Raw genomic sequence first — 72,089 nt, forward strand, 5'->3', positions numbered from 1 at the left:
ACAGTCAGACCGGCCCCCTGCAACATAGCAAAAACTTGCTGGATATGTTCCATATGCTCCTCAAATGAACGGCTATAAATCACCAAGTCGTATAAGTGATAATAAGCACAGAATAATTTCAAGTCTCCCAGAATATTATCCAGTAACCGAGTAAGAACGGCTGCGCCAGTAGCCAAATCGAAAGGAACCCTGTTAAACAAGATTCCAATCAGTACAAAATGCTGTAACATGTTCACATTCTTCGGCTAAGGCTTGATTCAGATCGAGCACAGTGAACCAGTTAGCGCCGGCAAACGGCGAACCAAGTAAAAGAGTTATGAAGGTCACGTAAAGGAACGGATTGGAGGACAACCTTGGTGTTCAGGCGTCGGTAGTCAACATCAGCCCGAAAATCCCGACCCTGATCCTTAGGTGCAAGGAATATGGGGGAAGCATAAGCAGATGTAGAAGGCCTAATAACTCTTTGCTCGAGCATTTTAGATATCATTTTTCTTAGTATCTTCCTCTTAGGCGGCGATATGTGGACTGCCTGATGGGAATATGGTCAGATAAACCAATATGGTAGTCAAGTGTGGTGTCACTGCCAGACACCACACTTGCTAGGTGGTAGCCTTTAAATCGGCCTCGGTCCGTTAGTATACGTCGGACCCGCCTGTCGCCACTATCAGTGATTGCAGACCGACTGCCGCCACACGGCAGGTCTACAGAGACTTCCTAGCACTCACCCCAGTTGTACAACCGACTTTGCTAGCGATGGTTCACTGACAAAATACGCTCTCATTTGCCGAGACGATAGTTAGCATAGCCTTCAGCTACGTCATTTGCTACGATCTAGCAAGGCGTCATTACCAGTTACTATTGGTATTATGAATCATGTACAGTCAAGAGCGACGCTCATCATTAATGGATTAAAGTTAAGTATTCCACCAGCTACGTCCGTTTTTCTAAATTCTAATTTCCTTGTCCTGTTCCAGACCTCACGCCAGCCAGCGTGAGCTAAAACGCGCGCCTTTCAGCTTCCTCTAATAACCCAGTGTTGGCTCTCCTGCCAACCCACAACATTGGCGACGAGGCAACACGGCGTTCGTACCTATACTGCTCTGATTTACTTGTGCTTCGCCACCATCTCCAGATGTGCTGTCCGAATTTTATCGCTTACAGAATCAGCAGACGCAGGCCTTACTGGATGCCCTTGGACAGCTCGTCCAAGTTCAACGTGCAATGCAAAACGATGCGGCAGCCGCCGCTCCACCGCTAATGCAGCCACAACACGCAGTTGCACCAACTTTTTGTCCTTTTGATGCTGCACTGGAAAGCTGGACAGAGTGGTCACGCCAAGTTGGATTCCGTCTCGCCGCCTACAGAATTCAAGGTAACGAGCGGCAGCCATTTTTGTTATATTCCGTCGGGGTGACCACGTACCGTGTGATAGTCAAATTATTTCCCCGAAGTGACGTAGCAACTCTGTCCTATGAAGAAATTTTGTCTGCGTTAGATGCATATTTCAAACAATCAGTCAATTTAGTTGCCAAACAGTATACCTTCTATCGCACAAAACGTATGGCAGGTCAGACTAATCGGGAGTGGGTTGCAATCTTGAAAGGCCTTACTAGAAATTGTGCTTTTGAGTGTCAATGTGGACTCCCATATTCAGATACTATCGTACGTGATGCAATTGCACAGAACGTTTCCGACATTCGTATAAGGGAACAGATTTTGAAACTAGTCAATCCCTCCCTTCAACAAGTGATGGACATATTGGATCGGCAGGACACACTTGACTTTGCTCAGGAATCATTTGAAACTTCGCCACCCGTGTGTCAGGTTCACCGGCCCGCCGGGCAAGCTGCACAGAACAGTAAACAGTCCTCACGCCCAGCCGCGCCACTGCCGCCAGGCTCTCAGCCACATGTACTGCGCCGGCAAGCAAATGCAGTGTTAAAATCATGCCCGCGGTGTGCTAATAGACGTTCGCGTGAAAATTGCCCGTCATGCCAAGCTATTTGCTTTTACTGTAATAAAAAAGGACATGTTCAAAGTGCTTGCCAGAAAAAGTTCAGATCGGAAACTCAAAATCATTCCAGGCCCTTTGCTTCGCGCCGGAATCGGAATCGAACCAAGGATACTCAGGCTCGTGACACTTCGCCCATGGTAATTCATATAGTTCATGCAACTCCGCACAGTGCCACTTTCTCTAACAGTGACTGTGTTTGTCCCACAAATAGTGTGCGTCAACATCGCTGGAACTCCCGTCAAGTCACAAGTGATTTTGTACCAGTGTCAGTTCACGTTTCACGAGACAGTCGCTCTTGTTGTCAGCAGGACAATAAACTTTTTGTGGACTTGGACATTAATGGCAAAGTGATACCATTCCAGCTCGATACCAGGGCTTCAGTTTCACTGATCAATCAAGAGACTTACAAACTGCTGGGCACACCTCCGTTGTGTGCCGCAACTGTTAAGTTAACTAGCTATTCAGCTCACAAGATCCCTGTGTTAGGACAGTGCAGCCTTCTTGCAACCTACAAGGGACAAACAAAACTTGTGTCATTTTATGTCCTTCGTTCTTCTTCTGCAGTGAACTTGTTTGGTTTCGATTTATTTCAGTTGTTTAACTTGCCTATAGTAAATCAGGTCCTATCAGTGAACCAGACTGTGCCTTCAGACAGTGTTTCTCGTCTATGTGAAGAATTTGCAGACATTTTTGCACCGGGCCTCGGTTGCGCTAAGAACTATAAAGCTCATTTGGAACTGAAAGTAAACGCGCAACCAAAATTTTTCAGAGCCCGCAATGTTCCCCACACATTGCGTGATGAGGTCGCAAAAACATTACACGATTTGGAATCACAAAGTGGAATTGAACGTGTGCAGGTTTCTCTCTGGGCATCACCCTTAGTAATTTTGCCAAAACCTTCTGGAAAATTGAGACTTTGTGTGGACTTCAAGGCAACAGTGAATCCGCAACTAGTGACTGCAACTTTTCCTTTACCCCGCCCGGAAGATCGTTTTGACAAACTGTGCCTGGGTAAATATTTTTCGAAGTTGGACCTAGCCGATGCGTACTTGCAAATACCGGTGGACGAAGAATCCCAGCGCGTTTTGGTGGTTAACACGCATCTTTGTTTGTATCAATTCAAACGACTGCCATTCGGGTGTGCATCCGCCCTTGCATTGTTTCAGCAATATCTACAAACTGTTTGTGCGACGATCCCTACTGCAGCAAATTATCTGGACGATATTGTGATCTCCGGAAAGACGGAAGAAGAACATTTAGCCAATCTCAGAACATTATTTCAGTTCTTGCGACAAGATGGTCTTCGCTTGTGGAAGGACAAATGTGTGTTTTTTGCTCGTGACTTACCCTACCTGGGACATGTACTCAATGCCCAAGGAATACATCCCAGTCCCGAGCACCTCCGTGCCATACACGACTTGCCTTCGCCGCAGAATTTGAAGCAGCTACAGAGTGTGCTGGGAAAAATTAACTATTATCATCGCTATGTTCCACAGGCCTCTTCCATTTCAGCTCCGCTTCATCGCTTACGCCGTAAAGGTGTTCCGTTCGTCTGGACGACGGAATACGAACGCGCCTTTCGCCAGTTGAAATCGGCGTTGCTTTCCAATACTTGCCTTACGCCATTCGATCCCCGGAAGCCCCTTTTGTTTATGGTGGATGCATCGGATTTCGGGACCGGTGCTGTGCTTGCGCACAAAGATGGTTCGCACGATCGCCCTATTGCCTTTGCGTCCAAATTGCTCTCGTCTGCACAAAGAAATTATTCACAGATCGAGAAAGAAGCATTGGCTCTCGTATTTGGTGTTACAAAGTTTCATTATTTCTTGTATGGTCGTCACTTTACCATCATCACGGACCACAAACCTTTGACATCGCTTTTTCATCCGACCAACTCGCTTTATTTGTTCATGAGACCCAGAAAATATTAGATACAGGCTCCCAGGTAGATGCTATTTTTCTTGACTTCCGGAAGGCGTTCGATACAGTTCCGCACTGTCGCCTGATAAACAAAGTAAGAGCCTACGGAATATCAGACCAGCTGTGTGGCTGGATTGAAGAGTTTCTAGCAAACAGAACACAGCATGTTGTCATCAACGGAGAGACGTCTACAGACGTTAAAGTAATCTCTGGTGTGCCACAGGGGAGTGTTATGGGACCATTGCTTTTCACAATATATATAAATGACCTAGTAGATAGTGTCGGAAGTTCCATGCGGCTTTTCGCGGATGATGCTGTAGTATACAGAGAAGTTGCAGCATTAGAAAATTGTAGCGAAATGCAGGAAGATCTGCAGCGGATAGGCACTTGGTGCAGGGAGTGGCAACTGACCCTTAACATAGACAAATGTAATGTATTGCGAATACATAGAAAGAAGGATCCTTTATTGTATGATTATATGATAGCGGAACAAACACTGGTAGCAGTTACCTCTGTAAAATATCTGGGAGTATGCGTGCGGAACGATTTGAAGTGGAATGATCATATAAAATTAATTGTTGGTAAGGCGGGTACCAGGTTGAGATTCATTGGGAGAGTCCTTAGAAAATGTAGTCCATCAACAAAGGAGGTGGCTTACAAAACACTCGTTCGACCTATACTTGAGTATTGCTCATCAGTGTGGGATCCGTACCAGATTGGGTTGACGGAGGAGATAGAGAAGATTCAAAGAAGAGCGGCGCGTTTCGTCACAGGGTTATTTGGTAACCGTGATAGCGTTACGGAGATGTTTAACAAACTCAAGTGGCAGACACTGCAAGAGGCGCTCTGCATCGCGGTGTAGCTTGCTGGCCAGGTTTCGAGAGGGTGCGTTTCTGGATGAGGTATCGAATATATTGCTTCCCCCTACTTATACCTCCCGAGGAGATCACGAATGTAAAATTAGAGAGATTAGAGCGCGCACAGAGGCCTTCAGACAGTCGTTCTTCCCGCGAACCCGAACCATACGCGACTGGAACAGGAAAGGGAGGTAATGACAGTGGAACGTAAAGTGCCCTCCGCCACACACCGTTGGGTGGCTTGCGGAGTATAAATGTATATGTAGATGTACCTCCACGTACAGAGCAGAAATTCATTTGCTGGTCTATTTTTCTCTCGCAGTACCGCTACGATATCTTGTATCGGTCCACTGCTAAGCACGGAAACGCCGATGCGTTGTCACGTTTGCCTGTTGCTGAGGATAGGGCATTCGATTCCTCCGAACTTGCTTGCATGTTCATTAATTCGGAAACCGATGACGTGGTCGAATCGTTTCCGATTGATTTTCGTCGTGTAGCTACAGCCACAGCTGCCGACCCTGTCCTTGCTACCGTTCTGCGTTTTGTTGCTACGCAATGGCCCTTGTCAAAGTCACGGATTGGGGATCCGTTGGTTCGCCGATTTTTTGCTCACAAGAAGAGACTTTTTGTACGATGTGGTGTTTTGCTGTTGCGTTCTGATAGTGATCAGTCCCGGGTCGTGGTCCCACGTTCGTTACAGTCCTCTGTTTTACAGCTTCTCCACCAAGGACATTGGGGTATAGTGAGAACGAAACATCTTGCTCGTCAGCACTGTACTTGGTTCGGAATCGATGCCGCGATTACGAATATGTGCTCTTCTTGTATGGTGTGTTCCGAAAAACAATCAGCACCACCGCGGAAATTCTTTGCATGGCCAAAAGCAACTTCCCCTTGGCAACGCTTACACGTCGATTTTGCTGGTCCATTCTGGAATGCTCGATAGTTGGTTGTGGTAGATTCATTCAGTAATTTTCCTTTTGTTGTCCAGATGTCTTCCACGACGTCATCTGCCACCATCCATGCGTTATCTGCTATCTTTTGCATTGAAGGTTTTCCACAGCCTATTGTTTACGACTATGGAACACAATTCACATCCGCAGAATTTCAGTTATTCTGCAAGGCCAATGGTATTCAACATCTGACGTCCGCGCCGTTTTCGCCACAGTCAAACGGTGCCGTTGAACGATTGGTCAGGACTTTCAAGTCACAGATGTTGAAGTTGAAAGAGTCGCATTCTCGGGAGGACGCGTTATTGCTCTTTTTGTCCTCGTATCGCTCTCAGCCCCGAGATGGTCGCTCGCCGGCTGAGTTGCTCCACGGTCGCCCTTATCGAACCTTGATGTCTTTGCTACACCCGCCGCATCAGGTTCCTGTGCAGCGGCACACACCTGCTTTTGCCCCAGGCGACGTTGTCTACTATCGCCACTATCGAGGTTCACGGCGTTGGCTCGAAGGGCGCATTCTTCGCTGCCTCGGCCGCGCTATGTATCTGGTTTTGGGGCCCTCTGGTGAGGTGCGTCGGCATCTCAATCAGCTGCGCCTCTGTCGTCGCACGGGATCTGCCGCTCCCCGTCTGCTTTCAGCGACTGTGCCGTCCGGTCAGAGCCCTGGGGACCCATATACTGGCTCGCCTCAGACCCAGGTGCTACCGACGCTGCCTTCCATTTTGCCCCATGGCGACGCGCCGCCGCCACCGCCGCCGCCGCCTGTGCTCCCGCCGGCGACGCCCGCAGTGGACGCGTCGCTGCTACCGTCGGGCGCCTCCCTGGGTCAAGCGCCGCCGATCGCTTCCCATGACCAGTTGTCCTCCGACATGGAACTCTTGCCCGCTCCGGACCCTATGTCGTCTTCGCCCGTCGGGTGCCCCGGCCTGATGGAGGTCGACCATTCGGCCCCTCATGTCTCTCTGCGGGCGCATACACCGCATGTTGGCGTGCACCCTGGACTAGGTTTTCATGCGTTTCCTAGCTCCCCGCGGTCCGAATGGCAGGGTGCGGGAGGCACAGCCTCGCCTGTTGTTAGGAGCAATTCAGCCGGCGAGCGACCGCCAGACACCACACTTGCTAGGTGGTAGCCTTTAAATCGGCCACGGTCCGTTAGTATACGTCGGACCCGCGTGTCGCCACTATCAGTGATTGCAGACCGACCGCCGCCACACGGCAGGTCTAGAGAGACTTCCTAACACTCGCCCCAGTTGTACAACCGACTTTGCTAGCGATGGTTCACATACAAAATACGCTCTCATTTGCCGAGACGATAGTTAGCATAGCCTTCAGCTACGTCATTTGCTACGACCTAGCAAGGCGTCATTACCAGTTACTATTGGTATTATGAATCATGTACAGTCAAGAGCGACGCTCATCATTAATGGATTAAAGTTAAGTATTCCACCAGCTACGTCCGTTTTTCTTAATTCTGATTTCCTTGTCCTGTTCCAGACCTCACGCCAGCTTACGTGAGCTAAAACGCGTGCCTTTCAGCTTCCTCTAATAACCCGGTGTTGGCTCTCCTGCCAACCCACAACATCAAGAACATTAGTAACCCCCCAGTCTATCACAGAGAATCTCGGGGAACCTCTGCAACAAATCCCCTACTTCAGAGGCCTGCTGTGAAGACAGATGAATGAGATAAAACTCATTAACCTTAGCATCAACAGCCAGCATGCCGGAATTTCGATGCACCTTACGCTTAGCACATTCACAGAACCCAAACTTCTGAGCAGAAGCGAACTTAAAGAAGAAGGTGTACCCAGAATAAGCCAATGCAAGACTAGTTTTACTGATAAAATCACACCCAAAAATTTAGTCGACCGACAGCTTCTTAACCAAGGCCAGGGACAAGGGCCAGGAGAAATTCCCTCGCATCCAACCATGCAGAGGCAACACATGTCCGTTGGCAACCCGACATCTCTGCACCGAAGAAGGGACCGACCTAGGTCTCGCAAGATGACCAAATTCAAGAAACCATTCCAAGCTCAACAATGAAAAGGAGCTACTTGAATCCAAAAGGCCACAAATAGGTTCGCCACCTACTCGAGAACAAATATAGGGCAGTGGGGGTGATGATGGAGCAGTGACACGGGCACACCAGGATTTAAAGGCTCGATCCGGGGGTCGCTGCCCAGCCGGGCGTGATTAATTAACTCTAACTTTCCACGGCTGAACGCAAGTACGAACTGAATGCCATGTTCGACCACACCTGAAACAACGCCGCGATTCCTCTTTAGCAGATTTATTGACTCTGGGTGTCCGCGGCCGAACGCAACTACGAACAAAATGGTCAGTTCAACTGAACCTAAAACAATGCCGCGATTCCTCTTTAGCAGCGGTGTGGCCGTACGGTTAAAGGCGCTTCAGTCTGGAACCGCGTGACCGCTACGGTCGCAGGTTCGAATCCTGCCTCAGGTTAGTTAGGTTTAAGTAGTTCTAAGTTCTAGGGGACTTATGACCACAGATGTTGAGTCCCATAGTGCTCAGAGCCATTTGAACCATTTGAACCATTTGAACCTCTTTAGCAGACTCAGTTGGTGTTGGTAATCCAGAGTTCGGCTCGGTGAAGCCCACGGGCTGAACCTTAACTTCACAATGTCTACCGTCCGAGAGTGACAATGCGGATATCGCTACAACGGCGACGCGAAGTTCTTCCCGAGTGGAGCGACGAACACGAAAACAAAATGTGACTTATCCGCCGCTCCTATTCCCCTCAGGACAATTGAAACTAACTCCCGTTCTGGCAAGTCGACTAACAAGGCTGAGCAGGCCGTCTTAACTCTTTCCACATATTGATGCAAGTCCTCCACCTCTTGCTGCATCTGCCAAACATAGCGACACTCGAGCTGTCTACGAACTCCTGTGGTCAATCTTTCGCTCATCACAAGTTCTCTCAACTGCTGCAAGGACCATCCTTCTGCCATGGCGCTGGATACCAGACTCCTCAATTCGCCTCTAGTTAACGGATATAATAGAGACAAAATTACCTTATGCGAAACACCAAACGCATCAGCGTCTTGCTCAAAGCGAACCAGCAACCATAACATCCTTTCAATTTTCTCGAGTCGGTCTATAGCTAATTCTGTGACGTCTCGAAACAGATGGATCAGAGGATTTGGCAATTTAGCAAATTCCCTGGCTAACCTCTAGGAGGACATAAGGGCGTTATTCCTGGACTCGTTAGCACACCGCCCGGAAGATAACAGATCCTGCTCCCCCGTCCTCTTCCCATCAAGATCTAAACATGTGACCTTAAACTGAAATTCATTAATCAAGGACCCCGATTCAACGGTTGATTCCTTATAATGATCCTCTAACTTTAATGCCATTAAATCCGCTATCCGGTTGGTTCAACGTATTAACTGTATAACTAACTGCCACTAGGTTGAGTGCCCTCCAAAAAGCCGATGGTGTCCTCAAGACCCCTAACAGCCTTACACAAAACTCAATGGCTGCTTCTGTCTCACCCACAACATCCGGCGTGACGTCAACCAGCTGAAGAACGGTAGCACGCAAACGGGCGGCTAAGTCCGGGACACTACCGTCAATAGGCTGGCGCCCTATCACCAGCTCATTACTGAGGTGGTCCCTCCTCAACAGGCCGATCCCGGGGCACTGCCTGACCGCCATTAGAATTGGTCACCTGAAACAACCAAATAGGAAGGACAAATATCGTGTAACACTGACAGAGTTCCAATTCGAACCAACGGTAACTGTAATGGCGATATTACAATCGTAACCACGCTCTGCTACCACTAGACATAGGACTTAGGGAAAGGCACGATTCGGTGTGTACGGGGCCTTACTCAGTTACCGTTCGTAACTCAGCTGTTTTTTTTTGTTTTTTTTTTTTGTTTTTTAAATCACATACACTTTATCTTACCTGTGCACCGTTCAATCTTTCGACCAACTTTGTTGTATGGGAGCGAAAGCTGGGTGGATTCAGGTTACCTTATCAACAAGGTTGAGGTTACGGATATGAAAGTAACTAGGATGATTGCAGGTACTAGTAGATGGGAACAATGGAAGGAGGGTGTCCACAATGAGGAAATCAAAGAAAAACTGGGAATGAACTCTATAGATGTAGCAGTCAGGGCGAACAGGCTTAGGTGGTGGGGTCATGTTACACGCATGGGAGAAGCAAGGTTACCCTAGAGACTCATGGATTCAGCAGTAAAGGGTAGGAGGAGTCGGGGCAGACCGAGGAGAAGGTACCTGGATTCGGTTAAGAATGATTTTGAAGTAATAGGTTTAACATCAGAAGAGGCACCAATGTTATCACTGAATAGAGGATCATGTAGGAACTGTATAAGGGGGGGGGGGGGGCTATGCTCCAGACTGAGCGCTGAAAGGCATAATCAGTCTTAAATGATGATGATGATGATGATGATATACTTTATCTGGAACCAGTTGCAAATGACGTTGACCATAAGGAACAATTATCAAATCCGACTGTTAAGGCATAATGTCTAATAAAAAATTCCTAAGCAAGTTGCACTCACGGCTGAAGGCCTTATTGACCAGAAATTCAGATTGTTTGTCAGCTGAAGGCCCCAATATTAATAACTCAAAAAACAATTTAACGGCTGAAGGCCTGGATAATAAATTCTTAAGAACAGTTAACTTCTCCAAGAGATACTAAATTATTTTTTTTAAAAGAAACACAGGCATCGCAATCTGATCAAACTAAGAGAGAAGTGGGCATCACACAGTGCTCCAAGCATCGGCCTGGGAAAGTTGAACTTCACCAGCTATAACACAAGGAATTCAATGATTAATAATAAGAAGTGGAGGACGGCTAATTAATTTCGCCAACGCCAAACATTCCACTCGTTGCTCTTCGTGTCAACGACCCTGTGAGCAACAACGCGCAAACAAATGGCGTGTTCTCAAAACAGTGGAGGTTTCGATAAACGCTGCTGCTGCCTCTCGTGGACACACAACGCTAGCAAACGTAGTGGCGCCAGAAAACACAAGAAGAAAACGAGACGCCACTATCCCTATTACACGATGCCGACCTACCAACAGCACCAACGCGAGCCGCACATGGCTCAAATTATTTGACTGAGTTAAAGATACGAGGGAGGAAATGGCAGATAAATATTTAGAAATTAAAAAAAAAAAAAAACAGAACATGAATACACAGAAAGGGAGTTGAAAGGTATGTACTACGGTCTGATCAGGGTAGATCCAGAAAATAAAGTCGATAGTTGCCAACCGCAAGGTGGAATGATTATAATATCATTGAGTGGAGGACCTTTGATGGTTAAGAGAGTCGGGCGCGTGCAGTAAAAAACTTGGTGGTCGCAGCTGAGTGCCCCGAAGAAGCATACGTGTGGTGACAGGTTTAAGGTAGGATTCCTGCTAAGCAGTTCTCAGGTTCTACACTGAGCAAATTTTAGCACGTTAATGGGAGAAGCTATAAAATGATTTCAAAATGGTTTTTGTAAAATTTTTAGTAAGAGTGATTCGTACTACAAAAATTTTGGAAATGCTACTTTTTGTATATGACTTAATTTTTTAACAATATACAGGGTGGTCCATTGATCGTGACCTGGCCAAATATCTCACGAAATAAGCGTCAAACGAAAAAACTACAAAGAACGAAACTTGTCAAGCATGAAGGGGGAAACCAGATGGCGCTATGGTTGGCCCACTAGATGGCGCTGCCATAGGTCAAACGGATATCACCTGCGTTTTTTAAATAGAAACCCCCAATTTTTATTACATATTCGTGTATTACGTAAAGAAATATGAATGTTTTAGTTGGATCACTTTTTTCGCTTTGTGATAGATGGCGCTGTAATAGTCACAAACATATGGCTCACAATTTTAGACGAACAGTTGGTAACAGCTAGGTTTTATAAATTAAAATACAGAACGTAGGTACGTTTGAACATTTTATTTCGGTTGTTCCAATGTGATACATGTACCTTTGTGAACTTACCATTTCTGAAAACGCATGCTCTTACAGCATGATTACCTGTAAATACCACATTAACGCAATAAATACTCAAAATGATGACCGTCATCCTCAATGCATTTGGCAATACGTGTAACGACATTCCTCTCAACAGCGAGTAGTTCTCCGTCCGTAATGTTCGCACATGCATTGACAATGCGCTGATGCACGCTGTCAGGCGTTGTCGGTGGATCACGATAGCAAATATCCTTCAACTTTCCCCACAGAAAGAAATCCGGGGACGTCAGATCCGGTGAACGTGCTTCGACGACCAATCCACCTGTCATGAAATATTCTATTCAGTACCGCTTCAACCGCACGCGAGCTATGTGCCGGACATCCATCTTTTGGAAGTATATCGCCATTCTGTTATGCAGTGAAACATCTTGTAGTAACATCGGTAGAATATTACGCAGAAAATCAGCATACATTGCACCATTTAGATTGCCATCGATAAAATGGGGGCCAATTATCCTTCCTCCCATTATGCCAAATGGTTCAAAATGGTTCAAATGGCTCTGAGCACTATGGGACTTAACATCTATGGTCATCAGTCCCCTAGAACTTAGCACTACTTAAACATAACCAACCTAAGGACATCACACAACACCCAGTCATCACGAGGCAGAGAAAATCCCTGCCCCCTCCGGGAATCGAACCCGGGAACCCGGGCGTGGGACCCATAATGCCGCACCATACATAAACCCGCCAAGGTCGCTGATGTTCCACTTGTCGCAGTCATCGTGAATTTTTAATTGCCCAGTAGTGCATATTATGCCGGTTTATGCTACCGCTGTTGGTGAATGACGCTTCGTCGCTAAATAGAAGGCGTGCAAAAAATCTGTCATCGTCCCGCAATTTCTCCTGTGCCCAGTGGCAGAACTGTACACGACGTTCAAAGTCGTCGCCATGCAATTCCTGGTGCATAGAAATATGGTACGGGTGCAATCAATGTTGATGTAGCATTCTCAACTCCGATGTTTTTGAGATTCCGAATTCTCGCGCAATTTGTCTGCTACTGATGTGCGGATTAGTCGCGACAGCAGCTAAAACACCTACTTGGGCATCATCATTTGTTGCAGGTCGTGGTTGACGTTTCACATTTGGCTGAACGCTTCCTGTTTCCTTAAATAACGTAACTATACGGCGGACGGTCCGGACACTTGGATGATGTCCAGGATAACGAGCAGCATACACAACATACGCCCGTTGGGCGTTTTCATCACAATAGCCATACATCAACACGTTATCCACCTTTTCCGTAATTGGTAAACGGTACATTTTAACACGGGTAATGTATCACGAAGTGAATACCGTCCGCAATGGCGGATTGTTACGTGATACCACGTACTTATGCGTTTGTGACTATTACAGCGCCATCTATCACAAAGCGAAAAAAGTAGTCCAAATAAACATTCATATCTGTTTACATACTACACGAATGTGTAACTAAAAAAATGGGGGTTCATTGAAAAAAACGCAGTTGATATCCGTTTGACCTATGGCAGCGCCGTCTAGCGGGGCAACCATAGCGCCATCTGGTTTCCACCTTCAAGCTAGCAAGTTTCGTTCTTTGTAGTTTTTTTGTTTGACGCTTATTTCGTGAGATATTTGGCCCGGTCACTATCAATGGACTACCCTGTATATATATTGAGATCAACATTGTGTTTAAATCTAACAGCCTGAACCATAATCCATATCCTTTGCTTGTACTGAATATGAAAATGAGTAGTAAATTAAAGTTACCCACCAAAAAGAACGTAAAGAAAATGAGGCCTCTATGCAACATATATGCGCAGTCATGGTTTGAAATCGATTTTGGTATAACTAAAGTTATCAGAGCATTATTGAAGTCAAGATATAATTTCATTAAGTAAACATCAGGGCCAAAAGTTGAATTTTCAGTACCATCTTAATGCCATTACACAAACGGCATTATTCTCTTAAACTTGATTGCTGAGTCAAATACATGTTGCACTACTGGCAAAATGGAGGAGTGCAAGAAACAAGTTCGCAGACGCAGTCGGATGCAGATTTGTTTAATAATTATTTTGGAACAATTTTATCTTTGATACTTTCACTAATTAAAAACGAAACAGTTCTGGTTAGATACTTTTAAAGATAATTTTGGACATGATACTTTCAGAGTCAATGTCAGGGTCACAACAAGTACAGAATGAAAATATCACAGTAAGTTATAAGGACTCACGATTAAGTAGAATTGATAAATTCGATCCACAATTCTTCAACCACCAACTAATTTTACAGGGAATTGGTCTGTCAGTTGGACAGAAGAGAAGAAAATCGGTTCTGTGTCCTGGAAGCCAACGGCAGACGCCGCAGGTTGGCACATGCGCGTAGTAAACATAGTGAAAATCTATGCGAACTTTGAGGTAGCATTTTTAGAGGAATACTGGTCACATCAAATACGGATTAAAATAAAACCAAACTTAGCAAGCGGGCCAAGGTACTGAAGAGAAATCAAAACGCTCAGGGCTTTTATTGACCAAGACTTTTAAATATCTATCCTTGAGTATGGTACGCTAACGAACTGGAAGGATGAAACAGTGCAACCGGTTGCATTTAAAGAGAAGAAGAATACAGGAGATAGCGAGGCATTTTCGACGATATATTGCGCTATAATAGGAGAATACCATGGAAAGCAAGCACGAATGGAATTACATAGGGCACTGCTGCTTGGAACAGAACACACGATGAAAGGAATGGATCCACCAACAAAATCATTGGATGGAAATTATGTGTAGTATGACGGAAATAAACTTGGTATTTCGGAGAGATCTGCCAGCCAGTATAACAGTCCATGTTGTGAAGTGGACAAAAATAATGGAGAAGTATGAATCGTTCTAGATGGAATGAAAATTAATCGTATTTTTGAATCGGAAATGGAACGTCCACGAATTCTCGAGGAAGTTTTGCAGAAATCTATGGAGCTACAATAGTCAGCAGTCTGGATCTCATCCTGGGTTATCATCAGCTTCACTTCTATGAATAATCACGGCAGTACAATGTTTTCCTCTACACTGGTAGACGCTACCAATACAACTGGCTGAATGTGTCAGTGGTCCCCTATCTGGACCCTAGACACAGTTTTAGGGGATCAGCTGCTGAGCAAAATTGCTTTACACGTCGACAGCGTATTAAGCGCTTCAAGGACGTGGGAAGAACACCCGTAAGCTCTTGCAGAAGTACTACATCGTTCCAAGAAGGGTGGAGTGACCGCAAATTTACAGAAATCAGAATTCAGTAGGAGGAGTGTAAAATTTCTTGACCACATTATAGCGCGAGAGGGTATCGCGCCTGACACGAACAAGTTGCATGCAATTCGCCGTTTTCCTGGGCCAAAAGGCAGAAGAAAACTGCGTTCGTTTTACAGGCTGTGCCACTTTCATAGGCGTTTCGCCTGGGACCAAGTGTTAAGTAATGAAAGCTTCCAAGGATTACTAAAAAACAAAGCATTTGGCAGATGAATGCGAAAGAATTTTCAGTGAAATAAAGCAGAAGATAAGCAATATAGACATCCTGTCCCATGCAGGTTTAATAAATGAGTTCTATTTGGTAAGGCACAAGTTCGCTTTCGGACTTTGGGTTCATATTTAGAGCGTTCACGAAGGTGGACAACAAAAGGTGATCAGAACAATAGCTTTTCTCATTAGAACAATAGCTTTTGTCAGTCACATTGAAACGTCCCCTTAGAAATATTTATGAATTACTGTGCTGATAAACCTCTACGTTATTTGATTTTCAAACAGCTGAGCGCAATTGCACGTACTCAGACATTTCACTCTTTACCTATTCTGATCAACACTAAACTGACAAACAATATTTTTAGCGCAACGAAATCTGACTTCCAAAAATCCCTACAAAAGAATGGCCCTGACTAACAATAACCTATGCCTTTCATGAATCATTGACCTCATAGAAATCTTCGTTACTCGAACTACTGCAATACAGCGAGCGCCAATACTGCCAGCTAAATAAAAGATTCTAACTACTGAAGGCACTAACTACTGATAGGCACAGTCAGCAAATGAAAGATTTTGATAGAGAACAAACAATGTATTTACCTTAATTATGTTCCAAAGTCATCATATATATATATCAGTTCATGATATCCAATATTACAAAATTTACTCTTTCTGATGGACACACCTCCAGGTCGTCCGCTGTCAAAATTCTGCCATTTCTCTCCCCACATCCACCACTGCTGGCGGCTCACCTCCAACTGCACAACGCTACGCGCTGTTCACATTCAACTGCCCAATACTACAATAACAAATATTCCAACAATGCCAACCAGCCACAGACTGCACACAGCACAGCCAGTGATCTTCATACAGAGCGCTACGTGGCGTTACCAATATAAAAACCTAAACAGCCTACTTACAACATGGTGTCGAAATGAGAAAGGATATTTTCAGTTCCCGGAAAAGAGATGTTTATTGCCGTATTTTTTCTTGTAGTTTAGTTTCTACCTGGCAGGTTAGGGAACGAAGGTAGTTACTGAATACAAAGCGTTAATAGTTACTGAATACCAAGCTTTAACGTTCTTGGTGAACAGTATATTACGTCAGAGCTGTCTAACAAGCTGGGTGCTGTCGCTTCAGGCATTTCATGTCGACTGGTTTATATTCCAGGCTCAGAGAGTACAGTACCTGGTGCGCTAATTGGATGTCAACAGGTCTCGGAAAAGAAGAAAGGTGTTGAACCATAGGTGCCAGTAGTACAGATCAGTATGATACGAGTATTGGATAAGTTGCTGAGAAACGTTCGCATGAGCAGATTGCAAATGAGAGTATTTTATTGTATATATAAAAAAAATTCGACTGGCTGGAAAAAATTGTGAATATTTCATTTAATATATAAGGAATTCCTGTATAAACGAAATCATGTGGACAGAGTAGACTGTAGATTGTGCATACCGGAGAACGCGATAGAGTTAGTGATATTATATGTGCATGTTGAGTAACACTCATTATGGTGCAGACAAATGAATGGACAAAATTTGCGGAAGAGAATGTTTTCAACAATAAGACACAGAAGGCACTTACAACATGCAACTTGTGCCAGAGGACAAAAATCTCCACCACTCAGCACAGTAAGATTGAAGCAAACGTGCAGCGTGTAATGTGCTAGCCCCCCCCCCCCCTTCCCCCCCCCCCCCCCTTGTGGGAGTCAACGGCAGGAGCTACACAAGTTTTGGTAGGCATCGAGTCCTTTTCGGAGCACTTAAGATTTTGTCGATTATATTAGGTAAACTTCAGGGCCATGGTGGAAAGGATGGAGAATGACTATTTTAAGAAAGTGTGGGTATGTAAGCGGATTTTCAGTGACAACAGAACACGTGCCATGTCTCGGATATTGAGGGACGTACTGGAGAGAAACCATATACCTTACAAGATACAAACGGGCATCAAACCTAACAGAGAGAGTGTTGAAAGACGCACAACATATGCGTCACACAAATTCAACGAAAATAGTGTACGCTGGCTAAATTATATTGATCAGTTCGAAGAGATGCTAAATAATAACCCCAATGTGTCCACAGGTTTTGCACCAGTAGATATGTTGATGAGACTTGGGGCAAAGACTATTTTCTGAAAGGTTTTAGGAGAATTACGTAATAAGAAATAATTATTAGGAGGTAAAAAAGACGGTAACGGAGAATTTGATGAAGAATGGGGAGAGGAGAAAGGCAACTTACGATCGATTAGTGACCTATTAGCATACGAAGTGGGATAACTCGTGGTAGTACGAACGCATGCAAAACCCGTGAAGACAGACAGAAAGATGAAAAGTTTTGTCATATCTGTAAGGGTCTATATCGAATCATCACCATGGAATATCCTAATATAGTGGAGCTGGACTCTGCGAAAACAAAAATTCTTCATGGGAAAGAGCATATAGGGAACATCAAGAGGTACTATACAAATGAATTGAGCACTGTGGTGGAAGTCGAAAATGACAGTGATGTATATTAACCAACAAAAAGAATATTCCACGCCTCCTTTTTGAGGACCGAAATCAAGTAGCATTGCAGATAAAGGAGTGGGGGGGGGGGGGGGGAGTGGTAGCGTGTAAAGGGACATGAGATACATAAGGACACCTTCTCCCTCCCCCTCTAGCCAGAGAGCAAAGTTATGGTTAATTCCCAAGTGTTATCTAAAAACATTGGGATTACCGTTGAAGGTACACATAGATTCATTTGACTCGCGATTAGTGACACAAAGGGAGCTAACAGTTACTGGGTGCCAGATGGTAGCATCGAACAGGCGTGAAGCCTCCAGTTCAGCCCCACTATTGTTACTATGTGTGGAATCTACAGGTGTGGTCCTGCACATTCACGAAATCCACCCTGGTCAGATGCTCCTGATGCCGAGTGAGGAACGGCGGGTGAATTTAATAATAATCGTCACTGTATTCACAAGAGCCTTAGAAATATTTTCGCGCTCAGCCAGAAAGCGATGAAGAGTATATTGACCATAATTTCCAGTCTGCAATTCCACATTATGTTCGTGCTCGCTGAAAAGAAATGTTCCTACTTGCCATTAACTCAGCGGGATCAGGAACTATGACTATAAATAACGGTTTTGAGTTCTAACTGATTAATACACTCCTGGAAATGGAAAAAACAACACATTGACACCGGTGTGTCAGACCCACCATACTTGCTCCGGACACTGCGAGAGGGCTGTACAAGCAATCATCACACGCACGGCACAGCGGACACACCAGGAACCGCGGTGTTGGCCGTCGAATGGCGCTAGCTGCGCAGCATTTGTGCACCGCCGCCGTCAGTGTCAGCCAGTTTGCCGTGGCATACGGAGCTCCATCGCAGTCTTTAACACTGGTAGCATGCCGCGACAGCGTGGACGTGAACCGTATGTGCAGTTGACGGACTTCGAGCGAGGGCGTATAGTGGGCATGCGGGAGGCCGGGTGGACGTACCGCCGAATTGCTCAACACGTGGGGCGTGAGGTCTCCACAGTACATCGATGTTGTCGCCAGTGGTCGGCGCAAGGTGCACGTGCCCGTCGATCTGGGACCGGACCGCAGCGACGCACGGATGCACGCCAAGACCGTAGGATCCTACGCAGTGCCGTAGGGGACCGCACAGCCACTTCCCAGCAAATTAGGGACACTGTTGCTCCTGGGTTATCGGCGAGGACCATTCGCAACCGTCTCCATGAAGCTGGGCTACGGTCCCGCACACCGTTAGGCCGTCTTCCGCTCTCGCCCCAACATCGTGCAGCCCGCCTCCAGTGGTGTCGCGACAGGCGTGAATGGAGGGACGAATGGAGACGTGTCGTCTTCAGCGATGAGAGTCGCTTCTGCCTTGGTGCCAATGATGGTCGTATGCGTGTTTGGCGCCGTGCAGGTGAGCGCCACAATCAGGACTGTATACGACAGAGGCACACAGGGCCAACACCTGGCATCATGGTGTGGGGAGCGATCTCCTACACTGGCCGTACACCACTGGTGATCGTCGAGGGGACACTGAATAGTGCACGGTACATCCAAACCGTCATCGAACCCATCGTTCTACCATTCTTAGACCGGTAAGGGAACTTGCTGTTCCAACAGGACAATGCACGTCCGCATGTATCCCGTGCCACCCAACGTGCTCTAGAAGGTGTAAGTCAACTACCCTGGCCAGCAAGATCTCCGGATCTGTCCCCCATTGAGCATGTTTGGGACTGGATGAAGCGTCGTCTCACGCGTTCTGCACGTCCAGCACGAACGCTGGTCCAACTGAGGCGCCAGGTGGAAATGGCATGGCAAGCCGTTCCACAGGACTACATCCAGCATCTCTACGATCGTCTCCATGGGAGAATAGCAGCCTGCATTGCTGCGAAAGGTGGATATACACTGTACTAGTGCCGACATTGTGCATGCTCTGTTGCCTGTGTCTATGTGCCTGTGGTTCTGTCAGTGTGATCATGTGATGTATCTGACCCCAGGAGTGTGTCAATAAAGTTTCCCCTTCCTGGGACAATGAATTCACGGTGTTCTTATTTCAATTTCCAGGAGTGTATATTCAGTAAAAGTTCACACGCACAAATAGAATAATATTCCTGATAAAAATAATAATCTCCCTATTAGAAACAGAACTATTAGCAGTTCAGAGGCGACTTCCAGTGTAAGTTCCAAGTAAAATGGTCTGTCACCCCGACTCCTAATCATCTAAGTTAATTGCTCGCCACAGAAGTGGAACATAATTTCACCGTGTGCCACGCGGTTTTGTCAACGTTACAGGCGGCACACAAAGAGTTACTTCCGTGAGATCCAAGCGATCCAGGACGGTCTACAGTCCTCGGGAGTTCACTTCCTACCTTTACCGAACACGTGTTGCTAGCACACTGGCTGTGTCGTCATCCGAGGCAGAGCGTAAGCCGGCGTTTGACTGACACGGACAGATTGATAGCTCGATGCGAATTGTCTCCCTCGCTGCCTCTCTGGCCGAATTTACATAAGGGCGAAGCGGACCATCCAACGGAACAGCTGCTGTCAACCGCTCTACGCGCAGTCAGCAGCCTCTAAATGGCCACTTTCTTAGACACGTATTATTTAATAACTCTGTTGTGTAACACTTTGCACCTTCGTAATTTTATATGAATTAAGTTGGCTTTAGTCACTGAAAAAGTTCCAGCTCGACTGTATTTAAACTTTACCGGCTAGCATTTTTAGAAAGGAACTGACAGTAGATCATGACCTCTGAACTACCTCTTTAAGAGTGCTTTTACTGGTTGTTATTGACAGTGAAGTCTTGAAACTTGGTACAGATATATATTTCCTTAGTGTAATCTAGTGCTGTAATTATAACCTTCTATAACAATTACAAATGGCGCTAAATCAAGTATGAATGGAGACCTTTTTGTTCCAAATTTCGTTTTAAGTAAATAACTTGAAGAACCAACTTAATGAGGTCACATAGTCAATATTTTATGTCAAACTGAGCTGGATACAAATTTTCATCTTTCTGAGTAACATTTAGCGCCTCCAATTTTTCGTAAAAACGACCAAAGTATTGCACCGATCAAATTGATACTTACAACTTTTGATTGTGACATACGTTTGCTCATTCTGAACATTTTTTTGCTTTCTAGCGTTATTATTTAGCGCCACTTAATTTTCCCTTAAAATGACATTTTTAGCAAAACTCACTCATCAGATCATTTTGAAATTTAACAATTTTAATACTGATGTACTGAAGCATCCACTGACAGAGTTTGGAAAAGCTAGTTCAATTCTTCATTTCACTCTTTGATTATGGCGCAATGCATTGTATACTACGCACTGGCGCGCTATGATGTGTTGACACTAGGAGCAGTGAAATGAGGTAAGTCCGCCACATGCGCTCACCTCTGTGTCTCTCATAATGATACAGCGCTTGTTTAGCCACACGAGTAAGTGTTTAAGAAGACCAAACAGGTGTGGTCACCAGTCCGATATCACACCTGCCGGACAGTAACATTGTACCCCATCTGTCCGCGTATCCAGTAAATTTTGTGTGTAAGTGAAACACACATTTGCGTAGCGTATATCTGAGGTAAAACGTGACAACCAGTCGGTTATTGCCCTAGTGGAATGCGAGAAACCACCTAGAAGCTACATCCAGGCTGGTTGGCGCACTGGCACCAACATTAGTACCTATTTGTTATAAAAGTAATATCCACTGCTACACGATAGTGGCATGTGAAAATATGTCAATTCCTGCGTCGTGTGTGCCAAATTGTAATTTTCTTTTTTGTTATTTCTCAAAGATATTTCTCAATTGTTTTGTTAAATATTTAAATAATTTGCAAGTCGTAAAGTATAGAGTATGAAATGCGATCTTTATTTCTAGATGATTTTTTAATATTGAGAGACAGAGCTGCACGGCATAGGACAAAGATACTATTTCTTTTTGAGGGAGGAAAGTTCATTCAGTCAGTGAATGGCGATGTAGCAATGGCGGTGGTCAGAAGAAGAGATGTGGCTAGCCGTAACATAAAGTGGCAATATGTTTACAGAATTTAGGAAGCTGTTTAATGCCGTGGGGTATTAACCATAAAATTCACTGGTGTCAGTACGAGAGAGACGAAAATGCCAGTACGCCACTAAAATTATGATACCAGCTGCGTCAGTGCGTTCGTCGAGCAATACAGCTAGGTGGTATTAACAGTTCTGAGGTGATTTCGGAGTTTTAGTGGCTATTTTAGCCGTAATAATAATTAAATTGTACATGTGTGGCGAAATAATAAAACAGTGATTTGAAGAATTTATTGTAGCACTGACGTAAAACGATAATTTCGGATAGTGTCACTTAGGTTCACTAATATAATATGGCACTAACATTCATTTTAGAGACCCATATTGTGACTTCACGAAATAGTTTAGTAGCATTAAGTATCAGAAAGTCGTCACATTTATTTTCCGGTATTGTACAGTCTGTAAACTGAGGAGCGAGCAGTGCTTGTGGTGGACGATATAGGCCTTCCCGGAGGAAAGCTGCAACTGCCGTACAGTTAAGAATAAGAATCGGTTGTTAAAACAGTTACAAAATTCACATACCAATCACTTTCCCACCTAACTGTGCAGTGTTGCTTGAAGCGTAACAATATTCTTCTTTCCTTATCCTGAGTAACTTACACTATGTTTTATTGAAACGAAAAAAATAGTTCCATGACGAGAAAAGAGCTTGTAGAATGTTTGGACTCGAATCGTAATAACGCTGATTGAATTTTTATCTCCTCGAGTAAAACGGAGAATCTCTTTCATTTTTTGTCACTTGTTTCCATTCTGCTCTTGTTAGTTCTTCTTATGTTCTCCTCATTGCTTGTATTTGTACGGATATACTGTCCGTGTAACTCCTATTGAGTAACAAGTGATGATAAATGAAACTCATTGTAGTGTGTTACTTCATTTTTATGTCAATATTACGGTTTAATAGCTCGTCTTATAGATAAAGAGGTGATTTTTTGTGATCAGAATTAGCCGGCTTGGTCTCCATCTGTTGAACGGCCATTGTGGCAATCTTATTGAGATAATTACTATTTATATTCATAACATAGAATCTGCTTGTTTTATCTTAATGAAGTCCAGTTTGCCAGTGCTAATAGAAAATGGCTTGCTTTTAATTTAGATTTTCAAGGTCACAGAATTTTTAACCAAGCCAGTTAATTCAACCTCTGCTTTAATGGAATAAGTGATATCCTGTCTTGTATCTGAGGCGCTATAGTTCAGGCTTTTTGCGAATTTTGTGGCTGACTATGATACGTTAGTAACTGGTTGCTGTGCATCAATGGAAATGCACTTGTCATGGAGAATGAAGGGTTGTGTTAGACCACTGTACTGTTACGTTAAATTTATTTGATGGGAACAGAGTCAATTGGCATGGTAGTAACAAGTAATTAAGTGCATTCTTTTCTGAGTCGTGGGAACATATAGGAACGAATAAGTAGACCATCTGTATGGTTTGGTACTTCAATGATGGGTAAGAAAACCGGTTGAAAAATTTTGTAAGATATGTAATTAATGAGGCAGATACTGTCTAAAACTAAATAACGTATCCACCTTAACTGAAAACAAAGTATTATCATCCTCACAAACTTGGTTAGGTAAATGGTGTTGTAATGAACACTCATGGAAGAAGAAACTTTACTATACTAAATATTGGAATAAGTATATGTGCTGTCTTGCTGCTTTGAATGTACACTACTGGCGATTAAAATTGCTACACCACGAAGATGACGTGCTACAGACGCGAAATTTGACCGACAGGAAGACGATGCTGTGATACGCAAATGATTAGCTTTTCAGAGCATTCACACAAGGCTGGCGCTGGTAGCGACACCTACAACGTGCTGACATGAGGAAATTTTCCAACAGATTTCTCATACACAAACAGCAGTTGACCGCCGTTGCCTGGTGAAACGTTGTGGTGATGCCTCGTGTAAGGAGGAGAAATGTTTACCATCACGTTTCCGACTTTGATAAAGGTCGGATTGTAGCTTATCGCGATTGCGGTTTATCGTATCGCGACATTGCTGCTCGCGTTGGTCGAGATCCAATGACTGATAGCAGAATATGGAATCGGTGGGTTCAGGAGGGTAATACGGAACACTGTGCTGGATCCCAACGGCCTCGTATCACTAGCAGTCGAGATGACAGGCATCTTATCCGCATGGCTGTAACGGAAAATGCAGCCACATCTCGATCCCTGAGTCAACAGACGTGAACGTTTGCTAGACAACAACCACCTGCACGAACAAGTCGACGACGTTTGCAGCAGCATGGACTATCAGCTCGGAGACCATGGTTGCGGTTACCCTTGACTTTGCATGACAGACAGGAGCGCCTGTGATGGTGTACTCAACAACGAACCTGGGTGCACGAATGGCCAAACGTCATTTTTTTTTTTTTGGATGAATCCAGGTTCTGTTTACAGCATCATGATGGTCGCATCCGTGTTTGGCGACATCGCAGTGAACGCACATTGGAAGTGTGTATTCGTCTTCGCCATACTGACGTATCACCCGGCGAGATGGTATGGGGTGCCATTGGTTACACCTCTCGGTCACCTCTTGTTCGCATTGACGGCACTTTGAACAGTGGACCTTTCATTTCAGCTGTGTTACGACCCGTGGCTCTACCCTTCATTCGATCCCTGCGAAACCCTACATTTCAGCAGGATAATGCAAGATCCCATGTTGGAGGTCCTGTACGGGCCTTTCTGGATACAGAAAATGTTCGACTGCTGCTCTGGCCAGAACATTCTCCAGATCTCTCACCAATTGGAAACGTCTGGTCAATGGTGGCTGAGCAACTGGCTCGTCACAATAAGCCAGTCACTACTCTTAATGAACCGTGGTATCGTGTTGAAGCTACATGGGCAGCTGTACCTGTACACGCCATCCAAGCTCTGTTTGAGTCTATGCCCAGGCGTATCAAGGCCGTTATTACGGCCAGAGGTGGTTGTTCTGGGTACTGATTCCTCAGGAATTGCGTGAAAATGTAATCACATGTCAGTTCTAGTATAATATATTTGTCAAATGAATACCCGTTTATCATCTGCATTTCTTCTTGGTGTAGCAATTTTAATGGCCAATAGTGTTAAAACCGTAAAGTACTGTTAACTTACAGACGTAATACCAAAGTGTTTCCCTAGTACGATGTGTAGTGAAATAATCTTCAGCCGGCCAGTGTGGCCGAGCGGTTCTAGGCGCCTCAGTCTGGAACCGCGCAACCGCTACGGTCGCCTCTGGCATGGATGTGTGTGATGTCCTTAGGTTAGTTAAGTTTAAGTAGTTCTAAGTTCTAGGGGACTGATGACCTTAGAAGTTAAGTCCCATAGTGCTCAGAGCCATTTGAACCATTTTTTTTTAAATAATCTTCCCATCTCTTGATAAAGAAACAGTGAACCGTTTCTAGAAGAAGTGATCTGATTAGTGAACTGTAATCTGCTAAAACAGTTGGGGATTTCTTTTTGTTATAGAGATGACCACTTCACAGAAAATAATGTGAACTATGGAGCTATTTATAAGTGGTATCCAGTATTCTATCTTGTAAGGTAACTGATTATACCATAGCTGAGAGTAAGGGGTACATGAATTTTAGTGAGGAAAGTAATATCATGTGAATATAGCAAGTCACTGAAAATAAATCTTCTTCTTTTGAATATTGTGGAACTGTCAAGTAGTTACGGAAACTCCATATGATAATACATTAATCAAAACCTTAGTTTTGTAACGATGTGATAAGACAGTTTGATCTGATTGACTGATCTAATAATATATGACGTTGTAAATAGTAGCTAGTAAAGATTTTATTTCATTACCGTTAACTAGCAAAAATCAGCCTCAGTTTTAATGTGCAGAACACGTTCCACTATCTGGAATTATTTGAGATTTATACGATCTACTGAATCTTGATGTTACTGATTCAAAAGGCTGAGAGAGCTTACAAATTATTTGTGAAGTACATGACATTCTATTTACTCTCGTGTTTACACACACACACACACACACACATACACACACAAGCACAAAACAAACACAAATACTGTGTAGTAAATGAGGAATAATATTTTGTACAAAGTGTACACAATGGGCTACAAACAAAAATTCGCCTTCCCCATAGTCCTATGTAACTAAATGTCAATTCAAGTGAATGTTGTAAGATGGAGAAATGTGAAGCAGGCTTTTGAGTGTTCCTGAGCGCCGGTATAAGCCAAGGCGAAATTCAGCAACACCATACAACATGCGAGTGTTGTGGGTAGTCGACGCCGCCGATCAGAAGGCGTGGCATGCGGCGTCAAGCTGCGGTCCGCGTGACAATACGAGCAATGATAGCGCCCAGTCTGTCTCATTCCGTATCATTGGCCGCTATTATGCATTATGGCTAGTTGGCGTAGGGAACGGAAAGTGAAGAGGAACTGTCTTATTATTTGGTTTTTATGTCCTGGGTGTAGTCTTAGGTAACGAGTACAAAGAACCAGAATACAAAATACGACTACTCAGTTATGTCTGGGTTAATCCAATCGATTACAATAAAACTGTAAAAATCCAAACTAACACACGACCTCATGACCAGAAGCTGCAGTGGCGCTTCATAAGGACTATTCGAGATGACGGCCACAGTGAGTGTGGGAAAGGTCGGCTCTCCGCACAGTGGCTTGCTGAACACGATCCATCATGTTTATCTCTCTTCGCTTAATATCACAGACATTGCATTCTGTAATAAATTATCGACATCAGTAATTCCTCCTTCATAAATCACAAATTTCAAATGGCCTCACAAAAATAAATGCAATGGATTAAGGTCTGGCGATGTAGAGGGTCATACCACAGAGCCTCCACAACCAATCCCTTTGGAGAGGAAGTAATTGTCCAGGTGGCGTCGCACTGTGCCGCTAAGTTAGAGGGGGCTTCATCATGCATGTACCACGGGTTCATACGGGAGGCCCAACTAACGTCGTCTTCCAACAATTCCGGTAACGTAGCATCCAGCAGACGCAGATAAAGCTCTTCTGTCAGCCTTGAAGGTAGCACACGTGGCGCTACGAGCTACGGATAGATAATACCTCGCCACATGCAAACTTCAGCATCCTTAACGTTTAACGAACATATAAATCGTGGCAAAATGACACACAGAGACACTATATGCTGTAACTGTGGCTGACTGTTTACAGATCGAGTATAAACTGATCAAAATAATTTAAATACTACACATATACCTCTCATGAATATTTTGTATTGAGGTTAAGATTAAGCGGTCTTGGTTATGGGATATAACTACGGTCTCACGATAAACTAACGAGAATTCCTAACGAATTTCAATGTAAATGCATATTTATTACTATCAATTAGGAAAACAAATCAACTTTTCTTTTCTGACGCACTTTTCTACGTGTATGCAATTGGTCTGATTCGCATTTATGTATCGTTTCATGTAATCTATCAAATGTGGACCTATCCCACAACCTCCTGGTAAACTGTACTCATCGGCCTCAAAGTTTCGTGCCCACTGATTCCGAAAACTTTTCCTGCGCTGTCCTGCTTTGAGATGATGGTTCCTGAATCATCACGTACGTTTGCAGTCCTTCGGAACCTTCCCGTCGTTGGTAACGCAACCACCGCCAGTCCATTCCAGTAGAAATTTTAGTTGAAAGTGAAATGAATGAAAGAACTCAATTTTATGTAAAACTCTTTTAAAGATGAAACTGTCATAGAAATTAAATAATTCTTTACTTTCTGTTAACCTGAACAATTAAAGACACTTTTACTCACAATGGCAGTGCAACCCTCATACATCTTGTAAAAATGAGAACTTGTACTGGCAGTTGAAACCTTTATGTGATGAAAAATTCACCTCTACGTATGTATACATGAACAATATATGTGATTAACGTAGAACATTACAAAATTCTGACTTGTTCTCAACTCGCAGTTTTCGTGCTCAGGGTTTCCCTCCTGGCTTCGCCCGAAAATGGGGACAAAAATCAATGAAGACCTAAAGTGTATTATGTCACTCCAGACTTTTAGATGGGAAAATTCGATATTTGTAATGAAGGAGAATTTCTAATCCACTTGTCCCATTAAATGTTCGTAAGGTATGAAAACAGTAATTTGGTGAAAAGTATTTTTAATTAATTTCAGCACTACATTGTAACCATTTATATGCAAAATTCAAGGAGGCAGTAAACCGTCAAAATGAGTTTGTTTCTTTCTTAGTCTATACAATTTATCTTGAAATATACAAAGGTGTTTTTTGAACAGAAAAGAATGCGTTTATGACAAGAACAGAAGACGCATAGTGTCCGGACTTGAATCGTAGTCATTTTGATTTAATTTTTATCTCCATGATTAAAAAGGAAAACCCCTTTCATTTTTTGTCAGTTATTTTCAATATTCTCCAGTTAGTCCTCGTGGTCTCGTATTTATTTGCATCTGTACGGTTATATTGATCATGTACGTAACTCTTCCTGAGTAACAAGTAACGATAAATGAAATTCACTGTATTGTGATTCTTCATTTTCATGTCAACATTACATTTTAGTAGCTCATTTCATAGATCATGCGGTCAGGTTTTGTGATCATAGTTAGCCGGCTTGGATGCGTTATGATCAACCGCCATTGTGGGCATTTCATTGAGATAATTTCTGTCTATATCTATAACACAGCACATACTTTTTTTTATCTTAACCAAGTCCGATTTGCTATTACGAAGAGAAACTGACGCACTTATAATTTTAGATTTTCGCGGTCACAGAATTTTTAATCAAGTCACGTAATTCCGAAGGCAATACTTCCTGTTCTCATTACATCCACAGCGTAAGGGAAACATATTTTATCGTAAAAGGTTTGGTATGAAAACTTCCAGTTTTCTCTCTCGACGGTCTGTCGGACGTTTTATATGATCTGAACGCTCGCTTCACTAATGAAGCAGTTCTATTCTGGACAAAATTTTACCAGAAAGGATTTCGTATTTCCTTCTCTCCTCATATCCATGTAACTGCGTGACCAGCTTGCGGTGATTTGCTTACATAGATTCTATAGGTGTGCATTTGTTACGTCAGTAATTACGAGGGCTATTCGTTTATTAAGGTCCTATCGGTCGCGAAATGGAAACCACAGTGAAAATCAAAACTGCTTTATTTGCAACAGTTAGCCACACCTTCCAGCTACTTCTCTACATAGTCCCCGCTCCGACTTAGACATCTGTCGTAGCGTTGTACCGACTTTCGAATACCCTCGCGATTAAAGGCAGTCTCCTGCGCGTTCTACGCTGATCTGCAATTCGTTGTCTACGTCGAAACGTTGTCTTCATAGCCAGCCGTTCATGAGAGCAGAGGATAATACTGTAAAATACCTTTGCAAAAGCTCGCTAGCAGCAGCGTAGAACATGAGCAATATATTGACGCCATATAAATTTTGGTATCATTGTCAAGACTTGAAGAGAGGAGATTTATTGATTATTAAAAATAATGAATGAATTGTTATGCACTACAAATAAGTAACGACCAATCCTAGGTTTATTCAATACGTTTTGTAGCCGTTCAATATGCGTAATGCAGGATTTTCTAGTTGGAATGCCAACTACTTACGTAGCGTGTTTCAGTCTCAAACGTCTAGGAGTGATAGATCACGTCTTGAGAACAACTGTTGTTAGAGCCAAAATGTTCCCATGTGTTTCACGTTGCCTGGCAGCGTTGGTGGTTTTTAGTATACTAAGCGTACTACCACTTCAAGTAAAATTCATACAGTGATTTCAAAATGGAAACCGTAAAGTGGAGAAAGGTACACTATGTGAGAAAAAGTATGCAGTCGCGTGGTTGACGATGACTTACAAATTCGTGGCGCCTTCCATGGGTCATTCTGGAATATGGTGTTGGCGCACCCTGAGCCTTGATGACAGCTTCCACCCTCGAAGGCATACGTTCAGTCAGGTGCTGGAAGATTTCTTGGGGAGTGGCAGATCATTTTTCAGGAAGTGCTGCACTGTTGAGAAGTATCGAAGTCGGCTGGTGAGGTCTGGCACGAAGTCGGTGTTCAAAAAAATCCTAAAGGTGTTTTACATGATTCAGGTCTGGACTCTGCGCAGTCAAGCCCATTACAGGGATGTTATTGTCGTGTAACCACTCCTCCACAGGCCGTGCATTACGGACAGGTGCTCGATCGTGTTGAAAGATGCAGTCGCCATCCCCGAACTGCACTTCAACAGTGGGAAGCAAGAAGGTGCTTAAAACATCAATGTAGGCTTGTGCTGTGATTGTGCCACGCAAGACAACAAGGGGTGCTATCCCCCTCCATGAAAAACACGACCACTCCATAACGCGGCTTCCATCGAATTTTACTGTTGGCACTACACACGCTGGCAGATGACGTTCACCAATCATTCGCCAAACCCACACCCTACCATCAGACAACCACATTGTCTACGGTGATTCGTCACTCCACACAACGTTTTTCCACTGTTCAATCGTCCAATCTTTACGCTCCTTACACCAAGTGAGGCGCCGTTTCGCATTTACGGGCGTGACGTGTGGCTTATGAGCAGCTGCTCGACCATGAAATCCAAGTTCTCTCACTTCCCGCCTAACTGTCATAGTACTTGCAATGGATCTTGATGCAGTTTGGAATTCCTCTATGATGGTCTGGATAGATTTCTGCCTATTACACATTACAACCCTCTTCAACTGTCGGCGGTCTCTGTCAGTCAACAGACGAGGTCGGCATGTATGCTTATGTGCGGTACGTGTCCATTCATGTTTCCACTTCATTATCACATCGGAAACAGTGTACCTAGGGATGTTTATGAGTGTGAAAATCACGCGTACAGACGTATGACGCAAGCGACACCCAGTCACCAGACCACGTTAGAACTCCGTGAGTTCCGCGGAGCCCCCAATTCCGCTATCTCACGATGTCTAATGACTACTGAGGTCGCTGATATGGAATACCTGGCAGTAGGTGGCAGCACAATGCACCTAATATGAAAAAAGTATGTTTTTGCAGGTGTCCAGATACTTTGGGTCACATGGTGTATTTTAGAACATTTTATGTGTAACGTGTAGTTCCCCATGGCATGATTTGTCACACATACACGTTTGATGCAAAGACTTTAAACACCCTGTTTATTAACGTGCGAGATATGCCTATTGCGTAATTTTAAATGATAATAAATGATTGATTGAATAATTCATGCAACGATAACCGTGCCGTTATTCTTATGCTATGAAATAGTTTTGAAAAGCAGAAATAATGAATCTTTTCTCTTTTATGTATGTTTAAAGCCACGGCTGATTTTTCTGAGGGTGCTACCACCAACAATAGCACATATATCAGATCGTGAAGACATCCGTCCTACTCACGATGGATTAAAACCTTTTTAACTATTACGCGATAATACACTTAAACAATTCCTAATTATTTTTTCTGAGGGGTTGGATGTTCCAGGATAGCTGCCTATGTGCAATGGCAGAGTAAGCATTTAGTCATATTGTTATTAATAAAAACTGTACCTCTGGCCTAATATGAAATGAAAAATATTGCAGGACGCCGTTTTCAGATTATTAAAATTATTCTTTTTATACTTTTAGTATTATACGACTGTTGGAAGAACTTATATAACTTTTATCGTTAATGGCGTCGCTACAACTATGAGCCTACACAGAAATGGCCAGGGCAATATTTAATTATTAAGTACTGAATCATGTACAGGATAGGTACCAGCTACTCACAAAAATACGCATTACAATTATTAATCTCATATGTATTCAACAAAATTATAGTCATACTACAAATAATTGTATCAGTTACAGACCGTGAAAATTTAACGTCCGTCGGTGAGCACCGCAGAATCGACAAGACAATGAAACAGAAACCACTCCCCCTTTTTCTCCAAAAAAACACAAATAATAATATTTGTAATTCTGATAGCACAGATAACTCTTCTCCATTGTTAAGTCTCTGTATTTATTTCTACTATTTTTTACCGGAGGCAATGCTATAGAGATTACGGGAGCAGTCAAAATTTACTTACTGCTCGCTAGCTGCTTCAGACAAGGAGACTACCACCGGAAGAGCAATAACATCACGCGAAACCAATACTGGGTGACTTATTGGCAACAGATCATCTATTACAAGGGCGATAGCAATGAAAATACTATCGATGACGTACTGCTAAATCAGAGCCACTAATCGCAACCTTCCGAAATTCCTTCGACAAAAAAGCCCAGGTAAGTATTCCAGAAGTTCTAAGTAACTTAGAACTAAATATTCTCGTAGTTTTGAAGCAATCATTTAATAAAAGCATGTCTCCTGGTCGAGACTGTATACCAGTTAGATTCCATTCAAAGTATGTTGATGCAATAACTCCGTACTAACAGTCACATGCAACCCCTCGCTCGACGAGAAATCCGTTCCAAAAGACTGGAAGGTGCACAGGTCACACCAACATTTTAGAAAGGCAGTACGAGGAATCGACTAAATTACAGGCCCATATCATTAACGTCCATATGCAGCAAGCTTCTGGAACATATATTGTGTTTGAACATTACGAATTACCTCGAAGAGAACGGTCTATTGACACATACTCAGCACGGATTTAGAAAACACCGTTCTTGTGAAACACAGCTCTTTACTCAAATAAAATGTTGAATGCTGTCAACAAATAATTTCAAATTGGTTCCATATTTCTAGATTTCCAGAACTCACTCAGAATTTCCGTAACTCACAACCAGCTTGTAATCAAATTCTGTACTTATGGAATATCGTCTCCGTTACGGGACTGAATTCGTGATTTCCTGTCGGACACGCCACAGTTCGTAGTAATTTACGGAAAATGATCGAGTAAATCTCAAGCGAATTCTGGCATTTCCCAAAGTAGTGTTGTTACTTACCTGTATAAACTTTTAGCAGACAATGTGAGCAGCCGTTATATTTATCGTCTAGTAAAGTCAGATCAAAACAAATTGCACACCGATTTAGAAAAGATATCTGTATGATGCGAAAATTGGCAGTTGATCCTAAATAATGGAAAGTGTGTGGTCAATCACAGTACTAAAAGGAATTCATTAAACTTCTGAAGGCGGTAAATTCAACTAAAAACCGAGGACTTACAATTACGAGCAACTTAAACTGGAAAGAACAGATAGAAAATGTTGTGAGGAAGGTGAACTAAAGACTTTTTTTTTTTTGACAGAACGCTTAGAAGGAGCAACAGACCTACTAAAGAGACAATCTACACTACGCTTGTCCGAACTCTTTTGAAGTACTGGTGCGCGGTCCGGGATCCTCACCAAATACGATTGACGGCGCATATCGAAAAGTTCAGAGAAGGGCAGCAAGTCTTGTATTTTTTAGAAATACGTGAGAGAGTGTCACTGACATGAAACAGCATTTGGAGAGGACGCCATGAAGAAAAGGCCTTTCTCGTTGAGGCTGGATCTTCTCACGATATTTCAATCACCAACTTTCTTCTCTGAATGCGAAAATATTTTGATGACGAGACCTACATAGGGAGAAACGATGATCACAATAAAATAAGGGAAATCAGAACTCGCACGAAAAGACATACGAGGGGCGTTGGAAAAGTCCATGCAAAAATAAAAATTACTTACGTGTTTGGGGTGAACCTTTTTTATTTTTCGACATAGTCTCCTTTTAGCCTTATACACTTCATCGAACGCCGTTCTAATTTGTTGATCCCTTCCAAATAATAGGAATTATCCAAGCCTGCAAAATAGCTGTTAGTTGCTGCAATCACCTCTTCGTTTGAATAAAATCTTTGTCCCGCCAGCCATTTCTTCAAATTAGGGAACAAATAGTAGTCCAAGGGAGCCAAGTGTGGAGAATATGGGGGATGTGAAACGAGTTGGAATGTTATTTCTATTAATTTTGCGACCACAACTGCTGAGGTGTGTTCTGGTGCATTGTAGTGATGGAAAAGGACTTTTTTGGGGTCCAATCGCCGACATTTTTCTTGCAGCTCGGTTTTCAAACGGTCCAATAACGATGAATAATATTCACCTATAATAGTTTTACCCTCTTCCAGATAGTCGATGAGGATTATCCCAAAAGACAGTCGCCATAACCTTTCTGGCCGAAGGATTAGTCTTCGCCTTTTTTGGTGCAGATTACCCCTTGGTAACCCATTGTTTAGCTTGTTGTTTGGTCTCAGGAGCTTAGTAATGTATTCATTTTTCATCCACAGTAACGAAACGACCCTTAAAGTCCTGTGGATTCTTCCTGAACAGCTGCAAACCATCCTTGCAACACTTCACATGATTCCTTTTTGGTCAAGCGTGAGCAGTCGCGTAACCCGTCTTGCGGATAGCTTTCTCATGTCCAAATGTTTATGGAAAATATTATGTACCCGTCCATTCGAGATGCCCACAGCAATAGCAATCTTACGCACCTTAACTTTTCTGTCATCCATCACCATATCATGGATTTTATCAATGATTTCTGGAGTCGTAACCTACACAGAGATTCAAGAAAGTTCAGCATCACTTGTGCACATAAGCCCAGTCCGAAAATTTTGAAATCACTTATAAACTGTTCTAATCGATGGTGCATAGTCACCATAATGTTTATAAAGCTTCTCTTTAGTCTCCTGAGGCGTTTTTCCTTTCATAAAGTAATGTTTAATCACCACACGAAATTGGTTTTCGTCCATTTTTTGACAATCACTCGACTTCCTTGATTCACACCAATGCCAAACACAAAGAAATAGACCAATCTGGCTGAAACTTGGTGTGCGTTCTTTCCAAAGATGCTACTAACTAAACATGACCTTGATAAGCGCCGGTGGTGCTATCTCTCGGACTTTGCACGGACTTTTCAAACGCCCGTTTCTTCCGTGCGCTGTGTGAGACTGGAATAACAGAGAATTATTGTAGAAGTGGTTAGATGAACCTTCTGCAAGGCTCTTAAGTGTGATTTGCTGAGTTTTCATGTAGATATAGGTGTAGAGGGTTTATAATTTTTTCAAAAACAATGGATTAGTAAAGCTAAAATTATGCAAACGAAAATAGTGAACCATATTTCACTTGATTATATTACTTGACATCATTGAATTATTCCCTTTCAAAAATAGATCTCGCGCATAGGTAAAGTATTAGTACTACGTTTGCTTGAAATTTATTTGTTGTTACACTATGTTGGATGCTTAACTAGCCGACGGTCAATACAGCTCTCTAGGAAAGGTATCTACTTATTAAAACCCGACGTCCGTATTAATAACCACAGCCTGTTGAGAAGGATTACAGGAATACCGGGCCACCTCTTGCAGCCTGGGTAGAGCCTCCTTCCGTCAAAATATAAGAACTAGCTCTGATGTCCGTAACAGCCAAGATGACGAAACTACGGGCGCGGCTAGGAGTTAAGTATTACGAGAGGCGCCTGGAATTAGAAATAAAACTTATGGGAGCGGAGAATTAACAATATTTCCGGACAACTGAATCGAAAGTTTGAAATAGCTTCATTGGTTTTTACTCACACACTCTCGTGGTGTGGTGGGAGGTAAGTAGGCGTTCACCATTATACTACTACGAAGAATGCTCTATGAAGCATGGTCCTGATTACTATTTATGATTACTTTTTCGTTATCAGTTCAGTTCTAAACATTAATGGGGAAATATATAGGCATTATTCTTCCTTCCACAGGGACCGTCGATAAAATTTAAGATGCATAGGTTGGAACTTAAATAGCTGCAACACTGCTGTGGAGACTCTATGCAATGGAATCTACTATTGTCGCTGATAGCACACGTTGTAAACATACCTACCTTACCTCCAAGCAAATGGACTCGCCCATCCCACGACACCAGTGTGTGCACAATCGAGGGAAACACAGCCACTTGTGAGCGAGCGGTCTAACGTAACGGTGTCACTATGCTTTCGAAACAGGAGCAAAGGAGTTGGATCAAGATTGAATGTGCCAGAGGTCGTACAGCACGACAGTGTCATCAAGGTCTTCAAGAGGAGTGCAAGGAATTGACATTGTCGTACAGAACAGTGGCACGTTGGGTAAAAGCGTTCAACGAAGGTCGGAAAACTGTGGCAGACATGCACCGGGCAGGTCGTCCTAGCGTCTCTGAAGAAGAAGTGCATGCTGTTGCCGCGCTAGTGGAAAGTGATCGACGCCATACGATTCGTGAGCTCACCCCCGACACCGGATTAGAGCATACGACTCTGCTTCGCATCCTGAAGGAACGCCTGGGCATACGAAAAATTGCATCACGATGGGTTCCGCATGACTTGAGGGAAATGCAGAAATGGATGCGTTACGACGCTGTTCAGACTCACTTGGAGTGCTAGTAGTGGGAAAGAGAGGCTTTGCCACACCGTATCGTAACACTGGATGAGACATGGGCCACATCGTACGAGCCAAAACTGAAACGCCTATTCAACTAATGGCGTTATTATGGGTCGCCGCGAAAGTCGAAAGTGCGACAGAGCCCCATTATGGTGAAAGTTACGGTGATCCTCGTGTACGACTATGATGGTGTTATCCTAACGCATTACGTTCCTCCACGGCAGACCATCAGTGCTCAGTATTACTGTTCGTTTTTGGAGCATTATCTGCGACGAGCTTTGCGAAAGAAGTGGCGACACTTTCTGCGCAACCCAGCCATAATTTTGCACGACAATGCGCGGGCGCATACAGCGCAAGCTGTGGCTGCTCTGTTCGGTCGATGGGACTGGGAAGTACTGTACCATCCACCATACTCCCTGATCTTAAGTCCTTGTGACTTTGATTTGATTTCGAAGATGAAGAACCACTTCGTGGCATTCGCTTAAAACAGTTCCAGAGATTTGACAGGCAGTAGATCGCTCCATTCGCACCATCAGAGTAAGCTCTGCTAACGGTATACTACGCCTTCCACATCGCTGGCAACGTGTTCTACACAAAGCTTGTGACTACTTTGAAGGACAGTAACAGGTGCAAAGATGTAACTCTTTTGTATCGGTTGTGAACAAAGTGTTGTCACTATTTAAGTTCGAACCCTAGTATTTCAAATCTTCGTTGAATCATTTAAGAAGAATACAGGCGCAAGTTAGGCTTCCTTTCCAATGCTTCCCCAGTTCAAGCTTGTGGTCAGTCTCTGATCGCCTAGTCATCCACACGATTTCATTCCCTCGTCTTTACTTTTCATGTTTTTGTCCCTATGATCCTGCAAAGACATACTACTTAGTAGAGCTGCTGTTTCATTGGCTTGAAGTTCTTCTTCTTCAAATTAACTCAGAAGTAATATAAAATTTTCAGAGTCTCGAGGAGGGTAACTGATAAAGTTTAGAAAAATGGTTCAAATGGCTCTGAACACTATGGGACTCAACTTCTGACGTCATTATTCCCCTAGAACTAAGAACTAGTTAAACCTAACTAACCTAAGGACATCATACACGTCCACGTCCGAGGCAGGATTCGAACCTGCGACGGTAGCGGTCTCGCGGTTCCAGACTTCAGCGCATAGAACCGCACGGCCATTTAGGCCGGCTAAAGTTTAAATTTGTGGCAAAATGCTACTACGATTATGATAAGAAAAGTACGGTACCAAGTCCTCTGCCATTGAAGGTCTATATTGAAAATCGAAACGTTCTCATCTGTGTTAAGGTACTGGTACATATTACTTTTCCACTTAGTAAGTAAAAGGAGTAATCAAGCGAAAACGAGATAGATGAAAAACTTCTCATGGTCTCTGTTTACAGTCAAGTAGAATTTTTTAAAAAGGACATCATATTCACCATTGACTATATAAATCATTTATTTCATAATTGCAGTTTCGGCCTTCAGGGTCATTTTCAATTGGTACTGCTGTAAGTAGGCTGTTTAGGTTTTTATGTTGGTAACGCCACGTAGCGCTCTGTATGACAATCACTGACTGTGCTGTGTGCAGTCTGTGGCTGGTTGACATTGTTGGAATATTTGCTATTGTTGGACAGTTGGATGTGAACAGCGCGTAGCGTTGCGCAGTTGGAGGTGAGCCGCCAGCAGAGGTGGATGTGGGGGGAGAGATGGCAGAATTTTGAGAGCGGACGATCTGGACATGTGTCCGTCAGAAATACGAAATTTGTAAGACTGGATGACATTATATATATATACATATATATATATATATATATATATATATATATATATATATATATATATATATATTACATCTTTTGAACACTATTAAGGTAAATACATTGTTTGTTCTCTATCAAAATCTTTCATTTGTTAACTATGCCTATCAGTAGTTAGTGCCTTCAGTAGTTAGAATCTTCTATTTGGCTGGCAGCAATGGCGCTCGCTGTATTGCAGTAGTTCGAGTAACGAAGACTTTTGTGAGGTAAGTGATTTATGAAAGGTATAGGTCATTCTTAGTCAGGGCCATTCTTTTGTAGAGATTATTGAAAGTCAGATTGCGTTGCGCTAAAAATATTGTGTGTCAGTTTATTGATGATCAGAATAGCAAGATTCTTCAATGGTGATTGTGCACCCGCACAGTCGCAACAGATGGCTGCTAACCATCTCTACAAGGACTACAGTGGGTCTACACATTTGATGGCCCACCAATACCATTATTTCTACTAGGACTACAGTGGGTCTACACCTTTGATGGCCCACCAATACCATTATTTCTACAAGAACTGCAGTGTGTCTGCACCTCTGGTGGCCCACCAATACCATACTCTCTACCAGGACTACAGTGGGTCTGCTCTGTGATGACCTACCTACCAATATTCTTCAAAACTTCGACTTACTCTGTTGTGGGTGTGCTCTGTTGTGGCCCATTACCTGTCTGCATGTCAAGAGTCAGCATTGTCTTTCCGTTGGAAGGACAACACTACTCCTTCAAGACTGCATGGAATCCACTACTTCCGTGTGCATTTTCTTTTACTGTTCAGACTTTGAGAAGAAAACTACAATTGCTATTGTGATGAATGATCAAGTCTGTCTTTATGGACTGTGAGAAAATATTTGCTTTTGACCAACATTGTATCGAAAGTGTGTGCATTTGATATATTTGTTAGCGTTAATGTAAAAAAATTTTAACAAATATGTATTGGCCAATGCCCAAAACAATTTGTAAAATTTTTTACGGGGAGCATGGGGGCTATGTAAGTAGGCTGTTTAGGTTTTTGTGTTGGTAACGCCACGTAGCGCTCGGTATGAAAATCACTGACTGTGCTGTGTGCAGTCTGTGGCTGGTTGACATTGTTGGATTATTTGCTATTGTAGTGTTGGGCAGTTGGATGTGAACAGCGCGTAGCTTTGCGCATTTGGAGGTGAGCTGGCAGCAGTGGCGGATGTGGGGAGAGAGATGGCAGAATTTTGAGAGCGGACGATCTGGACGTGTGATCGTTATTATATATATATATATATATATATATATATATATAATGACTTTTGAACACTATTAAGGTAAATACATTGTTCTCTATCAAAATTTTTCATTTGCTAACTATGCCTATCAGTAGTTAGTGCCTTCAGTAGTTATAATCTTCTGTTTAGCTGGCAGTGTCGGCGCTCGCTGTATTGCTGTAGTTCGGGTAACGAAGATTTTTGTGAGGTAAGTCATTCATGAAAGGCATAGGTTATTGTTAGTCAGGGCCATTCTTTTGTAGTGGTTATTGAAAGCCAGATTGCGTTGCGCTAAAAATATTGTGTGTCAGTTTAGTGATGATCAGAATAAGTAAAGAGAGAAATGTCTGAGCACGTTCAGTTTTGCTCAGCTGTTTGAAAATCAAATAACATAAGAGGTTTACATTTATCCCATCGTAAGGTTCTCAATACCTTCATGAGAAAATGTTTGCGGTTTCGCTCTGGTCATTGCCTTCGTGAGAAAATATTTGTGGTTCCCTGCAGATCAATAACTCTACCCAGGCGTGCAGCTCGTCCTTCGAACCAAACCTACGGCTATGGGCGTATTTTTCAAGGGACCAAAAATGTGAACATTGCGTGGGGAGAGATATGGACAGTATGGAGGACTTAACAGCGAAACGTTTGTAGCGTACTCGAAACAATCTTATCAAGATGTGGGCCCATTCACACATCTTTCATAGAGTATCGATTCTCCCCACACGATCTCCATATTTTTGGTGCCCAGAAGAAATGTGTTCATGGCTGCCGATTTGCTTTGGACAAAGAGGTTCACGCCTGGGTACAGTCATGGTACCATAGCCAACTACAAACATTTTTCCATGAAGGCACTGACCATGAGGTAAATGTATCAACGATTATGTCGATTTCTTTTGTAATAATAAACAGTTCAGTTACCTTTTTTGCATCTGTATCGTTTTCATGTGACTGTTGGTTTCGGTAACCTAATGTTCCAGCAAAAGAAATATGTCGGAACCGGCATAAAAGAAGCAGCAAGTGAAATCTAGGTGTAGGTGACCTTACCAAACAAAATTCCCAGCGACAATTCAGTTCAAAAGCAATTACCAGCCAGATGCTTCTTGAACGGTCCGAAAAGTTGGAAATCGCCTAGTGAACTGCTGTGTGGAGGGTGTACAATACAGTGAATCGGAAAAGCCGGACCAGCTCACACTCCACTGAGGCACTATGAAATCAGACGTTGTATAACGACACGACACGTTACGAAATCAATCCAGGTCGTTTCTTCCGAATCGCCTTCTGCAACATTTTAAGCGTGGTGCAAAAATTGGGAGCAATCACGATCTGATAATTAAAATACAGTTTGGATCGCAAATTTCTTTTAATCGATTAAAAGAAATTTGCGACCAAGACTTTTTTAATTATCATATTAGTATAAGATCGCTGATAATGTTTTCAAAAATTTTACATTCACGATCTGCCTACGGACGAAGTAACAAATCGAGAACACACCCACATATTCCAAAAGAGTGTGTCCACATCATTCTTTTCTGATTGTGGTAATCATGGAAGGAGCCCGGTGGGGAGGGGGGGGGGGGCGGGAGATAGTCGGCTCCGTGGCAGTGATGTTTCCTTTGTCCTAGGTGTCCCACGATGCATCCCGTGACACTGTCCGTCTGATACCGCACGTTTTCAGGTAATTCAATGTTATCTGCATCATATTCACTATCCTTCAATTAGGTGGGTTCACTAGGAAAGTGGTTGAGATGGAACTTCAAATACTGACCGCAGGAAATCCTGTCGGGTTAGCGCAGAAATGTCACCGTGAGGGCGTGTTAGTCGTTTCCGTCTCCTGGCTAGTAGGCTCTTTTTACGACTGCTGTTATTACACAGTGTTGCATGGGTGCTAAAGAATACACTTTTGTTAATAGACAGTTGTAAACTGAGGGTGTGGTATTTGATACGTCCAAAAAGGGTAATCGTCTTCTGCCATCATAATATGACCCTACCTCGTCGCATCTGACTACTCTGGTTAAACGGCCTATTGGCACGTACACGCCACTGCACTGCCACGTCATACGTCAGCCTTGCACGATCAACTGGTACCACATTGACAGCATCTAGAGCAGGGGCGGGCAGGAATCCTGCATGTGTGCGGTGCACTTGCACGAGTGCAGTTAACAGGTGTTCTGCGTGCACACAGGGGCAAGCTGGCCACCCGCGTATCTCCTCTCCCCACCATACCTTCTGTCCGCTCCTTCCTCTGCAATGCGTTTTGTTTCCTAGCTTGCTTTATTGAATGTAGGAATAAGATTAGTAGTAGTAGTGCTTGAAAGATATCGTGGTTTGAAAGAGTACCTATTACCTGAGATACGTTTTATTTAATTATCACAGGTGGAGTGGAACAAAATAAGGTTAGCAGGAGTGCTTGAAAGATGTCGTGTTTTGAAAGAGTACCTATTATCTACGATACGTTTTATTTAATTATCACAGGTGGAGTGGAAGAAAATTTCTACATACAGACAAACGCAAGCAGTTACTTAAATTTTCATCACTGATGTTTGCTCTTAACCGACACTTACTAATTCAGCAAATGGTTTTCAAGCTCTCGCTATGTTAAGCTCGTACTGCTGGACCATTATTGTTGTCGTCCTGAAAAATTGAAAACGGTGCTCCATAAAATGTTAAATCAGTTATTATGAGAGACATGACGAAAGGAAGTCGCCGATCTCTCGTGACCACGGCAACTACGACAGATTCATCTAGTATCGTCAGATCGCTCTTCTTAAGCTCAATCAATTTCCCCATCCGCTCAGAATCCGACAATAAATTGTACTCGTCCTTGTGAAATTTGTTATAATGGCCTTCAATACTAAACTTCCGCTGACCAGCGAGAATACTGCCACATATTAAACATTTTGAATTTTCACGTTTTTGCACAAAGAAAAAATGATTCTCCCATTACTTTTTAAAAGATAGCAAATCTCCACTTCTCCGTTTCCTTGTTTCACTCTGCATTTTCCGGTTCTTGAAATACAACGTTGGCTACGTAGTGGTCGCTACGCATCAACGTCCGCAGCTTAGCCTGCTACTACACTGCCGTAACCTGCCGGCTGTCGCCACTGCCCCAGTCGACGATTGCACGCGAGCAGCACACGTGCAGCGCTGTGCACACATGAGCCGCTTGCAACGTTTGCCTGCCCCTGATCTAGAGCGTTCCAAACCGATCAGTGTCCTCTCTTAAAGGGTTGACTAGCGTTAGCCGGCCGGAGTGGCCGAGCGGTTCTAGACGCTACAGTCTGGAACCGCGCGAGCGCTACGGTTGCAGGTTCGAATCCTGCCTCGGCCATGGATGTGTGTGATGTCCCAGGGTTAGTTAGGTTTAAGTAGTTCTAAGTTCTAGGGGACTGATGACCTCAGAAGTTGAGTCCCATAGTGCTCAGAGCCATTTGAATCATTACTTTTTTTTTTTTTTTTTTTTTACTAGCGTTATTTCTCCCAATCTCACCATATTACCATATCAAATTCGTCGCCTCGCTGCAGATGCCTGAAGGTACGTGTAGAAGATTTGAAACAGTAGTACTTCACATCGGTTTGAAGTGAGTCAACGATGATGAGCAGCAGACTGATTGCCGCAGTTCTGCGTGTGACAGCGCCGTTGCGGGAGACAGCTCTTGTTTCATCCGTCTGTTTGTATTTACTTACGTAGCTCTGCCCGTAGCGGGCTGCGGCACGGTGGTGTTATTGCGTTTGCAGAGCACGGAACAATCGAGGCCATGGGCAGCTGCGACTGCCGGTGACTGCGGATCACGCCGGCTGTATTGCGGGACAGCGCACCCGCACAGGGGAATGCCCTGCCAGAGTACACTTACCGAAACACAGCGACATAGTCCTTGCCGCCGCCAGCGAGAAGCGCAACATCATATAGGCGGTATCTTGAACTCCGTATTGTAGTGTTGTTCCCAGAGTGCGGTATCTCACGCCTGTTCTGAGACTGAATGCGGGGCTGCATATTTTCTCACTGGAAAAATGTGAGCTTGTGTTCCTGAAAATTTAAAGATGTTCAACCTTATGATGTTTGGTGGAGGGTACTTAGAATTCCATTACTACTGCAGAGTGGCGCGAAGTGGGAAGAGCACGTAAGGACGGTTGTAGGGAAGACGAATGGTTTAATGGGAGAAACCTAGCAAATATAACACATGTACAGGGTGAACATTAATAAAGCTGACAAACTATAGGGACGGATTCCTGACTGGAAATAAAGGAAAACACGTCCTGTGAACATGTGTCTGGAAATGCATCATTGCCGAGGTAGATGGCGCTGACCAATGGAAGTTCCTCTGACCACGTGCCGTGTGGTCCTTGAGGATTGCTGGCTATGTGACTGATACAGCAGATATATTCATAATTGTACTTTGACTTACACCATGTTGGTGGGTTGGAGGTTTGAGCTTTTACCAGGGTTCGTCTCAATATCCCGTAGAACCTGGTCCTTCATATCTAGTGTAGGCACACTGCGCCACCTCCCTGCATGTTCATCTGTCTGAAAGGACCCAACATTACACAAAAGCCCAAAAGGGCTTGAAATGTTGTATGATGCGAACGGTGTCTGTCAGGGTACTTTTTTGCGCTGCAGTCATGGACTGTGCGGCTGGTCCCAGCGGATGTTCGAGTCCTCCCTCGGGCATGGGTGTGTGTGTTTGTCCTTAGGATAATTTAGGTTAATTAGTGTGTAAGCTTAGGGACTGATGACTTTACCAATTAAGTCCCGTAAGATTTCACACACATTTGAACATTTTTGGTACTTCTTTCGCTATAGCCGTGGTGCCTCTCGAACGTACATAAGCACCATCTCGGCTTGTTCCCAACATGAATGCCGCGCCATTCCGCAGCTTACATTAAGCTAGTCCATCACACAGCCTGGAACCCACAAGTAACACAAGGCACATGGTCAGAGGAGCTTTCATTCGTCAGTGCCATCCACCGTGACAAGGATGCATTTCCGGGAACATGTTCGTAGGGCCTTTTTTCCTATATTTCCAGTCAGGAATCCGTCCCTGTAGTATGTCGGTTTTATTAACGTTCACCCCATATAAAGGAGCCTGCCTGCAGAATACTTGTGCAACCCACTGTTGAGTACTGCCCGAGTGTTTGGGATCCCCACGAGGTAGGATTAGAGGAACGTATGGAAGCAGTTCGGAGTCGTGCTGTTATATTTGTCACTCGTAGTTACGATCAATACGTGAGTGTTACGGAAATCCTCTGTGAACACTCGGCCGCAGTGGCCGAGCGGTTCTAGGCGCTACAGTCTGGAATCGCGCGACCGCTACGGTCGCAGGTTCGAATCCTGCCTCGGGCATGGCATTTGAACCATTTTTTTTTCCTCTGTGAAGTTTTGGTTATCTCTAAAGGGATGAAGATATTGATTTCTCGAAACACTAAGTGTGGAAAGCCGGCGTTTACGACGAAAATTGGGATGATTCTATTGACACCAACGTGCATCTCGCGGAAGAACCGCAAGGATAAGGTAAGAGAAATTAGGGCATAGAGACAATCTTTTTCCCGTCGCTCCATTTTCGAGTGGAACAGGGAAGGAAATGACTAGCAGCGTTACAAGGTGCCCATGGGCAAAGAATGTGCCATGAATTGCAGAGGACGTTCGTAGATGTAGAAACAGCGATGCGACACGTAGCGTGTTCCTCTCCAATTGTGACAACGTTCGATCTCTGATAGGGAGCAGTGTGCAACAACTGACTCTGCGCCGGCGTTGGATATGGTTTTCCTGAGCTGCAACGTTGCTCTAAATAGGCTACACATATACTACTGTAATCACTCTTCCACTGCATGCATTTTTTTCCAATATTGGCTGTAAAGAGTAAAACAAGCAAAAGTGAAAAAGTGTGATTAAAATTTTGACAGGAGCAATCAAAATCGCCAAAGTCTGTATTGGCGGCCCATCTTCAACACGATGATGCGTCACCGTGTAAAGATAATGAAAAGTTTTGTATTGCCATTGAGCATGTAATAAAATAATGCTCTCTAAATAGGAATCGGACTTCGTAAAGGAACATGTGAGTGAAGCTGGGTCTTACCAATGATCGTGAAATATGCCCTTAAAGTCGTGACAATGGCAGACGGTCAATCGCATCAGCGCATTAAGACAAACTACGTAGAAAAATTGCTTCGAAAAAATTTTGCTTGAAAAGTGTTTAAACATCAGATTAGGGCCAGGAATAAACTAAATGACAGATGATGAATGTAAACATTAGTATCATAGTAAATTAAGTGAAATTTTACATCACAAAATTATACAAAGTACAATAATCCATCCTTTCAGGAGGAAGGGTATCAGGGAAGAGAGTAGAAGACGATGCTGAGGCTCCAGCAGTGGTCTTTACAAAAAGAAACTAATGAAATATGAACAGGGGACTTAATCATTTAAAATTCGTGCTGTCTTTGAGATCAGGAAGCTATGGGGATGATTATTAAATTTTCGTATTAACAGACCCCTTGAATGGTGTAGACACAGTTTATCAACACTAACTTGACGACGCTATTCAACAAGTCACAATTCAACTATTCCGTCCAATTCATAGTCTATCACAAATAACGTCACTTCGGTTTCTTTTAATCTTAAATTGACATAACACAGAAGACACTACAACACATACATGAATTATCAAGTGCACTCATTTCACTGACGTAAATAAAGGATAGTTGTATACATAGGAAATTGTTTTCCCTCTTTAGTTTAAGTGGACCATAGTCTTGACATTTCTCATAGATACTTATTGTTCCAACATGTGTGAACGATTGATGTAATCGCTTTTATCATTGTTCTTTGAAAAGTGAAGCAATGTCCAAGAATGTTAGGAGACAAGAGAGAACAGAGGTTGACGAGCAGTTCCACTGAGGAGGGGTATGATCCAGGAGACGAGTTTCCTGTTCATACTGCCACTGGATGTCGTCCATCAGCCTGGATGTTATTCAGGTTGTCGTCAATTGTCAAAAAGAGCCGGAATCAAGAAACAACTGTACAGCAGAATCAGTGATACTTTTGGACATCTCATGCTAAAATAAAAATTTTGAGTACAAAGTACAAAATTTCCGTTCTAGAACAACATGAAAATACATGTATCCATACTTATATGCATCCTAAGAGACCCGCTCAGTCTCATCAAGGGGCGTGTTGTGAAGCGCAACTTTAATAAGTTTAATACTCACTGCTAAACACAACAAATGGCTGCACGGTGTGATACGAGGTACATTCAAGTTCTAAGGCCTCCGATTTTTTTTCTAATTAACTACTCACCCGAAATCGATGAAACTGGCGTTACTTCTCGACGTAATCGCCCTGCAGATGCACACATTTTTCACAACGCTGACGCCATGATTCCATGGCAGCGGCGAAGGCTTCTTTAGGAGTCTGTATTGACCACTGGAAAATCGCTGAGGCAATAGCAGCACGGCTGGTGAATGTGCGGCCACGCAGAGTGTCTTTCATTGTTGGAAAAAACCAAAAGTCACTAGGAGCTAGCTCAGGTGAGTAGGGAGCACGAGGAATCACCTCAAAGTTGTTATCACGAAGAAACTGTTGCGTAACGTTAGCTCGATGTGCGGGTGCGTTGTCTTGGTGAAACAGCACACGCGCAGCCCTTCCCAGACGTTTTTGTTGCAGTGCAGGAAGGAATTTGTTCTTCAAAACATTTTCGTAGGATGAACCTGTTACCGTAGTGCCCTTTGGAACGCAATGGGTACGGATTACGCCCTTGCTGTCCCAGAACATGGACACCATCATTTTTTCAGCACTGGCGGTTACCCGAAATTTTTTTGGTGGCGTTGAATCTGTGTGCTTCCATTGAGCTGACTGGCGCTTTGTTTCTGGATTGAAAAATAGCATCCACATCTCATCCATTGTCACAACCGACGAAAAGAAAGTCCCATTCATGCTGTCGTTGCGCATCAACATTGCTTGGCAACATGCCACATGGGCAGCCATGTGGTCGTCCGTCAGCATTCATGGCACCCACCTGGATGACACTTTTCGCATTTTCAGGTCGTCATGTAGGATTGTGTGCACAGAACCCACAGAAATGCCAACTCCGGAGGCAATCTGTTCAACAGTCATTCGGCGATCCCCCAAAACAATTCTCTCCACTTTCTCGATCATGTCGTCAGACCGGCTTGTGCGAACCCGAGGTCGTTTCGGTTTGTTGTCACATGATGTTCTGCCTTCATTAAACTGTCGCACCCACGAACGCACTTTCGACACATCCATAACTCCATCACCACAGGTCTCCTTCAACTGTCGATGAATTTCAATTGCTTTCACACCACGCAAATTCAGAAAACGAATGATTGCACGCTGTTCAAGTAAGGAAAACGTCGCCATTTTAAGTATTTAAAACAGTTCTCATTCTCGCCGCTGGCGGTAAAATTCCATCTACCATACGGTGCTGCCATCTCTGGGACGTATTGACAATGAACGCGGCCTCATTTTAAAACAATACTCATGTTTCTATCTCTTTCCAGTCCGGAGAAAAAAAAATCGGAGGCCTTAGAACTTGAATGCACCTCGTATGTTATGAGTCTGTATGTCAGGTGTAGTACATGTCTACATTGAGTTTATATTTCTGTGCTTATTTTGTTCACATCGTTTGAATTTCGTAACAACGCCGCGTTTGCAACAGTTTATCCCGACCATCAAGCCCGTATTTCATAACGGGGATTGTCGCGGAAGTCACAGCTGCAGTGTGGACGAAGTGTTCGCGTGCTCGCTTTATACGGAATGTCCAGTAATCCCTTTCAAGGACATCCCTCTTACACGCATTGAACCACAGTCATCCAGGAGCTCACGGGATCAGATCCATGTAAGCATAGTTCTTACCTTCTCTTTATGCAACTGCGTAGTTGAAGAGCTACGAATACACACAGCAGCGCACACCAAACACAGGATTTCACTCATAGGGATGTCTTTCATAGAAGTCTTGTCTCAGTTGCAAGCTTTTAACGGTTTCTTAAACACGCTAAAACTTCACTACAACTTTAACTAAAAGTTTCTAGTTCAGAGCCTCGGTTTTCACGTTACACAGTTAAAGTGCTGATCCGTCCGTGTGCGTCTTGTTATCTGCCATAAAGCTAAACCTCTTTTCATTGTACTTACACAAAAAAAAAACGGATTTGACATTCAGTTCTATATTTATTCCTTGTCCTTTAGAGGATTATTTACATTGCAGCTTCAAATTAGTGAGCAATGTTTAGGTGAGTCTAAGCTGATTTTGCTTTCAAATTTGGTACTATGTTCGGTCAACACTATTTAAAGCCTGAACAACAGGCATTATCTATATCACCAAAGTAGAACGCTCTGCACACAGCAGAGCAAATACATCCGTATGATGAAAATACATACAAAGCAAAAAGAAAATATACAACATGCCAAACAAAGGAGCATTGTATCATAGTATATGTACAACTTTTCATTATTTACAAATAGTTATTTACTTAAAGGTAGCGAATCAGCGGTTCGTGAGGCTGAAGAATTTTACCTCATACACATTTAAATCTCAGTGAATGCCTCAGGATATGATAACAACTTAAGGGGTAGTGGGGGGGAGGCTGAGTTTACAGAAGGCCATTTGATGCTTCACAATAGGTGGTAATCCTTTATTTAACATGATATACCTAAAAACAACAATAACATATAAAGCAGTAATAACTGACAGATTTCAGGACGGCGAACCTGAAAGGACGAGACTCACAATAACACCTTTTTAAAATAACAAGTTTAACATTCATGAAAATACATCTCGAAAGCCCTTAAGGCAGATTTCACTGCTATTCCAGGCAGAGCATTACCTTAGCAATTTGAAAACCACGAATTGGATGTTGTTGTTGTTGTCTTCAGTCCTGAGACTGGTTTGATGCAGCTCTCCATGCTACTCTATCCTGTGCAAGCTTCTTCATCTCCCAGTACCTACTGCAACCTACATCCTTCTGAATCTGCTTAGTATATTCATCTCTTGGTCTCCCCCTGCGATTTTTACCCTCCACGCTGCCTTCCAATACTAAATTGGTGATCCCTTGATGCCTCAGAACATGTCCTACCAACCGATCCCTTCTTCTGGTCAAGTTGTGCCACAAACTTCTCTTCTCCCCAATCCTATTCAATACTTCCTCATTAGTTATGTGATCTACCCATCTAATCTTCAGCATTCTTCTGTAGCACCACATTTCAAAAGCTTCTATTCTCTTCTTGTCCAAACTATTTACCGTCCATGTTTCACTTCCATACATGGCTACACTCCATACAAATACTTTCAGAAATGACTTCCTGACACTTAAATCTATACTCGATGTTAACAAATTTCTCTCCTTCAGAAACGCTTTCCTTACCATTGCCAGTCTACATTTTATATCCTCTCTACTTCTACCATCATCAGTTATTTTGCTCCCCAAATAGCAAAACTCCTTTACTACTTTAAGTGTCTCATTTCCTAATCTAATACCCTCAACATCACCCGACTTAATTCGACTACATTCCATTATCCTCGTTTTGCTTTTGTTGATGTTCATCTTATATCCTCCCTTCAAGACACCATCCATTCCGTTCAACTGCTCTTCCAAGTCCTTTGCTGTCTCTGACAGAATTACAATGTCATCGGCGAACCTCAAAGTCTTTATTTCTTCTCCATGGATTTTAATACCTACTCCAAATAGTAAACTTCAAACAAGGAAGTTGCTCTTATTTAGAAAAAAATTTAAAAATTCAGGATTATGATTAAATAAACAGGACAGTAATAATATTCAAAATTTTACAAATCCAGCATATGAGAATATTTTAAAATTTACATGTCAAGGGTTGCAACAAAAATCTGTAACGCCCTTTGGGCACTAACAAATTTGGAACAGAAGGTAACAATGGTTTTAAAATTTACAGCAATGAACAATCAAGAATTGAAAGATATTCGAATCAAGCAGCAATACAAGTCAAGACCTGGCTGGCGAAGGCAGTGCATGGCTGCGATGGCTTAGGGTAGGGTGCACATTGATTTAAACTTAGGTCCGAATGCCATAAAGATTAAGAACTTAACTTACAGAGAGGTAACGTGGCAGTTTCATGATCTGTTTTTCCCGTAAGAGCTAGTCACACAACAAAGGATTCCATCAGGGTATCAAGTACCAGTGGATCAGAAACTGTGCAGAGCCCACGATTGCTGTAACCAGTTTTGGAAGAATTTACGATCTTACATTCGGCTCATGGAATTTTGGAAAAGAGTACTAGTCCATGGAGAGCAGGAATTGTGATACAGATGCCTGTACAATTAAAAACATAATAGAGACGGTAGATAACCTTGGTCAAATCTAGTACTTCTGTCAAAGCTGATACTTCTCGACACTGGACTTGGGGCGTGGGTACCTTCAGATAGAAGTTACTCTGTAAAGTAGACCTAAAACAGCTTTTTCACTACCTTTATGAGGCTATCAGTACATAAGGATGCCCTTTGGGTTTAAAGAATGAGGCGGCAACATTCCAATGGTTGCTGGATAGAGCTCTGAAGAGACTGAAGCAGCGTCAGTGACTGATATATATTGATGACATAATCGTCTTTCCAAGGGATATGCTAGAGCATAGACCGCGTCAGAGAGAAGTGTTCAACGGACTACGGGCAGCTCATCTGACACTCAGCACGGAAAAATGTCGCTTTGCGCCGGAAGACGGTAGCTGCCTGGGCCATGTCATTAGTAAGGATGATGTGAAGATCGATCCGAGGTTAACACAGGCGCTGCAAGTGTTACCGGAGCCGAAAACAACTAGGACAACAGAATATTTTCTCAGTCTCACAAATTATTAGAGAAAATTCGTGATGGGGTTTGCGGATTTTGCAAGGCTGGTTATGCAGTTGCTGAAAAAGCAGATTATGTTTGTATTATAGGAAGAACGTCGGGAAGCATTTGTCAAGCTGAAAATACTGAAGTCCACTCCAGTGTGATGTTTTCAGAGTTTCAGAAGGAGTTCATAATATCACGTGATGCCTGAAATCAATCTCGGGAGTATGTTTTGAGCTAGGAGATCGATGGGCTAGAACATCCTTTCTCCTATTCATCAAAACAATTGAAAGTTGTGAAGAAGAATTATTCTACAACTGAGAGGGAAATGCTTAGCTTAACAGACTCCCGATGTTACCTATACAGAAAGAACTTTAAGCAAGTGACGAACCATGCTGTTCTGAATTGGTTTGATGGACCCAACCAGTAGATTCACTAGGTCATTGAAGCCCTGTGAATCTGAGTACGAAGTAATTGGCAAACCAAGAAAGAAAGATGGAAATGCAGACAGGCTTAACTGAAAAATAGCTATAATACAGGCACTAGGCCATGACCTTTGGGAATGGCACACAGTGCAGGGCGCCGACTAAGAATGTAAGCAGTTCGGCCAGCAACGGTGATTTAGCATGCATGACGGAATGTTATATGGAGAAACAAAATTGGGACTACGAGCGGTAGTGGCGGCCAAGTTGAAACTAGATGCATGATGACATTTTATCAGCCATGGGGAACGTCAGACAATGAATCAGAGTGTGACAGAAAAGTGTTAGAGAAAGTGAAGGAAGGAACTTATAATACTATTCGTTTATGGTTCAGTATATTTTTTATAATTTTTTGCTTTAAAATTTTCGCATATTGGTACTACATTTTCTGTATATGTACAGTGTACTATACTGGAGATTGAAGTTCTTCACATTGTAAATGAGTAATGCATGTAAAATACTATGTAAATTGTTTATTACATTAAATAATTTTCTGATGACATTTGTATTTAAAATAGTTGTGTGTATAAACTATTCATGTTGATGTAAATTTGACAGTTGTAAGAAATAGTCATGCTTAGGAACAATGTAAGAAATAGGTGTTATGTAAAAGCCAGTGTGCTTTTGTTTGAAACGAAAGTGGCTCTGGGGAGTGGAAAAGGCGGCAAAGGCCAACTGGAGCGCTACCTAGAGCAAGCGTGGGAAGTAAGTCACACAGTATGTAGGCAGCAGTGACTGAGGCAACACCCGTGTAGAACAGGAGAATCTTTCCTTGCAAATTTACACAAAAATGCTTCGGATGGAGACTGCAAACGGCTTACGGCATAGCTGCGAGTTGTTGGGCTACTGTATGTAAAATTAGATGTCGCCAAGAAGAGAAATTGAGTCCATACAGCAAGATACTTCTAGGCTGTACTGTGGGAGTGTAGTCGCTATAACTGTTCGCCACACACAAGCCTACAGCCAAGAGGTAAGTTTTTTGTGTTTTTACTTTTGTACAGTGTGAACCATTAATTTAAACTGTGATTTTATAATCGTTCTTGAACTTTAAAGAAACTGGTTCACCCTGCTATTTCATCCTAATCATACACCTATATAGGGTTCCTTCCTGGTGTTTGATTAATCCGAGTAACCTGTTTTACAGAATTATGAAGTGCTAAGTTAAAAGGTACCGTTTGAATTGTTTTTGTGTAAATAATGAGAAAGTTTTATTAACAATTGCAAAGTATTAAAGTAAAAGTTTGCTTACGTAAAATTCAATGAGAGCGAAGCCAAGCTACTAAAATCTGTTAAATGATTATACAGTTAGTTCAAAGATTAATAGCTTTTGAAAGTAAATTCCAGTAAGAAAGAGGTTTTCTCGGAATGAAAAGTTCAGTATAAGTGCGTGCTTTAGTATCTAATTACCTTAGTATTTAAGTTTGTTGATTAAGGAAAGTGCATTTCTAAAGGTCCCCCCTCCCCCCCCCCCCTACCCAAATAAAAATAGCTTTTGAAAGTAAAATCCAGTAAGGAAGAGGTTTCCTTGGAGTGAAATGTTCAGTATAAAATGTGTATGCTTCAGTATCTAAGTACTTTAGTACTTATGTTTGCTGATTATGGAAAGTGCATTTCTAAAGGCCCCCCTCCCCCTCACCCAAATAAAAATAGCTTTTGAAAGTAAATTCCAGTAAGAAAGAGGTTTTCTCGGAATGAAAAGTTCAGTATAAGTGCGTGCTTTAGTATCTAATTACCTTAGTATTTAAGTTTGTTGATTATGGAAAGTGCATTTCTGAAGTTCCCCTCAGCCCCCTACAATTTTTTTAGCTTCCTTGAAGTTATCTACTGGGCTATTTCTCTTTCAAATACGTAATGTATAAGGGTGTAGTCCAACATTGTTTACATGGAGTAATATTTATTTGAAGAAGCAAATGACACACTATCAAGAAAGTAGGCAAAATCCATGCTTCTGCTTTTGCAGTACTTCACTGTTTCACTGCCTAGATAGGCTGGCGACATTTAGTACGTATTTTAAACCACTAAATTAACTTGTAACTGAGTTGTCCTAGATTCAATATAATACACTCCTGGAAATGGAAAAAAGAACACATTGACACCGGTGTGTCAGACCCACCATACTTGCTCCGGACACTGCGACAGGGCTGTACAAGCAATGATCACACGCACGGCACAGCGGACACACCAGGAACCGCGGTGGTGGCCGTCGAATGGCGCTAGCTGCGCAGCATTTGTGCCCGCCGCCGTCAGTGTCAGCCAGTTTGCCGTGGCATACGGAGCTCCATCGCAGTCTTTAACACTGGTAGCATGCCGCGACAGCGTGGACGTGAACCGTATGTGCAGTTGACGGACTTTCAGCGAGGGCGTATAGTGGGCATGCGGGAGGCCGGGTGGACGTACCGCCGAATTGCTCAACACGTGGGGCGTGAGGTCTCCACAGTACATCGATGTTGTCGCCAGTGGTCGGCGGAAGGTGCACGTGCCCGTCGACCTGGGACCGGACGGCAGCGACGCACGGATGCACGCCAAGACCGTAGGATCCTACGCAGTGCCGTAGGGGACCGCACCGCCACTTCCCAGCAAATTAGGGACACTGTTGCTCCTGGAGTATCGGCGAGGACCATTCGCAACCGTCTCCATGAAGCTGGGCTACGGTCCCGCACACCGTTAGGCTGTCTTCCGCTCACGCCCCAACATCGTGCAGCCCGCCTCCAGTGGTGTCGCGACAGGCGTGAATGGAGGGACGAATGGAGACGTGTCGTCTTTAGCGATGAGAGTCGCTTCTGCCTTGGTGCCAATGATGGTCGTATGCGTGTTTGGCGCCGTGCAGGTGCGCGCCACAATCAGGACTGCATACGACCGAGGCACACAGGGCCAACACCCGGCATCATGGTGTGGGGAGCGATCTCCTACACTGGCCGTACACCACTGGTGATCGTCGAGGGGACACTGAATAGTGCACGGTACATCCAAACCGTCATCGAACCCATCGTTCTACCATTCCTAGACCGGCAAGGGAACTTGCTGTTCCAACAGGACAATGCACGTCCGCATGTATCCCGTGCCACCCAACGTGCTCTAGAAGGTGTAAGTTAACTACCCTGGCCAGCAAGATCTCCGGATCTGTCCCCCATTGAGCATGTTTGGGACTGGATGAAGCGTCGTCTCACGCGGTCTGCACGTCCAGCACGAACGCTGGTCCAACTGAGGCGCCAGGTGGAAATGGCATGGCAAGCCGTTCCACAGGACTACATCCAGCATCTCTACGATCGTCTCCATGGGAGAATAGCAGCCTGCATTGCTGCGAAAGGTGAATATACACTGTACTAGTGCCGACATTGTGCATGCTCTGTTGCCTGTGTCTATGTGCCTGTGGTTCTGTCAGTGTGATCATGTGATGTATCTGACCCCAGGAATGTGTCAATAAAGTTTCCCCTTCCTGGGACAATGAATTCACGGTGTTCTTATTTCAATTACCAGGAGTGTATTATTCATACTGCGTTTCTTTCTAACCACTGGTAAGACCATAGGAAAAAAACTGATTAGTCTGCTTTATTTATCCATTAGACACAACATCCGGTCAAATCCTGAAAAAAGGGTAACGCTATTGATTAGCTTTTCCTATTAACAGGAATATCCTCCCATAGAGTACTTTATTTGAAAACTAAACTTAATTTAGTAAGAATGTTATATGTGGCAACACAGGGTTTTCTGTTATTTAGGTAAAAACATACTAAATTACAATAGTAGAGGTAGGGTCATAAATTGTATGGATTGCGCACAGCTAGCGGATCTGAGTCGGAAGCAGGTATTGTTACTGAGGCTACAAGATATAATGGAAACGTTCAGTTTCACTGGGGCGGTCATGTTAGACCCCTTCAACTGAACACATGCAGGCAATATTTTTTTGTTGACTTTTACTTCGACTTGCCGAACTGACAGGTGGTCACGGACACACAAGCCTTGCTGTATAGGTAGATATTGGAGATCAGGTTGACAGAGACGATAATTACAGACCAGGACACTTTTGGGCGACGCGATACTGGTACATGCATTCAACGACGACATGGTGGTGTTTCTCCATTTTTCCGCTTAGATTCCATTGCTGAAGGCAATGCTGCGTGTCTTTTGACATATCTGGTACCCGCATCAATGCAGGCAAATGTCGGTTGATGAAATACGCGGTTTGGATAATGCTGTCATTTGATGGGTGACGGTGGTCGATAGACAAAGTTTTTGAGAGTCATAATTGATAGTTCTCCACATCAAATGGCTACGCTCAATTGGAAGTCTATTACGGAGAAAATACAAGATTCTATGTGGGAATATGAACGGCGTTCGAATTCTGGATTCCTAAATTCTTGTGAAAAGCGTGTTACATTGCTCAGACTTTTCCCTTTCCTCGATGATGGCTAGCAAAGTAAAACAGCTGTTTGTTTATGGAAGTATGACATTTTTCCATTACGATACGATGTGGTTGCACGTGCGCCTGTCCTTGGGGATCAGGGCCTTTCCGATATTCAAAGGAAAGCATCTGCGTCATTCGTTCGGCGCACCGTGCTATCTCTCATGCAGTTGACACATTCATGTCTCTGTTATTTTATTGTCTACGGCCGGGTAGCCTTCATCTGACTGTCGATGATGATATATCGAATTTCCACTTACATCATTACCGTTATTTGTGTATTGCTGTCATTTATTTGGGGGATGAAATTCTACGGAGATAGCTCCTCACTACCACATTTTTGTTAAGTCGATGGTGAGTGACTGTACGGCAACTGTTAAAACGGATATCACAGCAAACTTATTGGAAGATGGTGCGATTTCATCTTAGCCCTTCTGTTCTACAAATGTCGGTAACATCCTTGTGGTATCAAGTAGTACACAACCTATTATCCACTAATGAGCGTCTATTTCATATTAGACTTTTCTTCACAGATCAGTGCCTTCGCGTCCCGCCACAGACACGCTACGAGGTAGACACCTGTTGTGGTCGCGAAGCGAACTGACTCTGGCTTAAAAAACAACCCTCTCCGTTGAGATCCTCTTTTCGGTTGACAAGCTGTTGCGTCCAGACTTCTCCTTTCCTAGGGCAAAGACGAATTGAACTGCATGGCTGCTGGGCTACTATGTTCACTATAGTGTATGTGGAGGGGGAGATGTGGACCCACTTACCTTCTACCAATATGTGGCCACTGAATACTGGAAGCGTTTGCGTCTGCCGCGACATAACGAATTATTCGCCAATATGTTGAACCTTGTATTTTGTCGTTAAGGTATCGGCTGACTCCTTGTAGTATTCTCGTCATAGCCCCTTTTCAGGTATGTTGTTTCACAGTTTATTTCGTTTTTTGTGGTAACGTTTCGTTTTAGAAAAGGAAAAAAGCCCGCTTGCCAACAGAACTCGTTAGACCCGACAGCGCTTAACTTCGGTTATCTGACGGAAACCGGTTTTACCACTGCGGCAAGGCCGTCGGCCGACAGTAACTGACTATATTACAATATTTTCAAGCAAGACGTGGGCATTACTTACCCCTCACTCCCCCCCTCCCCCTGGTAATGCGAGGGTTAAAAACCAACATTGGGACGGCAGACTCAAGTGACGTAAGCAAGTTAAACGAAATACCAGAGACCGCGTGGAGGTTAGCAGAGACAAATCAAGTAACTGTGGAGTGGCAATCTGTGCAGAAGGTGCACAGTCTCGGACGGAGGTACTGGAGGTACTGGATGCATGACTAACATTAATGAGGCTACTGCAGTTCCTTGGAGATGGTATCTGGGACGCCTATCTGCTGTAAGCAATCCATCAATCACTACATAGGCAGTTAAGTTCTGTCTTGCTGTCGTCTGAGCAGTAGTTGAGAGAATTTCCGACAGAATCACAGCTAGAGGTGGTGCCAAGCAATCAAAACTAGTCATTCTACTACGATAGCGCAACAGTGGGTGTAACGACAGATAGCGCCGTGACCGGTATCGGTGAAGATACCGGTAGCGGGCAAGCACGCAGTGTTCTCGTGTTACACCGTGGACACTTACCCAGTGAAGTTATCGGAAGATGGAAAACTTAAGAAAATACGAGACGCACCTGTGGTGTAGGGACAGCGTCTTTGACTAATAAAACGCCCCCTGCCCATCTTTCAACCTTGCGACAGCTTAAATTTTGAATAAAATCATCATCTACGGCGGCTGAAGACTTTCAGAATAAGGAGTCTCCCTCTCTCTGCCAACGGGCTTGGCAGAGGGGCGGACAGAGTTTCGGGAGACTCTCTTGCCCTGATGTGGGAAACTGCCCTGAAGGTGGAACACTCAGCAATGACCAGCAGCATGAGACTGCAGAAGGCAATGAAAACCAGTGCTCAGATAATGTTTATCCATGGTAAATGTGGCCTGTAACTGAAAAAAATATCATTAGGATATCTGGGAGGCTACTGCCAAACGGTAGGTGATCATGAGAAAAAAACTGAATAACCAACGAAAGGGTAATATTCTACAAGTCAGGGCGTGGAATGTCAGATGCTTGGACATGGTAAGGAAACTAGAAAATCTGAAAAGAGAAATACAGAGGTTCTGTCTAAAGACAGTGGGGGTCAGTGTAGTGAAATGGAACTGAGACTTCTTGTCAGACGAGTATAGGGTAATATCGACAGCAGCAGAAAATGGTATAACGGGAGTAGGACTCATTAAAAAAAAGGAAAGTAGGGCAGAGAGTGAGCTACTATGAACAGTTCAGTGATAGTTTGTGCTCAACAGCATCGACAGCAAACCAACACCAACTACGATAGTTCAGGTATACATGCCGACGTCGTAGGTAAAGGATGGGGTGATAGAGAAAATATATCAGGATATTGAACAGGTAATTAAACGGAGATGAAAATCTATTAATCATATGGGATTGGAATGTGACTGTGAGGGTGTAGAATAAAGGGTTACGGGTGATCATTGGGTTAGTAGTAGGAACGAGAGAGGAGAAAGACCAACTGAGTTCTGCAATAAATTTCGGCTAGTAATAGCGAATACTCAGTTCAAGAATCACAAGACGAGAAGGCAAACTTGGAAAAGGCCGGGATATAGCTAATTATATTATATTATAGTCATACAGAGATTCCGAAATCAGATATTCGGTTTTAAGGCGTACCCAGAAGCAGACTTCGACTCAGATCCCAACTGAGTAATGATGAAGAGTAGGCTGAAGTTTAAAAGACTAGTCAGGATGACAACTGAGCAAAAAAGTGGGATCTGGAAGTGCTAAGAAATGGAAAGATATGCTACAGGTTTCGTATGGCTGTAGATCCTGCGATAAAGAATGGCTCAGTAGGCATTTCAGTTGAAGAGGAATGAACATCTCTAAAAAAGACAATCACTGAAATGCAAAAGAAAAATATAGGTGCAAGGAAGGTGACAGCGAAGAAACTATGGATAACAGAAGAAATGCTTCACTTTATCGACGAAAGAAATGCAAAACTGTGCAAGGAAATTGGGAAACACAGAAATACAAGTCACTTAGGAAGGAAATAAGCAGGAAGTGCAGGAAGCTAAGGTGAAATGGTTGGGTGAAAAATTTGATGAAATCGAAAAAAGTGATTGTCGGAAGGACTGACTCAGAGTATAGAAAAGTGAAAACAATCTGCGGTGATACTAAAAGCAATGGCGGTAATATTAAGAGTGCAATGAAAATTCCAATCTTAAATGTCGAGGAGAGAGCAGATAGGCGGAAGGAGAATACGGAAGGGTTCTGTGAGTGGGATGACTTGTCTTATAACGTGATAGATGAAGAAATTAGAGTCGATATTGTGAGTTATCGAGCAATCTCACTCTCATTTAAGTAAAGGGCCGGAAGAGTCAGCCCTCAGGAATTGTGAAACAACTGTGTGCCACAAAGAGCGCAGATTCGCCACGAGATGGGGAAATTCACAGACGTCTTGAATAAGGACTAAGCTCTGTAGTGTGCGACTGAGACAGACGAGAACCTAGGTATAGGGAAACCCCATAGAACCTGTTTGTGACCAAGGAGGCGTAACAGTGTTAAATATGGTGGACCTTAGATCGGTCATAAAGGAAAACATTTATGAAAACTATTTAATTCTGTAGTAATTCAGGAAATGAAGCCACAGTAATTTTAATCTACCATCCTTCATAAATTATCATGGTGATCCCAATAAAACTAGAATATTGATCATATCTGTAACAGTTCAGGATTTACTTTTAAGGTGAAATTAAATAGTTTTGTAACAAAACCTGAATGCTAAAATCTGAACGCTTAGGTCGATCTTAACGATCGACATTTCATATACAAGAGCATCATTAAAATGGCAAATGTAGTAAATATCAACTCTGCAACTTTATTTCTTTAAAAGATACAGTGAATTTAAATGATCAGTATTTTCAGTTAAGCATCGGATCATTTCCTCCACACAAAACACATTGAACGATGACAGCATGACACCTTATTGAATCATTAGGTAATACAATATTTGTTGTAAGTTTAGTGCATAATAGTTACTTTTGTTCTTTATTTATTTATCAGAAAGCACTTTGGTGCAAGGCAACTGGCCCTGACATTCAAAGTGAAGAAGAAAACTGTATTCGTTTTATGTAAAAGAATTTAACGTCTGTTATGTAATGGATATTATTGTTACTCTATTTAGAACGTGAAAGTGGTCAAGCTTTGATTATTTAAATATGTTAAAATGTAAAATAATGTATAATAAGCTGTATCCAGTCAAATGGACGGCTTCAGAAAAGGGAACTGCACTAGTCAGTTGAGCGAGTATGTTCGGCGCGTGGGAGACGCGGCCGAGAATGTTGCAGACGGACAGGTCGGATTGAGACGTGAAAGCTGATAGTCGGTCTTTAGGTAGCTAGGAAGTGAAACGACTTAGAAAATTTCGCGTTGTGTGGCATCGCGGGACTTGTGTAATAGTTCTGGGATGATAGTCATCAAGTGACCGTGACTTGGAACGTCGAAATTCCTAGCGCCATGGTATCTCTGATTTTGCTGTGCCTGTCTCCCAGATATTTTAAATGCCGAACTATGCGGAAAGCTGACCCAGGACTAATCTAATAGACTGGATACTACGATCAGAGGATGAAAGATAAATTTAAGGAGTCAGGAATGAACACAGTAATTTTCGTCGTGGTTGAGAAGAGCCGGTTTAGTGTAAGTTACTACTGATGAAGATTAAGGGTAAAAGAAATTACAATAGAGTTCTAGGTTGGAGTAAGACCCGAGGGACCAGGTCTTCTCCAAAGGAGAGGACAGAGTAATGCCGTGACCCCTTTGGTAGCAAAATTATTAGTCTCTAACAAAAGTAGGCAAAAGTAGCACGGAAACTCCATAGAGGGTTATGTTAAGTCTGTAAGTCTGGCGACATGTCGGTACAACAACAGACACTGAGTACGGAATATACTGCCAGGTGTCCAGAGTATAGTCGTGGATAAACAAGCGGTGTGGTAAGACTCCTACGGAGAGCTTAAATGCTAATACACCTTACGATTACGTTATGTAACTAGCGCTGTATTTTAGTTGTGCACGAAGGAGTGCTGAAAAATAATGCCTCCTAATTTTCTTGCAGAAACTCTTCAAGTTTTTTAAATAAAAGAAATGTTATTAACGTTCTACACCTCTAACCTTCAAGTCTCCTTTTTTAATTGCTTAACATTGCCGCTCTGGCGACGAACACATTTATGTCAATGGGAGACCAGTTTGTTGATACCGTCACTGTACAACGTATGACTTTGGTGCTGGAGACACAACCCCAACTCTGCTTGCACCGCTTCACCATTATCAAAGTGCAATCTTTGAAAGTGTTCTTTAAACTTTGGAAACAAACGAAAATCGTATGGAGCCTAGTCGAAACTGTATGGAGCATGATCGATTACTGAAAACCCAAAGCATCAGATTGTTGCAGATGTCACGGCATGTCTGGCATTGTCATAATGAAGGAGAGGGTGCTGCATGTGTGGAAGAACTCTTAGAATTCGAATTCGAAACTCGATTACAGCACGCTGATTCTCACGCACCGACAAGGTTACGTTACACACCACCATGCTACACGATACAATTCTGGGCACTCTAACTGCAGTGGGCTGCACATATGTAGACATGGAGAATAAATATGTAGAACGGTGGTAGTGTTTGTTTCACTTAAAAATTTTTAAGAGACAACACATAAAAAATATCGAGGTATTACTTCCCAGCACTTCCTGGTGCATTCGGCAGTTTGCTATTGCACGGAGGTTGTCGGGCTTGCTGAACGGAAACTGAGATTAAATAATTTTGTTATGGCGTTGTTGATGTGTATGTAAATAGATATTCTCCGCAAGAAGTTGTTATTGGAGACTGACGTGCGAAATGTTGAAAATCGGGCTTTGATCCGAAAGTTCCCCATTTTGTGATTTGTGACCCTGTTGGCTCTCAAAGAAAACTGAGTTGCGTCTGTGGTGCCACCGCCAGACACCACACTTGCTAGGTGGTAGCCTTTAAATCGGCCGCAGTCCGTTAGTATACGTCGGACCCGCGTGTCGCCACTATCAGTGATTGCAGACCGAGCGCCGCCACACGGTATTAGAGAGACTCCCTAGCACTCGCCCCAGTTGTACAGCCGACTTTGCTAGCGATGGTTCACTGTCTACATATTCTCTCATTTGCAGAGACGACAGTTTAGCATAGCCTTCTGCTACGTCATTTGCTACGACCTAGCAAAGCGCCATATTCGGTTACTATAATCTGAACAGATAATATTGTGAATCATGTACCGTCAAGAGCGACGTTCATCATTAATGGATTAAAGTTAAGTATCAAACTAATTACCCCCGCTTTCTGAATTCTAACTCCTTGTCATGTTCCAGACATCATGTCAGTATAGTTCCTCCCTCCTCATGCCAGCCTTCGTGAGCTAAAACACGTGCATTTCGGCATCCAGTTGTAACACAACAATGGCGACAAGTGTAAAAATGGTGTTCTTATCTATACTGTCCTGACTGAATTGTGTAATGGCTTCGCCACAATCTCCAGATGTACTGTCCGAATTTTATCGCTTACAGAATCAGCAGATGCAGGCATTACTGGATGCCCTTGGACAGCTCATCCAAGGTCAACGTGCAATGCAAAACGATGCGATAGCCGCCGCTCCACGGCTAATGCACCCACAACAAGCAGTTGCACCTACCTTCAGACCTTTTGATGCTGCACTGGAAAGCTGGACGGAGTGGTCACGCCAATTTGGATTCCATCTCGCCGCCTACAGAATTCAAGGTAATGAGCGGCAGCCCTTTCTTTTGTTGTCCGTCGGTGTGCAAACCTACCATGTGATAATCAAATTATTTCCCCGAGGCGACGTAGCAACTCTGTCCTATGAAGAAATTTTGTCTGCGTTAGATGCATATTTCAAACAAGCAGTCAATTTAGTTGCCAAACAGTATACTTTCTACCGTACAAAACGTACGGCAGGTCAGACTAATCGGGAGTGGGTTGCAATCTTGAAAGGCCTTACTAGAGATTGTGCTTTTGAGTGTCAATGTGAACTCCCATATTCAGATGCTATGGCACATGATGTAATTGCACAGAACATTTCCGACGTTCGTACAAGGGAACAGATTTTGAAACTAGTCAATCTCTTCCTTCAACAAGTGATGGACATATTGGATCGGCAGGACACACTTGACTTTGCTCACGAATCATTTGAAACTTCGCCAGCCGTGTGTCAGGTTAACCGGCCCGCCGGGCGAGCTGCGCGGAGCAGTAAACAGCCCTCGCGCCCGGCCGCGAAGCTGCCGCCAGGCTCTCAGCCATGTGCGCCACGCCGGCAAGCAAATGCAGTGCTCAAATCATGCCCGCGGTGCGCTGCTAAACATTCGCATGAGAATTGTCCATCACGCCAAGCTATTTGCTTTTACTGTAATAAAAGAGGGCATGTTTAGAGTGTTTGCCAGAAAAAGCTTAGATCGGAAACTCCAAACCATTCCAGGCCCCTTGGCTTCGCGCCAGAATCGGAATCGAACAAAGGATACTCCGGTTCGCGAAACTTCGCCCATGGTAATTCATGTCGTAATGCCACTCTGCCCAGTGCCACTCTCTCTAACAGTGACTGTGTTCGTCCCACAAATAGTGTGCGTCGACATCGCTGGAACTCCCGTCACGTCGCAAGTGAATTTGTACCAGTGTCAGTTCATGTTTGCATGAGACAGTCGCACTTGTCGTCAGCAGCACAATAAATTTTTTGTAGACTTGGACATTAACGGCAAAGTGGTACCACTCCAGCTCGATACCGGAGCTGCAGTTTCACTGATCAATCAAGACACTTACAAACTGTTGGGTACACCTCCGTTGCGTGCCGCAAATGTTACGTTAACTAGCTATTCAGGTCAGCAGTGTGTTAGGATAGTGCAGCCTTCCTGCAACATACAAAGGACAAACAAAACTTGTGTCATTTTACGTCCTTCGTTCTTCTTCTGCAGTGAACTTGTTTGGTTTCGATTTATTTCAGTTCTTTAACTTGTCTATAGTAAATCATGTCCTATCAGTGAACCAGACTGTGCCTTCAGACAGTGTTTCTCGTCTATGTGAAGAATTTGCAGACATTTTTGCACTGGACCTCGGTTGCGCTAAGAACTATAAGGCACATTTGGAACTGAAAGTAAACGTGCAACCAAAATTTTTCAGAGCGCGCAATGTTCCCCACGCATTGCGTGATGAGGTTGCAAAAACATTACACGATTTGGAATTACAAGGAGTAATTGAACGTGTGCAGGCTTCTCTGGACATCACCCTTAGTAATTTTACCAAAACCTTCCGGAGAATTGAGACTTTGTGTGGACTTCAAGGCAACAGTGAATCCACAACTAGTGACTGCAATTTTTCCTTTACCCCGCCCGGAAGATCTTTTTGACAAACTGTGCCCGGACAAATATTTTTCGAAGTTGGACCTAGAATATGCGTACTTGCAAATACTGGTGGACGAAGAATACCAGCGCGTTTTGGTGGTTAACACTCATCTTGGTTTGTACCGATTCAAACGACTGCCATTCGGATGTGCATCTGCCCCTGCATTGTTTCAGCAATATCTACAAACTGTTTGTGCGTCGGTCCCTACTGCAGCAAACTATCTGGACGATATTGTGATCTCCGGAAAAACGGAAGAAGGACATTTAGCCAACCTCAGAGCATTATTTCAGGTCTTGCGACAAAATGGTCTTCGCTTACGGAAGGACAAATGTGTGTTTTTTGCTCGTGACTTGCCATACCTGGGACATGTTCTCAATGCCCAAGGCATATATCCCAGTCCCACGCACCTCCGTGACATACAAGACTTGCCTTCGCCTCAGAATTTGAAGCAGCTTCAGGGACTGCTGGGAAAAATCAACTATTAACACAGATATGTGCCGCATGCCTCTTCCATTTCAGCTCCACTTCATCGCTCACGCCGTAAAGGTGTTCCGTTCGTCTGGACGACGCAATGCGAACGCGCCTTTCGCCGGTTGAAATCGGCGTCGCTTGCCAATACTTGCCATTCGATCCCCGGAAGCCCCTTTTGTTGATGATGGATGCATCGGATTTCGGGATCGGTGCTGTGCTTGCGCACAAAGATGGATCGCACGATCGCCCTATTGCCTTTGCGTCCAAATTGCTCTCGTCGGCGCAAAGAAACTATTCACAGGTCGAGAAAGATGCATTGGCTCTCGTATTTGGTGTTACAAAGTCTCATGACTTCTTGTATGGTCGTCACTTTACCATAATCACATACCACAAACCTTTGACATCGCTTTTTCATCTGAACAAGCCTGTACCTCCACGTACAGCGCATAAATTCATTCGCTGGTCTATTTTCCTCTCGCAGTACCGCTACAATATCTTGTATCGGTCCACTGCTAAGCACGGAAACGCCGGTACATTGTCCCGTTTGCCTGTTGCTGAGGATAGGGCATTCGATTCCTCCGAACTTGCTTGCATGTTCATTGATTCGGAAACCGATGACGTGGTCGAATCGTTTCCGATTGATTTTCGTCGTGTAGCTACAGCCACAACTGCCGACCCTGTCCTTGCTACCGTTCTGCGTTTTGTTGCTACGCAATGGCCCTGTCAAAGTCTAGGATTGGAGACCCTTTGGTTCGCCGATTTTTTGCTCACAAGGAGAGACTTTTTGTACGACGTGGTGTTTTGCTGTTGCGTTCTGATAATGATCAGTCCAGGGGGAAACAACTTGCTCGTTAGCACTGTACTTGGTTCGGAATCGATGCCGCGATTACGAATATGTGCACTTCTTGCATGGTGTGTGCCGAACAACAGTCAGCACCAACGTGGAAATTTTTTGCATGGCCAAAAGCCACTTCCCTTGGCAACGCTTACACATTGATTTTGCTGGTCCATTCTGGAATGCTCGATGGTTGGTTGTGATAGGTTCATTCAGTAATTTTCCTTTTGTTGTCCAGGTGTCTTCCACGACATCATCTGCCACCATCCAAGCGTTATCTGCTATCTTTTGCATTGAAGGTCTTCCACGGACAATTGTTTCCGACAATGGTCCACAATTCATGTCCGCAGAATTCAGTCATTCTGTAATGCCAATGGCATTCATCTGACGTCCGCGCCGTTTTCGCTACAGTCAAACGGTGCCGCTGAACGATTGGTCAGGACTTTCAAGTCAAAAATGTTGAAGTTGAAAGAGTCGCATTCTCGGGAGGATGCGTTATTGCTCTTTCTGCCCTCGTATCGCTCTCAGTCCCGAGATGGTCGCTCGCCGGCTGAGTTGCTCCACGGCCGCCATCACCGAACCTTGATCTCTTTGCTCCATCCGCGGCATCAGGTTCCTGTGCAGCGGCAGACACCTGCTTTTGCCCCAGGCGACGTAGTCTACTACCGCCACTATCGAGGTTCACGGCGTTGGCTCGAAGGGCGCATTCTTCGCTGCCTCGGCCGCGCTATGTATCTGGTTTTGGGGGCCTCTGGTGAGGTGCGCCGGCGTCTCAATCAGCTGCACCTCTGTCATCGCACGGCATCTGCCACTCGCCGTCTCCTTTCAGCGACGGTGCCGTCCGGTCAGCGCCCCGGGGACCCATCTACTGGCTCGCCTCAGCCCCAGGTGTTACCGACGCTGCCTTCCATTTTGCCCCGTGGCGACGCGCCGCCGCCGCCGCCTGTTCTCCCGCCAGCGACGCCCGCAGTGGACGCGTCACTGCAGCCGTCGGGCGCCTCCTTGGGTCACGCGCCGCCGATCGCTCCCCGGGACCAGTTGTCCTCCGCCATGGAACTCCAGCCCGCTCCGGACCATATGTCGTCTTCGCCCGTCGGGTGCCCCGGCCCGATGGAGGTCGACCCTTCGGCCCCTCCTGTCTCTCTACGGGCGCATATTGGCGTGCACCCTGGACTAGGTTTTCATGCGTTCCCTAGCTCCCCGCGGTTCGAATGGCAGAGTGCGGGTGGCACAGCCTCGCCTGTTGTTAGGCTCCCCACCTCGTCGCATACGTCAACATGGGGTCCTCCCCACGGCGGGCGGAGGCCTTATACCACAACCGTCCGCCGATTTGCGGGGGAGGAATGTGGTGTCACCGCCAGACACCACACATGCTAGGTGGTAGCCTTTAAATCGGCCGCGGTCCGTTAGTATACGTCGGACCCGCGTGTCGCCACTATCAGTGATTGCAGACCGAGCGCCGCCACACGGCATGTCTAGAGAGACTCCCCAGCACTCGCCCCAGTTGTACAGCCGACTTCGCTAGCGATGGTTCACTGTCTACATACGCTCTCATTTGCAGAGACGACAGTTTAGCATATCCTTCAACTACGTCATTTGCTACGACCTAGCAAGGCACCATATTCAGTTACTATAATCTGAACAGATAATATTGTGAATCTTGTACCGTCAAGAGCGAAGTTCATCATTAATGAATTAAAGTTAAGTATCAAACTAATTACGCCCGCCTTCTGAATTCTAATTCTTTGTCATGTTCCAGACCTCATGTCAATATAGTTCTTCCCTCCTCACGCCATTCTTCGTGAGCTAAAACACGTGCATTTCGGCCTCCAGTTGTAACACGGTGTTGGCTCTTCTGCCAACACAACATCGTCTTTGGTGGCGGTGATAGTATGCACATTCTGAGGTACGTGAGTGATTGCTAGATTTTGTAGACTGTGTCCGCGCGCTAAGGAAACTGTGTCGTGGCCTTATAGTAATTAGGGGAAGTAGTAGAAAATTGCACTGAGAGAGGTGTGTCCTGAATGTCAAAATATGTTTTAACAGGCATTGCAGTTCTTCTGGAACACATAGTTGACTTGGTGTTATTGTAAATATTGCCCTAGATAAATGTCCAGATCCAACCTAGTGGAATTAGTGGGTTATTAATAACGGAATCATTATCGCAAGCTATGTAGAGAATTGTCCTTTCTGCTAGAAATAATTGTGGCGGTGACCTTCTAATTTATGGAACATTACTGGGACGTGGTAGTTGTATTAGGACTGAGACCGGAAGACACACGTAACGGTGTTAAGCAGTTCCAAATAGATAACTGTAAGTAAAGAAAAGGGAAGGAAAATAATATTGAAGTATTGGATTATTTAGACGTTATTGTGAACATTCTGTAACGATACGAAAACAGTACTCGGCTAGGGAAGTAACCATAGACGGGTTTAATTCATGCTAACTAATGGATTATTTAGGCAGAATTGTGAACATTTTCTAACAATACTAAAACAGTACTCGGCTAGGGAAGTAATCATCGATGGGTTTAATTAATCCCAACTGAAAATCTTTTAAGAGGTGGACAATTTCTCTTTAAAATAGTATAAAATCAATTCAGATTGAACCTAGCATGAAATTGTATTATTCCAGACACTTTTTGTGACTAATAATAAGAATATAGTCAAATTATTATGGTTAAGTGAATTATACTGCACTGATTAACTTATCTACACTGTACATCTATAAGTAACTGAGGGAGCACTGGATCTTATTTAAACGATAGGACTGCCCGACACTCTGGATTTCCTTAGATATAAAACATACGTAATTTATTAATAAAGGAAGACCTTTACTGTCAGACATGATGGATTTTGTTGGCTGTTGCTTGTGCGAAAATTATATAAAAAAAGACCTGTACTATGAAGTGGCGAAAAGAGATAATAATCTTGAGGGTCTAATTGACGCTTTCTATGTCGGTAATTCTTGCATACCTGGTACTGGTAATTCTGTTCGTCACTTTCTTTATACATTATATGAAATGTCGACCGACATTTTAGGTGGGTCATGATGTACAACTGTACGTGTACATTTGATATTTTTTGCACCTAACTTAAGGTATCCTGTTCGAATTCCAACTGTTGGTACAGCTGGAATTTGTATTCGCCCTTCAGACGTTGCCTTTCTTCATTTTTCTTCAACAGAAAGTTTTACATAGGGCTTGCAGTTGTGACACAGCACAGGGAGTGCAGTGTTTTGTTGACCATTATGTACAAGTGGTAGTGCGCTGTGATCAGTGACTGGTATCCATTCCCGAGAACAGTATACGAAGTAGCTTTTACTTTTATTAGGAGGTTATTTGCTATTACACCGAATACAAAATCAGTTAATTTTAGACTCTACACCCATTATAAAGTAATCAGTACATACAGGTAACTCAGAAATGTGCACAATAAGTCCAAATTAAATTTTCGTCAGTGCCAAAACCCATCGTGTATGTAATTCATTTAACTTTGAACAGTACTCAGTCACTGACACACCTAGCTGTTGGCGAGCGTTGGCGGCGTTCACATAACGGTGTTAAATCTCTACTACTAGTACGTGTTAAATCTCTACTATTAGTACTTATTTTGACACTGTCTTGGCAACATTTATACCGATCACTTATGAAAGACGACAGACACCAAAATCATTGGATTGCGTGAGAACTTTTGTTTAATCGTGAAGACGAAAAAGAAAAATGCTACCCTAGTATAAGGAATATGACGATTTGGGGCCACGGGAAACAAATTTGGCCATTGACCATCGGGTTGGCTACATGCAGCGGAATGCAGATGGCGACGTCATGTCCCTTCCCCGTCCTAAGCCACGCCCCTTCCCACCACAATCCTTCGCTCCATTCCCCCTTCCTCTTCCCTTGTAAAATCTTCCTTTACTACGTAAGTTCTTGGAGAAAGTCTCAAGAAAGACGCAAAAAGTTAGAGGGCTTCGAAGCCGATCACACTACGGTAAACACACATCTTTTATCCAAAAGAATCTCAATATTTTACTGTCATGTGAGCTTGTCCAATTACATTTCTCAAATCCTCCTTAATCTATGGTCCTTCGCTGTTTCTTTTTCCTTGGAAGCAGGATAATCAGAGAGATACCAAAAGTAGCGTTAGCCGTTACATAACATCGTTCTCGTCCAGTGGTCTTGCCAACTGACTAACGTCTGCTTGGCAGGCTGCTAGGTTTGCTACCAGTAGGGAATTTAAAAAAAAAGTACTGGAGGGAAGGCTACGTTCTTTCCGAGGAACACTACCGAGAAAATTTAGAGAACGGGCATTTGAGGCTGACTGTCGAACGATTTTATCGCCGCCAGCGTACATTTCACGTAGGACCACGAAGACAAGATAAGAGTGATTGGGGCTCATATGGAGGCATTTAGTCAGTAGCTTTTCCCTCGCTCAGTTTGCGAATGTAACAGAAAAAGAAATGACTAGTTGCGCTACAGGGTACCCCACGCCACGCCCCATGCGGTGTATTTGACAGTACGTATGTAGAGGTAGAATGTTAGTTCGTTTTCCATACCCTGGATGCCTAAGCTGCGAAATAATGCACTATGAGCAGTTTAAGAGAATATTATTACATTATCTTGCTAGATTTTTTTGTTTTCGATATTGCTATTGCGAGCAGGAAACCTAAACGAATGTGTGTTGATTTTTTTAGGTGTCACAAACAATTTGCAGCTTTATTTCTTGAAGTTTATTGAGAAAAAACATCTTAAGTATGTACTGCAACACATGCAAGAATAACCTGCTCCGATTCTAGAGAAAAATTTGAAACTAAATAAGAACTATAGCTATAGTCATCTGATTAAAGGATCACATTTATGTACAGTGAAGTAGTGATACTCAATCAGTACACAAAACTGAGGCATGAGCAGAAGTATCTTGGTTAAATAATTAAAGCAGTCAAGAACAGTATGCCAAACGCTAGAACTACTCTAAAAAGCTATGCTATTTTCACCTGCAGACAGTGGTGCACACGAACAGTTCTGCACTCTTACGGCACATGAGAGACGAAGCAGGACAGGTAGCTTAGAAAATATCAACAGAAAACATAAAAAATAAGTTAAATGCACCGATAAGAGAACAACTAACTTCAGGAGCTCTCTCCCTCTCCCCCTCTCCACTCTACCCCCGCTCTCTCTCTCTTTCTCTCTCTGTCTCTCTCTCTCTCTCTCTCTGTCTCTCTCTCTCTCTCTCTCTCTGTCTCACACACACACACACACACACACACACACACACATACACACACACACAGATCCACAGAGTCAAGAATAAAGACAGGAATAAAAACACTCCCTTACATACAACTGACTGAATACAGGCACATAATTTATAGAGAAAAACATCGAACATAACGCTAACAAGAACAAATTAACAAACGCAGACATTGGGGGTATCATAATAGAAACAGAACATATTTTAGCACAAGAAGGAAAAACCAAAACAGTGTAAGAAAAGAATTAATTTGTGGACTGATAGCAAAAAAAGGAAATTCACAAAAACAAACAGAAATATAAGAAAGAAGCATTAACAGTTAAGTAAACATAGAAAAAACTACAGGAAATTGGCAGTACCTACAAAAGCCAACAAAAGTGTCACTGTAGTATTCATAAATGTACAGGAATATATAAACAAAACAAAAGACAAGGCATGAAATAGTAATGTCGAGGAACTAAAGTACGAGCCATCTAATGACATTCCAAATGAAACTTTATAACACAGTATAGATGTCTGCAGCACCAATGCTCACAAGTCAATCCAAAATACGCAAAGACATTTGCTTCATTATTAATTTCAGTAATTCTGCCAAATACTGCACTAGAAATTTCACACATTAATACTTAGCTGAACATTACAAACCAGAACAAAAGATGTGTATAAAACTCCTTAAAATTGATTTAAAAATAATATATATCATCAAATAAGAAATTAATTCCTTTTCTGCCCAAGACACATACTCACTTTTATCGCACGTGGTGACACAAGCAACATAATAAAAGAATATCTGGCAGGAGAACAGAAAAATCCCAAACTACTCCAAACGTAACGTGATACAAAGCATAAACGTAATAATCAAGCAAAACAAAACCCAATTTAACAATTCGTCTATTTAGAAGGGATAGTTTTCCAGTGGAACCTGAGTCTCATACACCCTAGTAAATAACATACAGAAGCACACTGAAAACAAAATTTTTGTAGAAATAGTAAAAATAACAATATATACACTTTTACATATAAGAAGCTGATATATGCCTCATAGACGAACGACAAGAACATATATACAGTCTACATATGTAGATTTATAACATTCACCACAACACTCAATTCACTCTAGAAATAGAAACAATGCACAGCCCTGAATTTAACATCACAAAATCCAGAAACAAAACGCTGCTTCAACATTTTCAGTAAATGAACAGTTGCCAACATGATGGTACACAAGAAATAAACCACCCATAACCAAAAAATATTACTGCCACCAGACTTA

This window comes from Schistocerca cancellata, chromosome 6, assembly GCF_023864275.1.
Source record: "Schistocerca cancellata isolate TAMUIC-IGC-003103 chromosome 6, iqSchCanc2.1, whole genome shotgun sequence".
Classification (NCBI taxonomy): Eukaryota; Metazoa; Arthropoda; class Insecta; order Orthoptera; family Acrididae; genus Schistocerca; species Schistocerca cancellata.